The following is a 60,948-nucleotide window of genomic DNA, read 5'->3' on the forward strand; positions in this document are numbered from 1 at the left end:
ATTGTTGCTGTGATCGTTCTACTGATCACATGTTCTGTAGTTTATTGGTATAAAAAAAGAAAAAGAGGTAAAAAACAAATGCATTCATAAAAATCACATTATTATATTGATTTGTGTTTATCTGGAGTCATTTCCTTGAATTATTTTTCTCCTTAACCAGATCGAAAAGAGTTCAAGAGAAGAAGGAAGAATGTTTTTTAGTCATTTATCAAAGTGATTTAATGTTTAAATGTAATGTTGATTAATTTTGCAAATGTCATCACTTGTACAATTAAAATTAATGTCAATTTTGGTTTAATATCTTCAGCACTGCAGTATTTGTGCATCAGAGAAACGATCATTATTTCTTATTAGGAGGTGGCAGTGGGAATGAATGAATGTATGGATTCAACGGAGCATCCGTGAGAATTTCAATTAGTTTGAGCTTATTTTTAAATCTAAACTGACTTATTTTTTTCTTGTCTTAGATCAATTTATTCATCTGAGAATAAGTCCGATGAAGTGGAACATGTTCCACTGATGGTAGAACCCGGGGAAGACCCAGAACACACTGAAGAAGCATGTTCCTCCACTGGGCTGGAAACACAGGGGGGTCCTCCAGAAAGAGCTGGACGATGTAACTGGGGAGAAGAAAGTATGGACCTCTCTGCTGAAGCTGCTGCCCCCGTGACAAGAATCCAGATAAACAGACCAGAGATAGCAGACGTTGAATATGAACTAATTGGACACGAGGATATTAAAGTAGATTGTTCAGTCATTCAATAGAATGTTTCAGTTTTATACAACATGAAAAATGTGTTCATAAATGATGTTCAGTGAACATAACATATTTCTGGCTGTTTTCATTTGCCTGTGTGTGTAGCTTAGTCTGTGATATAGAAAACAGTTTCTGTCAAAGCTTTCATTAATCTCATAAATGGCTGATCAGTTAAACATCAGCCAGGTTTGAGGATGTACTTCACTCCACAGCCGTCAGTGTTGCTTGTTCTTTCACTGCCCTTTTTGTGAGGTCACCAAATTCAGACCAGCACAGATGGACAAAACCCAACAGCACATACAAAGCCACTTGAGAAAGGCAATCATCATGGAGGTGTGTACAGTATATGTTTAGTTAGTTCCTCGTATATTGCATCATAAAAGTCTAACCGTTTACATTTTTATGTTTGACAGACTATCCGATACACAGATGTGGGCTGCAGACCAGAACCTCACGTCCATTGTCATGTGCGTGTCAATGTGTGTCAATGCTTGCGCGTGTGTCAATGTGCGTCAATGCTTGCGTGCGTGTCAATGCGTGTGCGTGTGTCAATATGCGCGCGCGTGTCAATGTGCGTCAATGCTTGCGCGCGTGTCAATGTGCGTCAATGCGCGCGTGCGTGTCAATGTGCGTCAATGCGCCCGTGCGTGTCAATGCGTGTGCGTGCGTCAATGCTTGCGAGTGTCAATGTGCGTCAATGCTTGCGCGCGTGTCAATGTGCGTCAATGCGCGCGCGTGTGTCAATGTGCGTCAATGCTTGCGCGTGTCAACACACAACACACGCACGCACACATTAAACAAATGCGCACACCCACATTAAACAAACGCGCACGCACACATAAAACACACGCATGCATACACAGACATGCACTGACAAACGCACACACACACGGTGACATGCAAACATAAAACACACGCACGCACGCACACATAAAACAAACACGGATTTTATAGGTTTGTTTGTGATGTGTAGTTATGCGTTTGTGTGCATGTCATTGGTGTGTGTGCGCATGTGTCAGTGTGTGTCTGCGTGTGCGTGCGTGTGTGTGTTTTATGTGTGCATGTCACCGTGTGTGTGCGTGTGTCAGTGCATGTCTGTGTGTGCATGCGTGTGTTTTGTGTGCGTCCGCGTTTGTTTTATGTGTGCGTGCGTGTGTTTTATGTGTGCATGTCACATGAAACAAATGCGCGCACGCACACATAAAACAAATGCGCGCATGCACACATAAAACAAATGCGCGCATGCACACATAAAACAAATGCGCCCATGCACACATAAAACAAATGCGCGCACGCACACATAAAACAAATGCGCGCACGCACACACAAAACAAATGCACAAGAGCACACAAAACAAATGCGCGCGCACCGATAAAACAAATGCACACGCACACAACACACGCACGCACACATAAAACAAACGCGCACGCACACACACTCCCTACGACTAGTGCTGAGCAGAGTGGCTGCTGCGGGTTTGAAGCTGCACCCTGACAAGTGTCACTTCTTAAGGCGAGAGTTAGTGCGTGTGTGTGTCAATGTGCGTCAATGTGTGCGCGTGTGTCAATGTGCGTCAATGCGCGCGCATGTGTCAATGTGCGTCAATGCTTGCGCGCGTGTCAATGTGTGTCAATGCGCGCGCGTGTGTCAATGTGCGTCAATGCTTGCGCGCGTGTCAATGTGCGTCAATGCGCGCGTGCGTGTCAATGTGCGTCAATGCTTGCGTGCGTGTCAATGCGTGTGCGTTTGTCAATATGCGCGCGCGTGTCAATGTGCGTCAATGCTTGCGCGCGTGTCAATGTGCGTCAATGCGCCCGTGCATGTCAATGCGTGTGCGTGCGTCAATGCTTGCGAGTGTCAATGTGCGTCAATGCGCGCGCGTGTGTCAATGTGCGTCAATGCTTGCGCGCGTGTCAATGTGCGTCAATGCGCGCGTGCATGTCAATGTGCGTCACTGCGTGCGTGTGTGTCTATGTGCGTCAATGCGCGCGTGCGTGTCAATGTGCGTCAATGCGTGCGAGCGTGTCAATGTGCGTCCATGCGTGTGTGGTTATGCGTTTGTGTGCATGTCACACACGGTGTGTGTGCGCATGTGTCAGTGTGTGCGTGCGTGTGCGTGCGTGTGTGTTTTATGTGTGCATGTCACCGTGTGTGCGTGCGCGTTTGTTTTATTTGTGCGCGTGCCTATTTGTTTTGTGTGTGCCTGGCGCGTTTGTTTTATGTGTGCGCGCGCATTTGTTTTATGTGTGCGCGCGCGTGTTTGTGATCTGTAGTTATGCGTTTGTGTGCATGTCATTGGTGTGTGTGCGCGCATGTGTCAGTGTGTGTCTGCGTGTGCGTGCGTGTGTGTGTTTTATGTGTGCATGTCACCGTGTGTGTGCGTGTGTCAGTGCATGTCTGTGTGTGCATGCGTGTGTTTTGTGTGCGTCCGCGTTTGTTTTATGTGTGCGTGCGTGTGTTTTATGTGTGCATGTCACATGAAACAAATGCGCGCACGCACACATAAAACAAATGCGCGCATGCACACATAAAACAAATGCGCGCATGCACACATAAAACAAATGCGCGCACGCACACAAAACAAATGCGCGCACGCACACATAAAACAAATGCGCGCACGCACACATAAAACAAATGCGCGCATGCACACATAAAACAAATGCACCCATGTCACATAAAACAAATGCGCGCACGCACACATAAAACAAATGCGCGCATGCACACATAAAACAAATGCGCGCACGCACACAAAACAAATGCGCGCACGCACACATAAAACAAATGCGCGCATGCACACATAAAACAAATGCGCGCATGCACACATAAAACAAATGCACCCATGTCACATAAAACAAATGCGCGCACGCACACATAAAACAAATGCGTGCACGCACACATAAAACAAATGCGCGCACGCACACATAAAACAAATGCGCGCATGCACACATAAAACAAATGCGCGCATGCACACATAAAACAAATGCGCGCACGCACACAAAACAAATGCGCGCACGCACACATAAAACAAATGCGCGCATGCACACATAAAACAAATGCGCGCACGCACACATTAAACAAATGCGCGCACGCACACATAAAACAAATGCGCGCACGCACACATAAAACAAATGCGCGCATGCACACATAAAGCAAATGCGCGCATGCACACATAAAACAAATGCGCGCACGCACACATAAAACAAATGCGCGCACGCACATATTAAAGAAATGCGCACGCGCACACAAAACAAATGCGCAAGAGCACACAAAACAAATGTGCGCGCACAGATAAAACAAATGCACACGCACACAACACACGCACGCACACATTAAACAAATGCGCACACCCACATAAAACAAACGCGCACGCACACATAAAACACACGCATGCATACACAGACATGCACTGACAAACACACACACACACGGTGACATGCAAACATAAAACACACGCACGCACGCACACATAAAACAAACGCGGATTTTATAGGTTTGTTTGTGATCTGTAGTTATGCGTTTGTGTGCATGTCATTGGTGTGTGTGCGCGCATGTGTCAGTGTGTGTCTGCGTGTGCGTGCGTGTGTGTGTTTTATGTGTGCATGTCACCGTGTGTGTGCGTGTGTCAGTGCATGTCTGTGTGTGCATGCGTGTGTGTGTTTTATGTGTGCATGTCACCGTGTGTGTGCGTGTGTCAGTGCATGTCTGTGTGTGCATGCGTGTGTTTTGTGTGCGTCCGCGTTTGTTTTATGTGTGCGTGCGTGCGTGTGTTTTATGTGTGCATGTCACATGAAACAAATGCGCGCACGCACACATAAAACAAATGCGCGCATGCACACATAAAACAAATGCGCGCACGCACACATAAAACAAATGCGCGCGCGCGCACACAAAACACACGGATGCATACACAGACATGCACTGACACACGCACACTCCCCCATGTCATGAGGGAAGTTGGGGGGCCAGCAGTATTTCATGGGCGGTCCCACAAATGCGCACGAGCACACATAAAACAAATGCGCTTGCACACATAAAACAAATGCACACGTAAAACAAATGCACACGCACACAACACACGCACGCACACATAATTGGTGGTAGTACAGTCACGGTGAATACAATTGTATAAATCGTTTAATTCATTTAAATATAAGTCAGCAGATGGAGAGACTTACCACAGTCTTTACCAATGGAAACATGGCGGTGGTCCATGAGGTCCAATTACTCTAGAAACTTCTGGATCATTTGAAATGGGCGGAGCATATTAAGATATTAACACTGAATATTGTTAAATTGACCCTTGACAGTGTTCATTCACTTTTTACACTGAATATATAACACCTGGGTTTTAACTCTGGATATTGACAACAGCACTGCAGGGGGAGGAGCCACGTTTTACACCTGTTGTTGTTGTGTTACATCTGGAAGAGTTAAACCAGTCTATGAAATAGTTAAAATACATTAACACTTCCTTTTTGACACTTGGAAATTTACTGTGCACGAACGCACACATTAAACAAATGCGCACACCCACATAAACAAACGCGCAGGCACACATAAAACACACGCATGCATAGACAGACATGCACTGACAAAACAAAATAGGTTTGTTTGTTTTATTTATTTTATAGGTTTGTTTGTGATGTGTAGTTATGCGTTTGTGTGCATGTCACTGGTGTGTGTGCGCATGTGTCAGTGTGTGTCTGCGTGTGCGTGCGCGTTTCTTTTATGTGTGCGTCCGCGTTTGTTTTATGTGTGCGTGCGTGCGTGTGTTTTATGTCTGCATGTCACCGTGTGTGTGTGCGTTTGTCAGTGCATGTCCGTGTACGCATGCGTGTGTTTTATGTGTGCGTGCGCGTTTGTTTTATGTGGGTGTGCGCATTTGTTTAATGTGTGCGTTCGTGCACAGTAAATTTCCAAGTGTCAAAAAGGAAGTGTTAATGTATTTTAACTATTTCATAGACTGGTTTAACTCTTCCAGATGTAACACAACAACAACAGGTGTAAAACGTGGCTCCTCCCCCTGCAGTGCTGTTGTCAATATCCAGAGTTAAAACCCAGGTGTTATATATTCAGTGTAAAAAGTGAATGAACACTGTCAAGGGTCAATTTAACAATATTCAGTGTTAATATCTTAATATGCTCCGCCCATTTCAAATGATCCAGAAGTTTCTAGAGTAATTGGACCTCATGGACCACCGCCATGTTTCCATTGGTAAAGACTGTGGTAAGTCTCTCCATCTGCTGACTTATATTTAAATGAATTAAACGATTTATACAATTGTATTCACCGTGACTGTACTACCATTCGCTTTTTAGACTTCTAATGTAGATGAATTGCTATGTGGTTCACCAACATTAAGTTACATTCTATTACTTGTAATGCGGTACAGTTAACCTGCGCAGTGAACACCACGTGTAGACACTTGTAACCAATACCACTATGGATTATTGTGTATATTCGGTTTATGGTGCTCGCTCAAAACAACAGATGTATATGCTGTCTGTACATGCGCGCGCCAGTAAGTACGGTAGTTCATTCCCGCGCCACTCCCCCTCTGTCAGGCTTTAGTTTTTAGTAATGTAACCCAGCCGTTTATTTGTCGTTTTATGTTTCAATTATTTTCACTGGAAGTATATAATTAAACCCAGTTGTTATTTTCGTGTTTTATGTTTTATTACTTTTCAATGCATGTATCGCATTAAGACACTGTCGCTTTAAGACGGCCATTGTTTTTTACCTGCGTTCCACGGATGAGACGTGTGGTGTTCAGATGCTTCAGCGGCTCAGAGACTGAGACACGTGTAAGTAAGTAAGTAAGTAAGTAATATTTATTTATATAGCGCTTTTCGAGACCAGGGTCACAAAGCGCTTTAACAATCAAAAACAATACTCAAAACAGTACATACTTCAAAGATCAAGACAACACCGAGAACAACAAGTTCGAGAAATTCAAGGAAAAGCCTGAACAAATAGAAACGTCTTAAGATGTTTCTTAAAGGAGTCAGTAGACTCCATCAAGCGCAAAGAGAGAGGAAGATTGTTCCAAAGCTTAGGAGCAACAGCCTGAAAAGATTTCTCTCCTCTGGTCCTGAGCCGTGTGCGTGGAACCATCAGTAGATTCTGATCCACAGACCTCAGAGACCGAGCTGGGGTGTAAGGCTGGATCAGATCAGTGATGTAAGGAGGAGCCTGACCATGAATAGCTCTGAAAGTAAGAACCAGAATTTTAAAGTTGATCCTGAAAGAAACTGGAAGCCAGTGAAGAGTTTTAAGGATCGGAGAAATGTGAGTTCTCCTACTTGAGCGGGTCAGAATTCTCGCTGCAGAGTTCTGAATCAACTGCAGACGAGACAGCTCCTTCTTGTTAAGACATGAAAACAAACCGTTACAATAGTCCAGACGAGAAGAAACAAACGCATGGATTACAAGCTCCAGATCATGTTGTGACAACATTTTCCTAAGTTTAGAGATTTTTCTCAGTTGAAGGAAACAGTTTCTGGTCAGTTTTCTGCAGTGTTGAACAAGAGACATGTCTTTATCAAATACAACACCCAGGTTTCTCAGGCTCAGTTTGACAGACTGACCTAAGTCACCCAAGTACTGACTCAACCATGGAATCTTATCATCAGGAGCAATCGCCAGAGTTTCAGTTTTGTCCACATTAAGCTGTAAAGTGTGCCAACGCTCCTGCAATTTTACTGAATACACTCGCTTATCACTCCTAGGTGAGCCTAAACAATACGTTTATATTATTGTTTATATTGCTGTGTGTAAATGAATGTTGTGTCGAAGCAGCTATTTAAGTTTTTGTGTGAAACTTGAAGCATTGTTTTATAACTTTATTCAAGTGTATATTTTCGATAGTATTTTATATTGTACTGTTTCACTTTGTTTTGAAAGTAAGTTGCACTTTATATTTTGTTATCGCGTGGTGTTCAGATGCTTCAGCGGCTCAGAGTTCACCACATCTGTTATTTAACACGCCGATTAAACGTTTGTGCTGTTGTATGGTTAACAAGCGTTGAATGTGTTGAAGGTGCCGTAGCTAAGAATCTTGAATATTAATAAAATAAATCGCCTACCATGACCCACCAATATAGCAAACTTTTTATTGGAATATAAATATATTTTCGTCCTTCAAAATAACAAACAAAATACGTGTGTGAGTTACATTATAATTAAAAAAGCTAAGTTTTAGCGAACTAGCTCTCGTGTTAACGCACCACAGAAAGTTACATTACACGCAATGAAACATTATTTCTGAGTCTTAAAGCAATAATGATATCTTACCTCAATAGACGAGTGACGCGCACCTGATTCCGTCAAGTTATGCACAAACGTGAGGATAAAATGCGATCGAGCTTTGTCAACAAGTGTGACGTCATCATCCGGAAGTTGCGTATGCGGCAATTTGAAAACTTTTTAGCTGACGCTAAATTTAAACTAAACTTAACTCGGTCTTTATACAAGCACGCATCTACTATTGTATTCATGGCGCTTTTAAACAAACAAGCACAATATCTCATTGTATTCCTGTGGTGTGACGTCACCGCTGCAGGATCAGTTGATTAGCATGTGTGACGTCACCCCTGCAGAATCGCGATTAATGTTGACAAACGTCACGTAGACGCTCATAATCGCAGCTAAATAAAAAGAAAACATATGTCCATAAACGCAATCTCAATGAAAGCTTCTATTTTCATAGAAAAGCGCACCGGATTATAAAGAGGATCAAGCGAAATAGCACAGACTTTATTTTACTCATTCATAAAACAATGTCAACATTATGGAGTTGAAACACCTAAAAATATACAATATAGTCACTTTTACAGGACCTTTTAAGCATGTTTTAATCCGCGAGAGCTTCTTGACTTCCGCGATGCGTAAACAATCCAAGCTCCAAAAAATTAAAATTAAGCATTTTTACCGATTTATATTCACTCTGTACCTCCTTAAAGTGGTTTGAGGTCGTTAAGCACAATCAGGATTAGAATCACACTGTTGACATTAAACATTTCAAATGAGCTTCATAGTTGTAGAATTACGGTAGCCAAATGAAACAGCGACACGTCACGTTACCAAGGCAACGAAGAGATGGGCGACGCGTCAAATGTAACCCGGGTCGTTTGAATCCGACGTCGGGGGGTGCTCTGTATAATACTGGGTGACCCGTGCGTGTCAATGCGTGCGCGCGTGTCAATGTGCGTCAATGCGCCCGTGCGTGTCAATGTGCGTCAATGCGTGCGCGCGTGTCAATGTGCGTCAATACGTGTGTGTCAATGTGCGTCAATGTGCGTCAATACGTGTGTGTGTGTCAATGTGCGTCAATGCGTGCGGGTGTGTCAATGCGTATAGACGTGTGTTTATATGTGTGTACATATATGTGTGTATGTGTATAGACGTGTGTGTGTATATATGTGTGTGTATGTGTATAGACGTGTGTGTGTATATATATGTGTGTATGTGTATAGACGTGTGTGTGTGTATAGACGTGTGTGTATATATATGTGTGTATGTGTATAGACGTGTGTGTGTATATGTGTGTATGTGTATATGTGTGTATGTGTATAGACGTGTGTGTGTGTGTGTGTGTATATATATATACGTGTGTGTGTTTATATATGTGTGTATGTGTATAGACGTGTGTGTATATATATGTGTGTATATGTGTGTATGTGTATAGACGTGTGTGTGTGTATATGTGTGTATGTGTATAGACGTGTGTGTATATATATGTGTGTATATGTGTGTATGTGTATAGACGTGTGTGTATATATATGTGTGTATGTGTATAGACGTGTGTGTGTATATGTATATGTGTGTATGTGTATAGACGTGTGTGTGTGTGTGTGTGTGTGTATATACTGTATATATATTGTAACGATCCTGTTTGTTCTGTTCATTAATGTTGCGGGCACTTTAAGAAGGTGAGTCTGTGCGCATGCGCAGTTGTTGTTAGAGAGAGTTCGCGTTCAACTAGTGGTGTGAAGAACGAGCGGCGTTGGTTGTGGCCGAAACAATAACCTCTCTGTGAGTACAGCGAACAAAGAAACAATATCTGTGCAAGACAACCGTCTGGTCATGTGTGGAGGACCAAACGTTACATTGGTGTCAGAAGCGACTTTTTCGGACCTGCTCCTGAGGCGAAGCTAACGGTTATTAGCAACGAACTTTGCTAACGAACGTCCCCGGTATGTACGGGAAAGTGAAGAGCGAAAGTGAGGAGATGGACGTTGGTGCGAGACGACGGGACCATGCTCAACAGTTAAGAGACGCTGTGTTACAACTCTCAGAAGAAGAATGTGCGTCAATGCGTGCGCCAATGTGCAGCAACTGGGCTTCATCAAGTATCAAACAGATCACACATCACACCTACCATGATTTTGTTCAATGAGATGAAAACTTATTTGATGTTCAATCCAGTGTTCAGGTTGACTTCAGTGCTTATGTTTTAGTAGAAGTGAAGCTGTGGTGCTTTAGTTTAATACATGGACACAGCACTAAACTTTGTTGTTGGTTGTTAGTTGTTTTTTTAGATTTTGGGATCAACCGTCACTTTTTAGTAATGGGAGAATTATTTCTCTGTACTGTGCGAGTCGTCCCAGAGCCATTGTTCAGCCTGAAGCCAATACGTTTTTAGGTTGAAAAGTTTGCCCCCCTGAAAAAATGTAATGCCCCCCCTTAAATGTTTTTCTGCAGCCGGGTCTGTCAGTGTTATACTAGATCCACTCAGTATAAACTGTTGTCAACATTGAAGTCAAATCATCTCCAGAAATGATACTTTGTGATGAAGTCTTAATGTTAAAAGAGACAAATGTAATAATATCTTTAATGAATCAATTCATGTACATTTATATCAAACCTGCTATTCCCTACATGATGGGATCAGAAACACTAGAATTCTACTTTCTCGGTACGTTTTAGATTTACAACGACGACATCATTAAAAGTGTGAACTGCAGTCACACTGCAAGTTTATGTCCATAATCCTTAGATATTCTCTCCAAATGAGAACAATTTAACAGAAGAGTTTAACATTACCTTGGCTGTAGTCATGCTCTGTAGACAGAAGCTTCACCTGCACAGGTGATCTCATTAGCTCGTCCTGTCTCTCCACCTGCACGCAAAGCAACTTGTACTCTCTGCTGCCCTCTAGTGTTGCTAAAACGATTTATTATGTCCAATAAACAAACCTACAGAAAGACTTAACAGTGTGGGTCTTTCTTTTTATTTCAAGGGTCCCCATTTTGTCTCAAACATCAATATAGCTAATATTTAACACTAATTGGTAAATATCAAACATGTATGCTTCATTACAGTTGAAACAATTGTTCTCTGGTAACAAATATTTATCATTAAACATGTGTGTTCATGTATGATCCATGGCACTCATCATGATGGACAAATATGATGGAAAAACATTCTATTAGTGTCAGTACAGTACACGAGGTTGGAAATCAACGACGCATTTGCGCATGCGTTGTCCACCTACAAGGAGGTTTATAACGGTCAGACGCGGAAGAATCTACGAAACTATCACTGATAGATTCTCAAAAATCATCTGATATTAAATGATCTTTTCTCTCAAGGATAAGGATGTTGAAGGAGTGACGTCACAGTGTCCACTGTTGAAGGATAAGGATGTTGAGTGTCCAGCTGGAAGGAGCACAGGTACATGTTGTGGTTTATTAAAGTCTCTTTTCATTTTATTGACATCGGTAAATGTAACGCTAAGTTTAAGTGAAGGTATCAAGACCTGTCGCCCTTCCCAGCTATCTTCTAAATAATCCACGGAGGAAAAATTCAGAAAAAAAAGTCTTATATAGATCCAGAGCGGTCCGTAATAGGAACAAAAAAACAAAACAGGCACTCGGGGCGAAGGCAGGGCACTTCTGGAGATGGGGGTCCCAACAGCAACTAAAACAAAAAGACAAAAGGACTCACTTGAGTAAATAAAAGTGCTGACAACGTCAGGAGTATCCAAAGGATTATCCAGTTGTGATTCAAAGGCGAGGAGCGAGATCGAAAGGACAGCCAACCTGGTCTGGAAACGCAATACTCTGGCGAGTTCTTCCGGGTAGAGACGCTCCTTATCAATGGGAAGAACCCGCCACTCCATCATCCCCAGCCGCGCACCTGCCAGCGTCTGTCACTCAAAACACAGGACACATGAAAACGGAAAACCACCTTCAAAATAAAACAAAAGAACATAAGCATGACACTTGTATGTTGATTCTATCAAATGTATTCTGCCTATTTTAAATTTTTACCTTTTTTCTTATAAGAGTAACTGTCAGGAGTCTTGATGTAAAACGTCACTCAAATTTGTCATTTATTTATTTCTCTCACAGGATTCAGAGTCAATGTTCATTGCACAGAATTTCCATCTCCGTCCTGCACTGTCTGTGATGATGGAACTTACATGGACAAATTGAACCGAGAGAAACATGGTTTCAAGTGTCTCGTCTGTACTGAAGGTAAAGTTTGTTCTTCACTAGAATGATGAGTTGGTCAGTATGTAGATGTGATGTAGAATTTGTTATTGACTAACAGGACTGAGAGAGATCAGATCCTGTACCTTCACAGCAAACACCAAGTGTGAACCTCTGGAGGGTTTTTTCTGTGTGGACGGCTCAGTGGACACATGTGTGGCAGCACAGCAACACTCCACATGTGAACCAGGACAGTTCATCATCAGAGCAGGCGAGTTTCACATCCAACATGTGAAATGCAAGAGTGCAGAAACTATAAGACACACACAATGTTCTTCACAGGAACGTCCTCCACAGACACTGAGTGTGGAACCTGCAGTGAAGGAACATTTTCAAATGTAACGTTCACGTCATGTCAGGATCACAAACAGTGAGTGAAGCTTCACAAATGTTTGCTCCAGATGTTTTCTTCTAAACTGTCTCCACTTGTCTTTGTAGATGTTCAACATATCTACGAGAAGGAACTATTTCTTCTGACTCTGTATGTCGAGAAGGTTTGACACCAGGAGAAGTGGCTGGAATTATTGTTGCTGTGATCGTTCTACTGATCACATGTTCTGTAGTTTATTGGTATAAAAAAAGAAAAAGAGGTAAAAAACAAATGCATTCATAAAAATCACATTATTATATTGATTTGTGTTTATCTGGAGTCATTTCCTTGAATTATTTTTCTCCTTAACAGATCGAAAAGAGTTCAAGAGAAGAAGGAAGGTATGTAAGAACGTTTTTTAGTCATTTATCAAAGTGATTTAATGTTTAAATGTAATGTTGATTAATTTTGCAAATGTCATCACTTGTACAATTAAAATTAATGTCAATTTTGGTTTAATATCTTCAGCACTGCAGTATTTGTGCATCAGAGAAACTATCATTATTTCTTATTAGGAGGTGGCAGTGGAAATGAATGAATGAATGTATGGATTCAACGGAGCATCCGTGAGAATTTCAATTAGTTTGAGCTTTTTTTTTAATCTAAACTGACTTATTTTTTTCTTGTCTTAGATCAATTTATTCATCTGAGAATAAGTCCGATGAAGTCGAACATGTTCAACTGATGGTAGAACCCGGGGAAGACCCAGAACACACTGAAGAACCATGTTCCTCCACTGGGCTGGAAACACAGGGGGGTCCTCCAGAAAGAGCTGGACGATGTAACTGGGGAGAAGAAAGTATGGACCTCTCTGCTGAAGCTGCTGCCCCCGTGACAAGAATCCAGATAAACAGACCAGAGATAGCAGACGTTGAATATGAACTAATTGGACACGAGGATATTAAAGTAGATTGTTCAGTCATTCAATAGAATGTTTCAGTTTTATACAACATGAAAAATGTGTTCATAAATGATCTGTTCAGTGAACATAACATATTTCTGGCTGTTTTCATTTGCCAGTGTGTGTAGCTTAGTCTGTGATATAGAAAACAGTTTCTGTCAAAGCTTTCATTAATCTCATAAATGGCTGATCAGTTAAACATCAGCCAGGTTTGAGGATGTACTTCACTCCACAGCCGTCAGTGTTGCTTGTTCTTTCACTGCCCTTTATGTGAGGTCACCAAATTCAGACCAGCACAGATGGACAAAACCCAACAGCACATACAAAGCCACTTGAGAAAGGCAATCATCATGGAGGTGTGTACAGTATATCTTTAGTTAGTTCCTCGTATATTGCATCATAAAAGTCTAACCGTTTACATTTTTATGTTTGACAGACTATCCGATACACAGATGTGGGCTGCAGACCAGAACCTCACGTCCATTGTCCGTATTGTGCTGATACAGCTGTCATGGTTGCATGTTGCATGGATGTGTGTATCTTTAAAACATGTTGAATAACAGAAAAATGTATTCAGTGTGTGTTCAGTACTACAACTCCAATGGGCCTTTTCATACAACGCTAACAAACTCATCTGTTATCGTTGCCGTAAGATCACATCCAAAGTATGTCGTGGCAGCTGATGCGAAACAAGGTTTGGCAAAAACAAAAGTGTGGTGTTAGATTAAAAATTATTATACACTATACGTATACGCCATACTTAAATTAACCCCTTGACGCCTGAATTTATTTGCAATTGTTCAAAAAAAATAATTATGTGTGTTTTTGCTTTCAAGCAGAGACTAAATAAAGTGAAGATTCAATTTTTTACTGTAGAACATAAAATTATTGTAAAATTGGGTATGTCGCAAATTAGCGACAACGGGCATTGGAGGACCAAAAAATAATAAAAACACATTTCCCATCTTAAGCATGAAATTTTATTTTTTAATGCCAACATATACATTACAGTGGTAAGAAAACAGTAAAAAACACAATGCGTGCGCGTTTGTCAATGTGCGTCAATACGTGTGTGTGTCAATGTGCGTCAATGCGTGTGCGTGTGTCAATGCGCGCGCGCGTGTCAGCCACCTTTGAGAGACTAATGGATGGCATGCTAGCTGGTGTCCCACGTCAACAGTGCCTTGTGTATTTAGATGACCTTCTAATTCATGGGGCATCGTGTGAAGAAGCCCTTAACTCCCTACGACTAGTGCTGAGCAGAGTGGCTGCTGCGGGTTTGAAGCTGCACCCTGACAAGTGTCACTTCTTAAGGCGAGAGTTAGTGCGTGTGTGTGTCAATGTGCGTCAATGCGTGCGCGCGTGTCAATGTGCGTCAATGCATATGTGTATAGACGTGTGTGTGTGTATATGTGTGTATGTGTATAGACGTGTGTGTATATGTGTGTATGTGTATAGACGTGTGTGTATATGTGTGTATGTGTATAGACGTGTGTGTGTGTATATGTATATATATATATATATATATATATATGGATGGATGGATGGATGGATGGATGGATGGATGGATGGATGGATGGATGGATGGATGGATGGATGGATGGATGGATGGATGGATGGATGGATGGATGGATGGATGGATGGATGATGGATGGATGGATTTAATGTTGGACGGACAGACAGACGTATAGAAATACACCTTGAAAGATAAAAGGATGGATGGATGGATGGATGGATGGATGGATGGATGGATGGATGGATGGATGGATAAATGGATAGATAGGATGAATGGATAGATGGATAAATAGATGGATGGATACATGGATGGATGGATGGATAGATGGATAAATAGATGGATGGATAAATAGATGGATAAATAGATGGATGGATGGATGGATGGATTTGAGAGTTTGATAAAAAAGGGTTTGAGAGAAAGACAGACAGGTAGCAGGCATCAGGAGATGACATTGCTGTGCGTAATGTCTGCCTTCGGGGCTGAAGAAAGACCAAATGTATTTACGTGTTTAGTCCATTTAGGCTGCAATGAATAGCTGCTCTGGTGTAATTGTCTGGTGCAGGAGCTGCTCACCTAAACAAGGTCCTTATTAAAACCATCTCCAGGGACTCTGATGAGTGTGGGATGGAGTAACAGGAACCACACAATGTTGGTGTGTATGTGTGCGGCGCCGACTCTTAACATGACTCGACGGAAAGATCGAAGTTTTGCTACTTTGTATTTAACGACCTTTGACCCTGGGACCTCTACGACCTTGTTGCCGGTCCTTATCTCACACACACGTACAGTTCAATTCAATTCAATTCAATTTTATTTAAAGTGTCATATCATAACAAAGTTATCTCAAGACACTATACAGTTGAAATAAGACTACAGTTGATTAAGGAAAAATAGATCCCAGCAATTCAACAAAGAGCAAGAAACAAAACACTGTACAGTGAGCAATGGCGAGGAAAAACTTACTTTTAGAAGGCAGAAACCTCGAGCGGAACCCGACTCATTGTTGACGGCCTGCCGCTTTGACCGGCTGGGAGGAAGGATGGGGGGGTAGACAGATGGATAAGGAGAGGAGTGAGGGAGGATATAGTGAGAGAAAAGAGGAGAGTGTAGGAGGGTCCATGGGGGTGCTGGAGAGAACTCGGGATCTGATGACGTGGTGAAGATCCTGGATCAGCAGCTGCTCTGGAGGTGGATCCCTGGATCAGCAACAGCTCTGGAGGTGGACCCCTGGATCAGCAGCAGCTCTGGAGGTGGATCCCTGGGGCTCCGGGAGAGAAATAAAAAGGTGTGGGTTTGGGACAAATGTAGACAATACACAGGTATACAGACTCCGGTGACGGGTGAAGATATATAGAGGGGAGAGGGGGGGGGGGGTTGAAATAGCCAGGCCAGAGGGCACATACCTAGCACAGCAGATCCAGACACAGGGGCCCAAGCTGCGGCAGGAACCCGCGGGAGACCAGGACCCGGCAGGCGAGATAACCACCAGAGCCGACCCCAAACACCAGCGAGAAGGCGGACCACCACCGGGGGCGCGAGAGGACGGGCACAGGCGAGGACGACCGAGGAAGCAGAGAGGGGGAGGCACCAGGCGCAGGCACCGGGGCAGAGGGGCAGCCAGAAGAACCAGTCAGGGGATAGGGCCCCGGGGCCAGGCCGGGCGACGGAGGACCCCCAGCCCGTCAGGCCGCCAACAAGTCCATAGCAGGGGACCGAGTCAAGGAGATGGGGACCCACCGCAGCAGCGGCGGCGGAACCCCCCCAATACCCTGCGGACACGGCCAGTAGCCGGGTTGAGTGCCACCGCATGAGCCCGGGGGAGCAATGGCCAGGCACCGGCCCAGGTCCCCCGGGTCACAGGGGGGCCACGGTTGTGCGGGCAGGGCGGGGGCAGTGTGGCCGCAGCCGTCCGGGAACGGCCCCCAGTCTTTGAACTGTAGACCGTCCCCAACAGCCGCAGCCCACCTCCCCATGAGGGAAGTTTGGGGGGCCAGCAGTATTCGATGGGCAGACCACGGTCTCTAAGGTGCCGAGGCCCCGCCCATCACACGTACTGACCCCCAGCCACCGCCCCCACCCACCATGCACCACCCAGGGGGACAGCAGCACTTGCATGGGCGGTACATGGTCACTACGGTAACATGGGTCCGCCCAATGCCTCCGCCGTCCCCCCAATGCGCCCCCCCCCCACCCGGGAAGCCCCCGAAAGACCGACCAGCCCGGCCACGAACCCCCAGGACCAAGGGCGACAAACCCCCCGATCACGGCACATGCCACACAGGGCGGGTAGAGGACCTTGTTACTACACTATCACAACACCAGAGTCAAGTACTGGACAATACTACACATATATACTTGTTACTACACTATCACAACACCAGAGTCAAGTACTGGACAATACTACACATATATACTTGTTACTACACTATCACAACACCAGAGTCAAGTACTGGACAATACTACACATATATCCTTGTTACTACACTATCACAACACCAGAGTCAAGTACTGGACAATACTACACATATATACTTGTTACTACACTATCACAACACCAGAGTCAAGTACTGGACAATACTACACATATATACTTGTTACTACACTATCACAACACCAGAGTCAAGTACTGGACAATACTACACATATATACTTGTTACTACACTATCACAACACCAGAGTCAAATACTCGACAATACTACACATATATACTTGTTACTAGACTATCACAACACCAGAGTCAAGTACTGGACAATACTACACTTATATACTTGTTACTACACTATCACAACACCAGAGTCAAGTACTGGACAATACTACACATATATACTTGTTACTACACTATCACAACACCAGAGTCAAGTACTGGACAATACTACACATATATCCTTGTTACTACACTATCACAACACCAGAGTCAAGTACTGGACAATACTACACATATATACGTGTTACTACACTATCACAACACCAGAGTCAAGTACTGGACAATACTACACATATATACTTGTTACTACACTATCACAACACCAGAGTCAAGTACTGGACAATACTACACATATATCCTTGTTACTACACTATCACAACACCAGAGTCAAGTACTGGACAATACTACACATATATACGTGTTACTACACTATCACAACACCAGAGTCAAGTACTGGACAATACTACACATATATACTTGTTACTACACTATCACAACACCAGAGTCAAGTACTGGACAATACTACACATATATCCTTGTTACTACACTATCACAACACCAGAGTCAAGTACTCGACAATACTACACATATATACTTGTTACTAGACTATCACAACACCAGAGTCAAGTACTGGACAATACTACACTTATATACTTGTTACTACACTATCACAACACCAGAGTCAAGTACTGGACAATACTACACATATATACTTGTTACTACACTATCACAACACCAGAGTCAAGTACTGGACAATACTACACATATATACTTGTTACTACACTATCACAACACCAGAGTCAAGTACTGGACAATACTACAAATATATACTTGTTACTACACTATCACAACACCAGAGTCAAGTACTGGACAATACTACACATATATCCTTGTTACTACACTATCACAACACCAGAGTCAAGTACTGGACAATACTACACATATATACTTGTTACTACTCTATCACAACACCAGAGTCAAGTACTGGACAATACAACACATATCCTTGTTACTACACTACACTACACTACACTACACTACATATATATATATATATATATATATATATATATATATATATATATATATACTGTAAATAAACATGAATCAACCTACAACGTCTGAATAAAAATAAGAAAAAATATCCGTAGCTTCAATTTTGAAAACCATCTCTTAAAGTTTGTTTACACACCGGTTTAAAACTCTGAAAAACGTCATCTTGTATTTAAAAAACAGCTCATATTGATCATCTCATTAATTTTATCGCTTCAAATGTTTATCATGAAAATGATTCGGTGCCGTCTGGACACAGACCAGATACCGCAGATGGAGTAAGTGCTGTCACTGTTCCAGGAATGATGTACCATCACACTCGTCCCCTTTTTCATGTTCTAACAAGGTAATGTGGAGCAGGGGAGGCACTCAGTCCGCAGGGGGATTCCCCGCCTCCCCCTTATGGAGAGAGTCGTGATGCATGGCAGGTGAACACGGAGACATATTGTCTGTGAAGTGGTGCTGAATATTTACCTGTCGTTGTTCCCTTCATTGTTGCCCAATTCTTACCTTGGTCTCCTTTAGTCAAGTCTTAGAAGAGTTTTCTCAACGTGTCAAACATGTCAAACTGAGCCTGAGAAACCTGGGTGTTGTATTTGACAAAGACGTGTCTCTAGTTCAACACTGAAGAAAACTGACCACAAACTGTTTCCTTCAACATGATCTGGATCTTATAATCCATGTGTTTGTGTCGTTTATACTATTGTAACAGTTTATTTTCATGTCTAAACCAGAAGGATCTTCTCGCCTGCAGTTCATACAAAACTCTGCAGCCAGAATTCTGAGCCGCTCTAGTAGAAGAACTCACATTTCTCCTTCAAACTCTTCACTGGCTGCCAGTTTCTTTCAGGATCATTTTAAAATTCTGGTTCTTACTTTCAGATCTATTCATGGTCAGACCTTCCATCAGTGATCTGATCCAGACTTACACCCCAGCTCGGGCTCTGAGGTCTGTGGATCAGAATCTACTGATGGTTCCTGAACTTCCGGACCAGAGGAGAGAAATCCTTCCAGACTGTTGCTCCTAAGCTTTGGATCGATCTTGAACAAAAGATTCAACTGAATACTAGTTTAACCAAACGCATATTGATTCTATGTACATGAGCTCATTCATGTCGACAATAAAAGAAGGATTGGAGTTTGGAATTTGTGAAAAGCTTTTATATTTGAAGAAAACTATGTGTGTTTTGTGGTAAAATATTTTTTTATACTCATGTTCTTGTTTTGCATTGGAGACGTTGACATTTCTTGAATACTTCAGAACACAAATGAACCTATAAAACATTCAATTTCAACTCTTACCATATTTTACTGTTCAAGAAATTCCAAGACTCTTCAAGACACAAAGTATGACCGAGCAGACTTGTCACTCATCCGAAGGAACGTTTTCTTCCTCACATTCCATCAACATCAAAATGCTAACGATGACGTTTCCTCCATCAGCTTCCCCTTCCTGCCAGGATCTGTGTCCAATCACGGCTGTCAATTAAATGATCTCCTTGTCCAGCGTAATCTACTTCTTTCTGGACTGATCACATTAGCCCTCAGACGGTGCCATCATGGTTGAGAGGACGAGGAAGGGGTCATCTGCTGACTGCGAGGAGATACCTCAGAGACTCTGGACCACAACGGATGATGTGCTCGTAAATTTGTCATCACCGGTCAAAGGTTTTATTTTCCACAAAATACTTAATAATAACTAATGTTTACTGTTGTTTACGTCTCTCGGCTGGCCCGGGAACACTTTGGGGTCCCCCCCGGGGAAGAGCTGGACTCTGCATCTGGGCCGAGGAAAGTCTGGGTCTCTGTGATGAAGCTGCTGCCCCCGCGACCCGACCTGGATAAGTGGAAAAAAACAGATGAGATGTTGCTTAATGTGACGTAATGTGTGTACATTTTACTTGTTGATTGATTTGTAATACTGCAAGTGGTTAAAAGATAAAACATATCATTAGAATAAAAAATGTATTTATTCATTTTTATTTTTTATTTGGACCTACATTATTATTCTGACACATTTTAATAATATTAAGTCAAGTTATTAAATAATAAACAATGGCTATAAACCACATCCCTTTTTGGCCATAAATTAACTAAAAATTGTAAAAACAAGTGAATAAACAAAATTATTAATTTAACTTGAGTTTCAAGCTATTTGTTGTTAGCAAAAAAATAAAACTAAATAAAAAAAACATCCCAAATAAATAAAAAATATCGACATCATAATAAAGGTTAAAATGTGAAGTGATTTTTCGATGTGAGTTTGTTTCACTGCTTTAGTTTTAAAAAGTACATTTGTTATTGTGTTACATTAAATTAAACAAATGAAATAATATAAAATCGGTTAATAAAAGTCCAATAACAAGAAATGTTGTTAAACCTTTAACATAGTTTGAGTGGCTAACAAATAAAATACAATAAGAAAACATTCCAACAGGAAGTTCTACCTTCAAGATAAAACCACATGATGCTTAAATAAGACTCAAGTTATCAGTAAATATATAAAACACTTTATTTTAAAGATGAGCTACGACAACAAATCTAGCACCATGGACAGCGACCAAAAAAAACATGACCTATGACTATATCAAGAAAGATCATTTAAAAAACAACTCCAATCACTCGCAAACAAGATTAGAATCCGTGCACTTTTGTTGAAGTCTCGTGTGAAGTCTGTGCTTTTTCTGAACATATTTAGTCCCATCTTTCTCTCTCTCGGTGATATCGTCTAAACGATGCTCACTTATAGAGATGGATGGTGAGACAGACGAGGCTCAGGCCGACGTCACGTCTAATTCGCTGAACCATTCCAGCAGAGCAAATCGACCTCACCGGGGACTAGGTGGGTGGATTCAGTGACACTTCACTGTTCTTTTGTCCAAACACTCATAAACAGAGGCATAAAGCAGACTGACGGAGACGGGCGTCAACAGCCTTGTGTTGTTTAAAGTTAAGCTGTGATTGTAAATGCGAACCTGAATGGATGTTGTGTTTTAAACCTTTTGTTTTTTTTAAGTGAACATGTATTTCTCATATATTCAAACAGCAGCGATCAAAATATTCCATCATAAGTATTAGAAATGATCCAGTCAACTGAGGAAACAGACAAAAATAAGTTTTATAGGGGGGGCGCTCTTGTGCAGTGATGGAGTAAGACGTACTTTTTTGAGCTCCGTGTGTTTCGCCAAAAAATAGTTATTTAAAAGACTCTGCACCGCGCATTTTCTGGAACATTTTCTATCAACTTTTTTGGAACACAACCGCTTTGAAATATGGGGAAAAGAGACGAGAATCAAAGCAAGTCGACTGCGGGACAGGCCAGCGGTGCTAGTAACGACGCCATCTTGGCGGCCGTTGCGAACCAAAGCACCGAACTCGCGAAAGTTTTTGAACTTGTGAACGCCATGAAGGAATCCATAGACGGGCGTTTCGACGCAATGGAAAGGACCCTGGCTTCCCTGCAAACTGACCACCGCGAGGTGAAACAACGTCTAGAGTGTGTTGACGAAGCTTTGACGTCCGCAGACTCGCGCATCACAGCACTGGAGGCTACGTGTGTGGAGCTGGGGACTTCAAATGCTAAGCTAAGGGCTAAGCTGGTGGATCTGGAGGGGCGCTCACGTCGTCAAAACATCCGTGTTATTGGCATCCCAGAGGGGGAGGAGATGGGTCGCCCCACCGAGTTCATCACTGGATTATTACCCAAATTGCTTGGAATTGATAATTTTCCGAAGCCTCTTAAGGTGGATCGGGCGCATCGAGTCAACAACGCCCGACCCGGGTCATCGGACAAGCCGCGCACCTTCATGGCCAAACTTCACAACTGCTGCGACATCGCTAAGATCTTCCGGCTCGGGCGCCAGCGTGGACCGCTGAACTACCAAGGGAAGCCAATCTTCATTTTTCCTGACTATCCACCAGAAGTCATTGCTCAGCGCCTCCTTTACACCAGTGTGAAGAAGACGCTCAAAGATGCCGGCGCCGAGTGTTCCTTCCGCTTCCCGGCCAAGCTACAGGTGACATTGAACGGCTCTGTCAGCACTTTCAACTCCGTGCCTGACGCTGAGAGGTTCGCTGGTTCCCTGCCTGCCAGAGCATAATCTCATGGTTTGATCTGTTTACATTACGTTCCACTGTTTACAAACATATATATTCATACTTAATATTGTTTTAGTGACGACTAGCCTGTGTTCCTATGTACATGTAAAAATATTTTGATACGTATAAAAAAGCAGAAATAGTTCTATAAAAGTTATAATATTCGGGTTATTTGTTTATGCATTTGTTTATAAATACACTTTTTTTTCTATAATAATATTGAGGTGTTTGGGTAAACTTCTGTTCACATTTACTCCTTTTTTCCTAAATAAGTTATTTGTGTTATACAATCGGTGCATCTAAATAAGGTGTTGCACACGGGTTTGAGATGGTGTTTTTTTTTCTCTCTCTTTTTCTGAGGGGGGAGGGGGCTCTATCGCCCAGCAGCCTCTGAGGCTTAGGGTTTTTTTGGTGTCTTTATTCTAATGACACCGGGGTTAGGGGTTTATATGTGTTCATTCTTGTTTTGTGTTCGTTTTATGTTCATTTTATTTTTTTTTTTTTTTTTTATTTTTTTTTCATTGCCAGTCCACAGCTACATATGTTGCAGGTATATTCCTATTAACAGACTGCTTTGATGCAGGATAATTCAAGAACTTGGTCAGATTTGAGTTCAATTAATTTCACAACTTGGAACTGCAGAGGAATGGGCAAGGCTTTAAAAAGAGGAAAAGTTTTTCAACATCTAAAATTTATTTCCTCAGACATTATCTTTTTGCAAGAAACCCATATATCTTCATCAGAGCAAAGAAATCTCAAAGCACAATGGATATCAAATGTCTATCAATCAACATTTTCCTCCAAAGCTAGAGGGGTTGCCATCCTCATCCGGAAAAATGTCCCATTCTTGTTTTCATCCATGACAGCAGATCCAGGTGGCAGATTTGTGCTCGTAACAGGTTCCATTAATTCTGTTCCGCTGACACTCCTTAACATATATGCCCCAAACTTTGATTGCCCAGATTTTTTCCAGAAAATGTTTAATCTTGTTGCAGTCCATGACAACTCAAATATTATAATAGGAGGTGACTTCAATTGCTATCTTGATGCTTCCCTCGACAGATCTTCTTCAAAGACACCATCCCCTTTGAAATCGGTCCCTGTGCTTAATAATTTAATTAAACAGCAAAATTTAGTTGATGTTTGGAGAATACAGCACCCTTTGGACAGGCAATATTCCTTTTTCTCACCGGTCCATGGTAGTTTCACTAGAATTGATTATTTCCTGGTGGACTCAAGATTAATTTCTAATGTATCCAGCTCAAAATATAATAACATAATAATATCCGACCATGCTCCAGCTACAATGAAAATTGACTTTAAACTACCAGCTCGCTCGTACAATTGGGAATTTAACCCCTCACTGAACACTGACAAATCTTTTCTTGAATATATCTCAATCCAAATTTCAGACTTCTTCCTTTTTAACGATAATGATTCAGTCTCCGATGCAACTTTGTGGGAGACATTTAAAGTGGTAATGCGTGGACATATTATTTCATATCAGTCAAAACAGAAAAAGGAGAGATGTAAACGTTATAAAGAAATTGAATCTGAACTTGAGACACTGCAGTCCGATTATCTTAACACAAAATCTGAAAACACCCTAGATGCAATGCTCAAATTAAAATATGAATATCATACGATATCTGCAGAACAAGTAAAAAACTATATACACAAACTAAAACAAACGCATTTTGAACTGAGTGAGAAAGCTCATACACTCCTCGCCAGGCAGCTGAAAGGTGTGCAAGCAGACAGGGCTATCCATAAGATTTCCTCTGCTGCGGGAGAATTGATCACAAACCCAAAGTCAATCAACAAGTGTTTCCGGGACTATTACTCTGACTTATATTCATCTAAGACAAAGGCCTCTGTTGATGACATCGATGCTTTTTTAGACAAGCTTGATATTCCCAGACTTGGTAACGATGCTCGTCAGGAATTAGAATCTGAGATCTCATTGGATGAAATCAAAGCGGCTATCCGCTCGTTTCCCAGTGGGAAGGCATGTGGTCCAGATGGGTTTGGGATTGAATTTTATAAGGCAAACATAGATGCAGTCTCACCCTTGTTACTGAGGATGATAAACTGTTCGATAAAGAGCAACATCTTCCCAAACTCTATCTATGAGGCAAACATCTGTTTACTCCTCAAAAAAGACAGAGATGCAACAAAGATGTCTTCATATCGTCCCCTGAGCCTCTTAAACAGCGACCAGAAGATAATTGCCAAAGTTTTGTCTTCTCGGTTATCAAAGCACATCTGCAATCTAATTCATCCTGACCAAACTGGATTCATTCCTGACCGCTATCCTGTCTCAAATACTCGGCGTCTTCTAAATATCATGTACTCATCAGAAAAACCACAGTCAGCAGTAATATCATTAGATGCACAACAGGCCTTCGATCAAATAGAGTGGACATTTATGTTTGGAGTGCTGAGGAAGTTTGGATTTGGCGAAAAATGTATAACTATTTTAAAACTTCTCTATGCTCATCCTAAATCCTGTATCTTGACCAACTACGATAAATCCACTCCTTTCGATCTTAATCGAGGGACCAGACAAGGGTGTTGTCTTTCTCCGATGCTCTTTGCTTTGGCACTGGAGCCCCTGGCTGTGGCGATCAGATCGGGAAGGTAACATCTAAAATTGGCCTTTATGCTGACGATGTGGTGTTGACAATTTCAAAATTAACAGAGTCTCTACCATCCCTTCTTGATCTCATTAAAGAGTTTGGCCAGCTTTCTGGATTTACCATTAATTATGACAAAAGCACTTTGATGCCCCTCTCGAAGGACTTGGATCCAGATTATTTGACTAAATTGCCCTTTAAAATCAGTTCAGATTATTTTACTTATCTCCGTATCAATGTCACAAGACAACCCAAGTTTTTGTTTAAATTCAATCTTTTAAATTTGATTAATGCATTAAAAAATAAAATAAACAGATGGAAGCTCCTGCCACTGTCGCTTGTTTGTCGGGTTAACATTATTAAGATGACTATACTTCCCAAATTTAGCTATCTCTTTCAAAATGTGCCTATTTTTCTCACTTCCTCATTTTTTAAGATAATTGACTCAATCATAGTACCTTTTATTTGGAATTACAAACCTCCTCGCATAAGTAAGGCACATCTCCAGAAATCCAAGGCAGATGGGGGTCTTGCTCTTCCAGTGTTCAGACACTATTACTGGGCATGCAATGCCAGAAACTGGATCTTTTGGAATCAATTTTCATCTGGGTTAAATTCAAATGACGCATCTGCCCCCTCATGGCCTCTTATTGAAACTAACATCACACTTTCTCATTTCAATACTTCTCCCTTTTCTATCTTACTCTCAAATACTATTCCTCAGCTCAGAGTTCTAAAAAATGATTTCATCTTATTCAATTCCTTTAAAATATTAAAACAAATTAAAAATGTCCTAAACTTGTCAGAACTCTCTGTTTATACACCTATTTGCCATAACTCTTCTTTTAAACCGGGACAGATGGATCCAGTGTTCAGTGAGTGGTCTGAGAGAGGTTTATGCTCCTTCAAAGATTTGTATTTTAGCGGTAGATTTGCTTCTTTTGCTCAATTGCAGTCAAGGTTCAATTTGCCGAGCTCTCACTGGTTCAGATATCTTCAAATCCGGAACTTTGTCAGCAAAGCATTTCAGTCTTTCGAGCGTTTGCCAAAAGAACATACTTTTCATCATACAATGAGGAAATCCTCCACCTCAAACCATTTAATTTCACTACTTGTGTCTCTATTTTACAAGGCGGTCCCTTCGTCGCACATTAAAGAGTCGTGGGAAAAAGATTTGGGCGAGAAAATATCAGACGATGTGTGGACGAGGGGATTGAGCCGGATTAAACTCTGTTCGATAAATGCAAGGCTTCAATTAATTCAATTTAAGGTCGCTCATAGACTCCACTATTCCAAAACAAGGCTAAACAGAATCTTCCCTGCCATTCCATCCTCATGTGATCGCTGTTCAACGTCAGAGGGTTCACTCGGACATATGTTCTGGTCTTGCTGCAGGTTAAGATCTTATTGGTTGGAGTTTTTCAATTTTTTCTCTTAAGCATACAAGGTGAATGTGATCCAGACCGGTGCTTTGGTTGTTTTGGGATGTTCTGAATCAACCTCTAATCTATCCAGCACTCAGCAACAAGCTCTAGCTTTCTCTCTGGTTGTTGCAAAGAGAGTGATCCTGAGTGAATGGAAATCACCATCTCCACCTTCCTTCAAAAAATGGCTCAATGATATGGTTTCTCTCCTGTATCTGGAACAAATTAGATACACAATGTCTAATTTACACTTGAAGTTTGTCAAGATCTGGGGACCGTTTCTGGACGCTATCAGGAAATGACAATGAAGCATAAGCCACCTATTGTTGCTGTTCCTTTAAAGGGAGTTCTGTGAACTCTCTGACCTCCTTGTAAATACCTTTTTTTTTCTGCAGCATTGAAAATGTTAACTTATTATTATTATTATTATTTCTCTTTTGTGGTCTGGCACTTGGTTTTTCTTGTTTTGTTGTTTCTTATTGTCCTGTTGTGTTTTTTTTTGTTTTTTTTTGTTGTTTTTTTCTGTCTTTTACATATATAATATAATTTACTATATATATATATATATATATATATATATATATATATATATATATATATATCTTTTTGTTTGTTTGTTACTCTGTACTGTCTTTTTTTGTCTGAAATGAAAATAAATTTGTAAAAAAAAAATAAAAGTTTTATAAGCTTGAAGACATACTGTAATTTGCAGATGACTATTATCATCATAATACAACAAGAAAGGCGTCAATTCACCAGAAGAATCTCAAGCAAGATGTCTAAAAGTTGAAGCTTGCGGACAATGATATAGCATTATTTGACAAAGATATGTCTCTAGTTCAACACTGCAGAAAACTGACCAAAAACTGTTAATTAAAACTGAGAAAAATCTCTAAACTGGAAAATGTTGTCACAACACAATCTGGATCTTATAATCCATGTGTTTGTTTCGTTTAGACTATTTTAACAGTTTATTTTCATGTCTAAACAAGAAGGATGTGTCTCACCTGCAGTTCATACAAAACTCTGCAGCCAGAATTCTGAGCCGCTCTAGTAGAAGAACTCACATTTCTCCTTCAAACTCTTCACTGGCTGCCAGTTTCTTTCAGGATCATTTTAAATTCTGGTTCTTACTTTCACATCTATTCATGGTCAGACCTTCCATCAGTGATCTGATCCAGACTTACACCCCAGCTTGGGCTCTGAGGTCTGTGGATCAGAATCTACTGATGGTTCCTGAACTTCTGGACCAGAGGAGAGAAATCCTTCCAGACTGTTGCTCCTAAGCTTTGGAACCATCTCTGTGTTTGATGATCTACTGACTCCTTCAAGAAACATCTGTGTTTGATGATCTACTGACTCCTTCAAGAAACACCTGTGTTTGATGATCTACTGACTCCTTCAAGAAACATCTGTGTTTGATGATCTACTGACTCCTTCAAGAAACATCTGTGTTTGATGATCTACTGACTCCTTCAAGAAACATCTGTGTTTGATGATCTACTGACTCCTTCAGGAAACATCTGTGTTTGATGATCTACTGACTCCTTCAAGAAACATCTGTGTTTGATGATCTACTGACTCCTTCAAGAAACATCTGTGTTCGATGATCTACTGACTCCTTCAAGAAACATCTGTGTTTGATGATCTACTGACTCCTCAAGAAACATCTGTGTTTGATGATCTACTGACTCCTTCAAGAAACATCTGTGTTTGATGATCTACTGACTCCTTCAAGAAACATCTGTGTTTGATGATCTACTGACTCCTTCAAGAAACATCTGTGTTTGATGATCTACTGACTCCTTCAAGAAACATCTGTGTTTGATGATCTACTGAATCCTTCAGGAAACATCTGTGTTTGATGATCTACTGACTCCTTCAAGAAACATCTGTGTTTGATGATCTACTGACTCCTTCAAGAAACATCTGTGTTTGATGATCTACTGACTCCTTCAGGAAACATCTGTGTTTGATGATCTACTGACTCCTTCAAGAAACATCTGTGTTTGATGATCTACTGACTCCTTCAAGAAACATCTGTGTTCGATGATCTACTGACTCCTTCAAGAAACATCTGTGTTTGATGATCTACTGACTCCTTCAAGAAACATCTGTGTTTGATGATCTACTGACTCCTTCAAGAAACATCTGTGTTTGATGATCTACTGACTCCTTCAAGAAACATCTGTGTTTGATGATCTACTGACTCCTTCAAGAAACATCTGTGTTTGATGATCTACTGACTCCTTCAAGAAACATCTGTGTTTGATGATCTACTGAATCCTTCAGGAAACATCTGTGTTTGATGATCTACTGACTCCTTCAAGAAACATCTGTGTTTGATGATCTACTGACTCCTTCAAGAAACATCTGTGTTCGATGATCTACTGACTCCTTCAAGAAACATCTGTGTTTGATGATCTACTGACTCCTTCAAGAAACATCTGTGTTTGATGATCTACTGACTCCTTTTTCTCAACTTTCTTGTTGCTCCTGTGTTTTTCTCTATGTTGTCTTGATCTTTTAAAGTATTTTAACTGTGTATTGGTTTATGTTGTTAAAGTGCTTTGTGACCCTGGTCTGAGAAACATCTTTACAAATAACTATTACTTACTTACTTACTTATAGGACGTGTGAAGAATAATCAAGAGGAACCACGACCCGACTGTGTTTCTCCCTTGACCTGGACGCACTGTGCTGATCAGTTGTTTCCTGTGTCCATTGGCATCTTCCACACCTCACTGAAGCCCTTTCATGTACCAGCTTCAAGTCCTCGACAATGTGTCCAAAAAATACAAGATCATCAGGACTGAAGGACTACAAACCTGCTGCCCTGGCTTGTTTTGAAGTATTCCGAGGGTCTTGTGCTGCCCCATCTGAAAAAGGGTTACGGAGTCCATCATGAATCCATTGCTGTTTGCCTACAGAGCCAACAGGTCTGTTGACGATGCTCTGAACGATGGGCCTGCACTAGATCCTGCAGCACCTGGACAAATCAGGATCCTATACCAGGTCCCTGACCTCCTCGTCTGAACAGATCGTTGACTTCCTCTCAGACAGGAAGCAGCAGTTCATGTTCAAGTGAAACATATCATAGAGTCTCTGGCCATCAGCACTGGTGCCCCTCAAGGCTTTGTTCTTTCACCTCTGCTGTTCTCCCTGAACCACAACAGCTCCAGTCATCCTTCGGTCAAACTCCTCAAGTTTGCAGACGACACCACTGTGATTGGACTCAGACGGAGACGAGTCCATCTAGAGATCAGAGGTGGATCCAATGGGTTCCAGCCTCACCAACCCTCTCATCATCGACGGCTCCACTGTTGACATTATTGAGTTTATCCGTTAGCTGAGCACCATCTTCACTAGAGATCTAAAGTGGGAGATAACCATCATCGTGAAGAAAGCTCAGAAACAGATGTACTTCCTGGGTCAGTCGAGGGACATTCCATCTCCCACAGACGATGCTGGTGCAGTTTTCAACTGCCATTGTGGATCCATCATCACCTCCTCCATCACTGTGTGGTTCTCTGCTGCAACAGCTGTGGACAAGACCAGACTGCCGCACATTATCTGTTCTGCTGAGAAGGTGATTGGCTGCTTCTTCCATCTCCGCAGGAACTGTACGTCACCAGGACATGGAGGCGAACACGCACCCATGAAACCCGCAGTTGCAACTTCTCGCCACCGGCAGGAGATTGAGGTCCATACGGACCAAAACAACACGGTTTAAGAACTTAAGAATTAGTTTTAATGTATTTTATTCATTATTTATTATGTATACGCAATTTCATGGTAATGTCTCTCGTTATGTTATAGTTTATTGTATTTTATTATTAGATTTTAATTTCATTTATAATATCATAGAAGAAAAAAATGATAACTGGAAATAACATATTCTGATTCTGAGACATTATATCATTTATATAGCTTCGATGATATAGTTAAGATTGAGGGGAATCTTAATAAAGTTTAATCAAATATTCACAGTGAAACCACAAAACGTTAAACAATAAAAATATAAATAAGAGTGGGCTGAACTATGACACAAAGTTAAAAACCTCAAACCATGTTTGAAGGTCACGATGCCAGGTTCTAAAACTTTTGTCAACAAATAAAGAAAGTATATTTTGCGTATAATTTTTTTTAATCTGAAAAGTGTTGATATCAAAATAGTGCAATACTGGCTGATGATCGAAAGAATATTTTGGGTAAAATACATGTACAGTATGGTTATAATATGTATTGAGGTAAATACAAAATATGTGGTGAAGCAGTCGAAGGTTTTATTTATAAAATAATTCAAACAAATATCTTGATAACGTGCTGAATGCATGGACTTTACAATAAGTTTAAAATATGTCATTTCATGCTTGTAAACAGAACAAATCGTTCTCATTTAAAAGTTCTGAATCCTTCCCAAACTTTCCATGAGAAAGAATATTGAATTATTTTCATGATTATAACTATAATAAAGATATAGATGGTGAATTAAAATGATGGTCATGGATCCAGGGACTCAGGGTCAACATCCTGCATCACGTTTATGTTCCTTTCGTTAGAAGAATCTGAAGAAGAAAAAAAAAGTCTCCAGTCATTTCGCCAAAGGCCCGTTTATTAGTTCCGAGCGTGAGCCGGAGCTGTGTTATTTTGAAGCGTTTTGTGAGTATTCGGACAATATCGCTTTATATCACAACACGGTTTCCCTTAAAACGTATTTGATTTTTTGTTTATAATTATTTTAAAGTTTAGATTTCATTCGCTTTTTTTGTCGGAACTTGAAAATATTTCCATTTTGCTTGTTTTTTAAAATCTAGAATTAGTATAGATCTAGATTAAAGAATACTCAAACCGTTTCCTTATTTTTCAATTGTTGTCTTTATCTTTTTCTGCGTTTAATTCTAACAATTATTGAATTAAATAACCCAAGCGTTTTTAGTTGCACTAATTTTAAATTATGAATTGTGAATATTTTTAATTATATATAATATTAGCCTCGTATTGAGTATTAATTGTTTTACATTTTTACTTTTTATTCTTTTATAACAATTATTTTTAATGATCCAAAATATGTTGCAAGCCGGTTAGACGGAAAAAAAAATCTATTTGTATTTTTTTATGGATATCTTCTTTGTTTTATTGATTATATGATATTTTCTATTTGTCATATTTTGAGTTTGTGTTTAAAATAAGTTGACACTTTCTGTAAAGTTACTACATTTATTAAAACAGTTTTTAATCGTTTTTTATTTCCCATAAAATGTTTATTTTATTTGAACTTTTTTACGCAGTGAGAAAAATGTAATTGATCAACATCTTCCTTTTTCGATTGACATGTTTTATTGATTCGTAGAAACTGTTTTGTTCTTAAAACACTTTATTATGAACTTAAATATATTGTGTCTATATTAAGTATATTCATACACTTTTCTTTGTGTAAAACAAACAAACAAAACATACTTCACGTGACTCACATTTACCTTTTCTCATATTACCTCAGATGTTCATTATAACTGTCATCATTTTACCGTTTAACCCGCAGCACAACATAATTTAACATTATAACTATTTCTGCTTTTTTAATTTTGTGGTTTTTTTTACCTCTCTTGAAATCCTTTTATCATGTTTTATTGTGTTTCCGACATAATAATCTGTATTTCTAAAATCTGTTATGTTCCATATTTAATTGAATACTTTCATTATTTTATTCTTTTTAATATTTGTTTCATTTATGAATGTGATTTCATTCAAACGCATCTTAAACTCTGATCAGATGTTTTGTCAGAATCTTCTCACCTGTCCTTGTAAACGCCGACACATGAGAACCTACAGAATGCTATTCTCCTCCTCAGGTGCACAGCAATGTTACAGCGCTCCGGCCCCCAGATCCTCCTCCTGTTAGCCCTGTGCAGTGTGACTCTGAGTCTGCCATACACGTCCATGAGGTGAGTCTGGGCTTCCAGGTGACATGATGTGGTCTGCATGCTGTCGTGACGGATGCGAGCCGGCGACATCCAGCTCCCGGTCTAGATGTCAAAGGTCATATTCTGTACATACAGACCCCGAGGCTGCGAACGTAAAGACACTTTAGCTAAATAAGTGAAGATAAGTTTGACATTCAGATGTTTTTTCTGTGTGTGATTCAATTAGTCACAGGACGAATGTTCTAACTTTTCTCGCAGACCCGCCAGACATGCGGACGGACTCTTCACCAGCGGGTACAGCAAGCTCCTGGGGCAGCTGTCAGCAAGGAGATACTTGGAGTCGCTGATTGGGAAGCGCGTCAGGTCCGTAATTACCGGTGATTCACCGTGAAAGTAGCAGGGCTTCGGTCGGATGGAAAATAAACAGAGTTACATCCAGATTCAGATGTTTATAAAAAAACATGTGTTGACCATTTCTTGTAGCAGGAAAAAAATATTATATCAGTATTTTCACGTGGATACATTTAATTTTTATGTTTCTGTGACCATGGGTATGATTCGCAGCTTGTTGGGAGGAAACCACGGGGCAGATCCAGGGCAGGCTAGAGAGATTTTATCATTGGTTGTCATGGAAAAATGTCATTTTCGCATTATTTTATTATTTTCATCCCAAAGGTTAAAAAGTTAAAAAAGATCAGTGGAATAACAAGAGGAGGTTCATATACAAGCAATATATATATACTGTATATATTTTTTAATTCAGAGATTTACAGTTAACAGTTATAATCATGTGATCCTTCTTTCTGGTCTTTGTCAGCCACATTTTGTATTCAATGATTTATTTTAGGACAAACAACACTCATTTATCTTGGTGACTTAATTATTCTAAATATTAAAGAAGAGTTTAAGGGTCAAATATATATTGATTTATACAAATGTATATTCATCATTACTTGTCGTATAAGAAGACAAACACTTGAGTCATGAACACACGTCTGTCAGAAAGTTTGTAGGATTTATTGCTGGATTTGTGGTGTTTTTATGGATCAAGAGCATCTTTAAATTAATGGCTGATAGAGTTTGACTGTGTGAGTCATTGGGACTTAAAAATTAAAACAGAAAAATAAATAATGACAAATTCGTTCCATGAACTGCTTTATTTAAAAAATGAATCACGATGAATGATTTTATTTCCACAACGATGAACATCATGTGGATTTTTTTCAACATGTTTTTGCAGTGACGAGCTGATGGAGGAGCCGGTGAAGCGACATTCCGACGCCATTTTCACAGACAACTACAGTCGCTTCCGCAAACAGATGGCCGTCAAGAAATACCTGAACTCGGTTCTAACGGGGAAGAGAAGGTAGGAACTGACGTATGGTCTCTCCTGGAGTTCAACCAACGCCTTCAAGACAGAAATGACTGAATTAATCTTAATCTTAGAATCAAAAAACATCTTATATGGCTATAAATAAATAGATAAATAGATATTTAAATATACTTCTGTTATTTATAATAATATACATGTTGTATCTATACTTGTTTATATTCAGGACAGTAGAAATGATTAATAAAGTCTAATTTTGAGAAGTGTAAACATGTTTTTCTTCAAATAAATTGATTTTTTATTGAACTGTCAAAACAGCCTAGAAGATCCTGGAGCCGCTGGAGACGCGGACGAGTCGAGAGACGAACCGAACACCTTCCAGGAGAGCTACGATGACATCAACGTAGATCATCTCCTGAACAACTTTCAGCTGGTGAGAACATATATATATTATACATTCCACTGTTTCACACTTTTGTTTTGAATCTGTTTTCAGCCACTTTGAGGAGTTGAAGACAAAAAACAACCTTGAATCATCTCCACTCAACCATCTCTGAAAATTAAAACAACATCAGCGTTTGATTCCAGCTCTTCTCTTCGAGATGATCGCCCTCAACCCTCCACGGAACTTCCCGGCGGTCGGAGCCACAGAGCCTTCTGTGTCCACTTATCATGGACCGACTCTGAGTAAAACTTGTCCTGGAATATTTGACATTAGGTTTACTTCAATGATTCAAATGATACAAATATAAAAACCTCCTTGTGAAATACACACCAATCGAACTATGATACGGGAGAGTTGAATTTCTTCATATTACACACAAAAATCTCTTTCAATTCAACTTCATTTAGAGTGTCTTATCGTAACAAAGTTATCTCACGTGTACAGACTCACACATTACAGTTTCTTTAAGACAATATTGGAGAAAAAACTTCATCACGATTCATAAACTAAACAAAGCAAATAAGTCAATGAAAAAGGTACGATTGTAGCATAAGATTTGGCTGAAATAGCAGACGTTTGGCTCAAGCTTATCATTATATATTTATTTTTTCCCGATGGACAAATACCAGTCGAGGTACGATTAACAAATAAGGTAAGGTAAGGTAAGGTAAGGTAAAACTTTATTGATCCCTCAGGAGGTCTCCTTTGGGAAATTGTTTTTTACCAATAGCCAGCAATTTTTCATAAACAATAAAAAATAATACATAAAAATTAAAATAAGAAGAACATAAAGAGGAAGAACAAGATGACACAATCTAAGTCTAAAGACAAAGACAAAGAACATAGGTCAAGGAAAGAAAAACAACAAAGACAAAGATACAGAGACTAACATGGAACAGAACATCCAGATACTTTCACTCCACTCCTGCCCCCGAACTCAGAATTGTACAATTTAATAGCCCGAGGGATGAATGAGTCCCTGAGTCTATTTGTTTTGCACCTGGGTAGGAGCATTCGTGCACTCATTCTGCTTCTCTGCTCACTGATGACAGTGTTCAGAGGATGACTGTCATCATCCATGATGGACAGTAGTTTGTTCAATGATATCCTCTCAGCAACTGTCACCAGTGAGTCCATGTCTCTTCATGTAGAGTTTGTCTCAGTCCTACAGTCATTTTGACTCTTGTAATGCTAAAAAATACATTGTTGAAGATTCAAAATCATCCATAGATGACGTGTCAAACAAGTCATTTTCTGTGGCCGAGCGGATGGTTTAGCTCGTATCAGATCTAAATAAGATCAGGAACACGAGATGATGGATGTCAACAAGTAAACAGCGACGTCTTTCACTGGTTAAACTGGTGTTGAACGAAGAGAACACAGATCGTTCAGATTAAACCTGCAATATTTATCAGACTCTCACTCCCTGTCACAGTAAATAAACCAATTATTAACCTGCGACTCAAACTATTTCAAGATGTTGCCCTTTTTTCTGATTACGAGCAAAAGAAGATCTTTTTTCTGTTACAGAAAAATAATTGAATGAAAGGAATTCATACATTCTTACACTCTGTTGCTCAAAGGTTTGTCTAAATCACCCGAGAAACTGTTGTTCAGCTGATCTGTGAAAGAGACAAATCTTTCTGGATTATTGCTACCTGACATTTATACACACGAGTAAAAGAAAATCGTTAAAAAACTTAAGAAAACGAGACAGTATTGGATGTAACCACAGCAGGCTTCGGTCCGTTTAAAGTTATTTTGCACAGTTTCCACAAACATCCCTACGATGAATCATGTCCTTCACTTCAGATTCACCGGGACAAGTTTTACCAGAACAAAATCTGCCGGAGCGTAATTGATGGAGAGCGGCTCGGAGACGACGGAGGACCAGAGAGAGAGAGGTTTTTTTCACTTTCTACCCCTCCACATATATCGCCCAGCATACGCCGCCTTCAGTGCATATAGTGACGTCCACCACTCGCCAAATAATAAAGATGTTGGTTTATTTTTCAACGCGAGTCCATTTGTCTGGAGTTTGTTTCTCACACGCTGACGGTGAATCTCAACGGAGAGTAAGACACAAGAATAGTTCCTGGAGTGAGACCCGAGTGAAGGGCGAACACTGTCGTCGTAGATCACGTCCGCCTTGTTGGGTCACTCGCTCTAAGATCCTGGTGATGCTTCTCCAGGTCGTTCACTTCTCAACAATTACTAGAAACCGAACAAACAACGACGTCCTCCATTGATCTTATTGACCAGAAGATTTGAAGGTGGGTCACCGGACGAGTGGGTTGAGGATGAGACACAGAGGTACTTTCAGGGATGCAGGGAGCTGTAGGCGGACAATGGGTGACCGGGAAGGCCCATAAACAAATGTTTTTGTGGTATCCCTTGTGTTGTCTCTGGATCAAGGGGAACGACCTCCACCACTGGATATGTATTTATGGAAGCCAGGGAGGTCATTCACCTTTGACCCAGAGACGACACATGGAAACTGTGTCTATAAACGATTAATATCACAACACAATTTATAGTTTATAATCCATGTGTTTGTGTCGTTTACACTATTGTAACAGTTTATTTTGGTGTCTAAACAAGAAGGATGTGTCTCACCTGCAGTTCATACAGAATTCTGAGCCGCTCTAGTAGAAGAACTCACATTTCTCCTTCAAACTCTTCACTGGCTGCCAGTTTCTTTCAGGATCATTTTAAAATTATGGTTCTTACTTTCAGATCTATTCATGGTCAGACCTTCCATCAGTGATCTGATCCAGACTTACACCCCAGCTCGGGCTCTGAGGTCTGTGGATCAGAATCTACTGATGGTTCCTGAACTTCCGGACCAGAGGAGAGAAATCCTTCCAGACTGTTGCTCCTAAGCTTTGGAACCATCTCTGTGTTTGATGATCTACTGACTCCTTCAAGAAACATCTGTGTTTGATGATCTACTGACTCCTTCAAGAACCATCTCTGTGTTTGATGATCTACTGACTCCTTCAAGAAACATCTGTGTTTGATGATCTACTGACTCCTTCAAGAAACATCTGTGTTTGATGATCTACTGACTCCTTCAAGAAACATCTGTGTTTGATGATCTACTGACTCCTTCAAGAAACATCTGTGTTTGATGATCTACTGACTCCTTCAAGAAACATCTGTGTTTGATGATCTACTGACTCCTTCAAGAAACATCTCTGTGTTTGATGATCTACTGACTCCTTCAAGAAACATCTGTGTTTGATGATCTACTGACTCCTTGAAGAAACATGTGTTTGATGATCTACTGACTCCTTCAAATAACATCTGTGTTTGATGATCTACTGACTCCTTCAAGAAACATCTGTGTTTGATTATCTACTGACTCCTTCAAGAAACATCTGTGTTTTATGATCTACTGACTCCTTCAAGAAACATCTGTGTTTGATGATCTACTGACTCCTTCAAGAAACATCTGTGTTTGATGATCTACTGACTTCTTCAAGAAACATCTGTGTTTGATGATCTACTGACTCCTTCAAGAAACATCTGTGTTTGATGATCTACTGACTCCTTCAAGAAACATCTGTGTTTGATGATCTACTGACTCCTTCAAGAAACATGTGTTTGATGATCTACTGACTCCTTCAAGAAACATCTGTGTTTGATGATCTACTGACTCCTTCAACAAACATCTGTGTTTAATGATCTACTGACTCCTTCAAGAAACATCTGTGTTTGATGATCTACTGACTCCTTCAAGAAACATCTGTGTTTGATGATCTACTGACTCCTTCAAGAAACATCTCTGTGTTTGATGATCTACTGACTCCTTCAAGAAACATCTGTGTTTGATGATCTACTGACTCCTTGAAGAAACATCTGTGTTTGATGATCTACTGACTCCTTCAAGAAACATCCGTGTTTGATGATCTACTGACTCCTTCAAGAAACATCTGTGTTTGATGATCTACTGACTTCTTCAAGAAACATCTGTGTTTGATGATCTACTGACTCCTTCAAGAAACATCTGTGTTTGATGATCTACTGACTCCTTCAAGAAACATCTGTGTTTGATGATCTACTGACTCCTTCAAGAAACATCTGTGTTTGATGATCTACTGACTCCTTCAAGAAACATCTCTGTGTTTGATGATCTACTGACTCCTTCAAGAAACATCTGTGTTTGATGATCTACTGACTCCTTGAAGAAACATCTGTGTTTGATGATCTACTGACTCCTTCAAGAAACATCTGTGTTTGATGATCTACTGACTCCTTCAAGAAACATCTGTATTTGATGATCTACTGACTCCTTCAAGAAACATCTGTGTTTGATGATCTACTGACTCCTTCAAGAAACATCTGTGTTTGATGATCTACTGACTCCTTCAAGAAACATCTCTGTGTTTGATGATCTACTGACTCCTTGAAGAAACATCTGTGTTTGATGATCTACTGACTCCTTCAAGAAACATCTGTGTTTGATGATCTACTGACTCCTTCAAGAAACATCTGTGTTTGATGATCTACTGACTCCTTCAAGAAACATCTGTGTTTGATGATCTACTGACTCCTTCAAGAAACATCTGTGTTTGATGATCTACTGACTCCTTCAAGAAACATCTCAAGGCACTTTTATTTGTTGTGTTGTGTTGATCTTTCAAAGCATGATTTAAAACAGGAACCTTCTTGTCCAGTTTAAGATTTATTTCATGTACAAGGCAGAAACATGTCGCGGTTGATTGACAGCAGTAGCAGCAGATCCACACACCAGAGCCGGTATTTCCCAAAAACTCCGGGACTACAAACAAGTTAAAGGCGACTACATCCAGCAGACGGGTTCGTGAGGAACACCAGGTTCTTATATCTGACGTCATCGAAGATACAAAGACCCACGAGCGGGAAAAAACAAGGGAATCATTTTGTCGCCGAGACGCCTGCTGGGAAAGTCCTTGTGGGGGAACCGGACTCGTGGAGCTACCAACAGAGATGTTGCTGGTGTAGATCTCACTATTTACAGAACTCTGGACAATCAAACACTCTAGCGTGGGAACGTCCAGCTAGCCTGGAGTTGAGAAGGCAGGAAGGATTATGGAGTTAATGGTTCATGCGTTTAATAGAGGCCAGAAGACTTCGTCCACACGTCCAAAATGTTGTTTTTCTCTTAGTAAAACTTACAGAACGTTTGTATCGTTTCATCAAAATGATCTGAAAGTCATCGAAGTTTGTGACAAATTGACAGATTCTAAGGATGAGAAGATGTTCATGCAGACGTTGGTCCCTCGTGATGGTTGATCTAAAACTGTTTTTCTTTACATTTTCATCTGCTTTAGTCAAAATCCTTTTGTTTTCGATGGTCATGAAGAAAATAAACACATTGTTGAAAATATAAATGAAGACTTCAGGATATAAAAGTTCATTTATCCAAATATGGAAGTACGTCAGTGTTTACATTTAGAAAATATTGAAACTTTTAATTTCTTGATTGAAATGTTTGACGGAACTTAATCATTTTAATTGAATAATTGAATTCAATCATTTCAACAGTGAATTTATTTGTTTTTTTTTTCTTTTTACAAATTTTAATTAAACCAATTTGATCATTTTTTAAATGATTACGTTGTTTTAACGTCTAATTCCAACCAAAACATTTTAGAAATTATTTTATTTAGTAGCCATTTCAACTCAATATAACAATGTTGACACTAATAATAATAATTTCAAATTAAAAGTTTCAAAATTTGACATGTTAAATCCACCCGTTCGACTGACATACGTCCATTTTGGTGTCTTGTTAAATGAAAAGCAGACATTTTAGGTGGAAAAATTAAAATAAATCCGAGGCGTGTGGACGCAGTCGAGGACAAGGAGTCAAGGTCAGACCACAAAGTTGCATATTCCCCGTGAACGACCCCCGACTCTGAGAAAAAATCGCCCGATAATTAAAGATGGAGTCGTCGTACAACCCGGATCGTTTCTCCAAGCACGACACTGTCCAGAGACACATCACATGGTCCCGGTTAAAAACAAAACCAATAAAAAGCACCAGTGGCTAAACTGTAACCATCGAGTTCTCATGACGGAAGAAGTTTCATTGTTCATATGAAATGTTTGCGCTAACAGTCGTAGCTTTTCACTTTTCACTCTTCTCATTTAAATATTTAAATCCGATTCCAACCGTTGTGTGACCACAGGTGTCTGATGATTTAAAGCGACTTTTTAGAAAGGAAGGTTTTTACATATTAAAGGACGAAGTGGTGCTTGTATGTATGACAACAGGCTTGATACGCCTAATGGGAGGGCCGGCTCTGCAGGTGGTCAAGGTTGTCAGTCTACGTGTTTTTTTCCATTTAAAAGATGCCATTTGCTGGTATTTTCCTTTAACATCTCCCTCAACGTTTTCATTTACTTCGAGCATCTGCCTTTTCTGGGATTTTCCATCTCTTAACATTAGCTTTGTTAGCTCCGCTAGCCATGCTAATGTTCGTTAGCTCTAAGCGTCGCAAACAAACCGAGGCCATTGAACGGAGGATAAAAGGTTAACTGGGGGAATAAAACATGGATATTTGCAGTGTTTAATCTTCCCCTGTATACATGTAGAAAATACAGCAACAAATGTTGTGTATTGAAAGTTGAGACAGTGATACAAATCTTCAGCTGCTCCTCCCGAATCGCTATAAAATGACGGCACTTTAGTTGTTTTCTTGAACAAAGGGAGGTCAGTTTGTTTTTGAGGACAATATTTTAGGCAGCGTGTCTTTTTATGAGATTGGAATTTTCACCAAATATCTCCCGTAGCACACTGACCATTTCCTTATTTCTTTATCCGAGAAATAACGCTGAGAAATGTGGTCATAAAGGAAGTAAGTCATTTGTATTTATAGAGCATTTTTCCAGACCAGGGTCACAAAGCGCTTAAACAATCAAAACAATATTCAATAAAGTATAAAGAGGTGCGTCAAAAACCTTGTTAACAATTCAGATTTGATATGAACGATGAAACCTTTTGTTGTAATTGTTTTAGTGAACACATGGATGTCCTGACACCACACACACACACACTCTCACACACACACACACACACATACAAAAATATGACAATCAGCTCAAAGTACTTTTTGAACTTGTGACATTCCCATCAGAGTCTGGCACATGGTTTTTAGAATATATTATCTCCACAAATGTACAATTGTATCACCATAAACAGAACAAATATATTACAACTCTGAGCATTCATTGCTAGAGAGATACCTTTAAAAAAAAAAAAAACTCAAATTAAGTTAAAAATCAGACTCATGATAAATTAGTCTTCTGTTACACACTGTGTGATTCCGGTTGTTGCATTTTGTTACGACTTGGTGCAGGGATGTGGAACCGTATCATCGACTTTGACTCGTCAGTCGTCAGCATCATCATCACTGTACGAACGTCAGGATATATTGCAGAGAAAGAATCTTTCAACAGTGACTCAACTGGTCCATCAGTGGCTTCTACGTACACAACAGTATTTTCGACATCATTTTTTTCTCTCCATCGAAAAAAGTACCGAACGCGGATTCCTTTTAAAAGGTTCTACTAGACCAGGACCGTGATGTTCTTCAGGAAACCCTGGCGCGAGGAAAAAAAAGGGGTTAAAAACCAAAGTTAAAACGGCTGAAGGTTCCTAAAACAAAAGTTGCCGCTAACATAGTGGATCAATCACACAGTGTATCTCAGATGGTGGTTACTTCCTTTTTTCTCTCCGAACAATCGGTTCTGTTGGGCCACAAACTCACATTAGTCAAGACTGGCCAAAGAATAAAAACAAAGACAAATAAAAAATAAAAATACAATACTAGTAATTCTCTATGGAAGTTTACAAGACTGTACACGTTTAGTGCTCGACTTTTATAAACAAACTGCATCAGTAGGAGTCGACGTGGTCAAGGCTTTGAGATTTGTCACTGCACTGCGTTCATGGCAGGAATAAGTACCGGCGAGACGGAAACATCAGAAAAACAAAACAAACAAAAAAAGGACACACAGGCGGCGTCGGTACACGTGAACGAAGGCAGGGAAGGCGAAGAAGAGCAAAGAGTCGTCGACGGGTCAGATTCCTCTGCTACGAAGGCAAAACAAAGAGTCGGCGGATCTGTCGTGTCATCACCACTGTTAGGACATGCGGGTCGATGTGTTGGGGGTCAAAGGTCGAGGGATTGCTCACTAGCTAAACGCTGGTTTTAAATTGAAAAGTTGTTTAAATGATCAGAGGGAAACCAGAGGGATAGTGTCTGGTATGATGGCGATCATTAAAACTCACAACAACGGGTTCATAGTGTGTTTGTATTTTAAATACTTTGGCATCTTCCACTTAATCTCGTTGGTTGTTTTTTTTTTTTCGGTGGTCGTTGAACCGCGCGTGACGACTACGTCAACATCCTCAAAACAATCGCACATGGCTGTGAAAACTTGTTCCTGGAACCCGGGTCGGCACGTTCTCTAGTGAGCGCACAACTCAAACACACACACGACAACAAATGTGTTTCTCTTTCCCTGGAGTTCAAAGTTTGACGAGCGTAAACAGTCGGGACGCGTCGCTGCAGTTCAAGCGCCGTTAGCACGAGACGACGACACGCCGTGGATATAAGAATAACCTGAAAGATGGAAGTCAAGCGTAGAAGACGGCTGTCGAACCATCAGGATTTCTTTAGCTGACTCAGGGAACTGCACATCCTCGAATGATTTTACGACACGTAACTTATCGACCACTCTGACGAATCATTAATCCAGAACCTGGAGCCAAACCTAGAAGTCCTACACGAAGACCAGACGACTAGAAACGTCAGCATAGACCACAAAGATTTATGGCACCGCAGACCCGAAACCGATGGTGCCAAACCCTCGCAGGAGCCAAGCTCAAAAGCACTTCCTAAAGACTGGGACTTTTTTTGCTATTTTGACAAGACGTGTTAAGATTGACCAACCCTTGACATAATGGAAGCTAAGTTCTTGAGAATCTAAACTCCTGCCCGTCCGAAGGTCGATGACGCAACACAGCTGCTTTAGTCGCTCATTTGTTGGTTTTAGGTCTCAGATTAACCCTGAACACATGCGTCTGGACCGTCGCCGTTCCCAGCTGGATCCCCGTCCCTGAAGTGACCGCCCTGACCTCCGATGCCCTTTCGGCGTCCCTGGTCCGAACATATCCGTGATATAACATTTAATATTACAGCGAGGTGCGGCTTCTATTTAAGTTTAATTTGATTCAATATTTTTTCTGATGCCATGTTGTAAGTAAGGATGTTAATTTTAATTTTAAAAGTTACCTGTGTAAGTCGTCAAGCAAAACTTAATAAAAAAATGAATAAAAACTATAATCCCTTTAACATCGATGAAAGCCTAACGGTGAGTGACACGAGCAGATCCATGAAAAAGTAGTTAAAACAAAAATAAAGTTGGCAGCTGACGGAGACATTTTATAAAATAGTAAAGGCCATGAGCAGTGTTACGAGGAGATAGTTTGGCTTCAAGGGGCCGCGGTGTGCTGTTCAGCTACAGGTCACGTGGTTGGAAGAAGAACAGTATCAGTATCTCCTTTTTTTTTCCTCAAATAAATATCACATTTTGCAGATAATCTCACTGGAATGACCTTCAGCAACACCAGGGCCTACAGTAGGTCTTCACACAGTAACTCAAAGAGCAGACGGACATCTCACCACATGATGCACTCCAGGAAAAACATAAATTAATCAGGATATTAAAACCTTTCATGAGAGTGGGGGGGTGAGGGGGGAGGGGGGGGTATGTACAAGTTAAAAATGGCTTCTCAGTCTCTGTACGGATCTTAAGTGTTTTCGTTTGTAGCAGCCGCCGAGACCTTTTCGTAGGAAAAGTCGCAGCAAATAGAGTTGAAAACATCACAGCGTTACGGGGGTGATGACATCGTAAAAGACCGTAGACGTTGTGGGGTTGGGCTTCAGGGGTCCTCCGACGTCTTGAGCAGCTCCATCAGCGCACCCACCGCCCCGAAGTAACCCTGGAGGCGGAAGACACACTTGTTCAGGCGTCGCAGATGATGGTTCATCCGAGAGTTTGTATAAGAACCAGTGGAAAGTGTCGTTGGTTCAGAGGGTTCATACGGTTTCCTCACCAATTTTCAATGACCGTAACCTTTGACCCAAAAGACACCGATAATATGACACAAAAATGAATGAATATGTGCGTGTGTAGGTTAATGTACAAACGACATTTTCGGTGTCAGTTTGCATGGATGACATTTCAAATGCTAAAAGAGAATATAATATGGTAATTTGGCTTAAAAACAAAGCTTAAAAAGGAACCACTCATAGAGTATAGAAGCTCATCACAACTATGTAAGTTCAAGGTTTGAAAACTAGACATAAAAAACAAACTAGAGTTTATTCAAAGTTCGTACCTCGTGCTCCAGGAAAAGCGCCCGCAGTTGTCCCTGTGACCAGTAGTCCATGGCGTAGGCCAGAAGTTTGGTCGACACGGTGTTGATGCGCAGGAAGTTCCCGACGAACACCACACGCTCTATTTTCTGACAGAGTGACACACAACAAGCATTAAACACACAACTTGTACGAAAACACTTGTTTCAAATATTTCACTTTTCTGAATTGTTACGACTCGTACTCTTGGCAGTGGACAGGGGCCGACAAACACTGTGCTGCAGATGGAACATCTGCTATGTTAGCGAGTAACTCTGTTTATCTTTACACTTCAAACTCTGTTGAGCAACTTTATTGTCAAACAACTTCCATGACGTTTATCTTAAGCCACGTGGACGGCGCCCTCTAGTGGAAGTATTGTGTAACTCGTACTAACCAGTGACCTTCAGTGGCATATTTATAACTATGAGTAATAATAACTATGAGTGCACATAACTAAACGTATGGGAGGAGAAATGTGCTCCGGACTGCCATCTGGATCTTTTGAAGGATCCATCTCTACCAAGAGAATGTCAGCGAAAGTTGAACATAATTTCAAAATGTTTAAATTTTTTATTTTTTTGGTAATGTTATTTTAAGAGCATTGCATTATTTTTCAATATTAAGGTAAGGTAAGGTAGAACTTTATTGAGATTTATATTGATTTATTGTTTACGTATGTCTTGAATGCTTTCATTTCATAATTTAATTCAATCATTTTAATTTGATTTTCTTCGCAATTGAATTTAATCATTTTAAAATAATAGATGCAGTTATTTTTTTTCACATTTGTGTAAATATATTTTTATATAAATAATAAATAAATATGTTTTACGTGATGCAGTTTGATACTTTCCAACGACTTAAAACATACAAAAATGTTGCCACTATTATAGTAACAATCGGCACAAAGATGGGAATTCTGAGGTATTTTTGAGCATCTTGAATATTTAACAATTAATTTATTATTGATATTTTAACACATGAAAAAGTAAATAAAAAAAATCTTTGTAAATGTGCGTAAGGACTGTTGTGTTCGAGTGTAACCGGCAGATCGAGCTGCTGGTCTGAGTGCAGTGAAAGCCCTGTACAATGCTGCTTGATCGCCATGACACAAGGCAACACTGTAAAGAAGCTCACAGCACACAGAAATACTCCTCGGGGACCACGCTCAATAAACTGTCATCTTCCATGACTTTTAAGATCCTCCCTGATCGAGTCGTTCACACAACTCTACTTCCACGTGTGTGCGTATAAACTACACTTGTGTGTGTGTTTGTGTGCGTTCCTGCACGTGTGAGTCCTCACCTCGTTGACGGCGCACATGCGGGCGATGGATCCGATGTTGTTGGTGATGGTGACCAGCGTGGCTCTGGCCAGGTCCTCCTTGCTGATGCTGTCGCGTTTCTCCTTGCTCATCATGTGACCAAAGCTGGAGAAGCACAGTAAGTAAGTAAGTAATTTGTATTTATGTTGCGTTTTTTTAGACCAGGGTCACAAAGCGCTTAAACAATCAAAACAAAATAAAATAAAATATATACTTTAAAGGTCAAGATAACGATGAGAACAACACAGGATGCGTGTGGACAAGCATGTGTTCTCCAGTCACTTATCGTTTAAGGATTTCCGTAATAATATCTTTCTGCTTTACTCATTGCTGTGCAGTGAAGATAAAGGTAATCTAATCTAATCTTGGGGGGCACAACACAGTTGTTGTTGTCACGAAGGTACAGAAGTCCAATTATGTACAGGTCAAGAAACTACTTCACGTTTATTGTTAGAACTTGTTATGATCCTTACACAGAGCCGAGGAAACATTTGGCTTCAAGAAAGTAACAGCATCAAGCCAGTACACGTAGTGCCACTGGTTTGCCACTAGGTGTCTCACCGGAGCCAAAAATCAATTGATCGTTTTCAAATCCCAAACCAAAGAAAAAGAAAAAAAATGGTATTTTTGCAAATGTATGCATTATGTACCAACTATTGTTGGTACATAATGCATAGGCAACTTATTGATATGTTAATTTATTTTTAAAGAAATACATGATTAAAGTGAAAAACAATAATAGTAATAATAGTCAAGTAACAATAACTACAATACCATAAAAGTTAGTTCTCTTTCATGACCTCCGTCTACAGGTTTGTATCTCAACCCATCTATTGGATTTTAAACTGTGGTTCTTTCAAATTAGAATCCACTCAAGGGTCGGAACCCGCGCTCACAGGTGAACAACTCACCTGGACGCCACCGCTGACCCCTGCAGGCCGAAGCGCTCGTAGTCTCCTCCGTAGATGTCCTTCACCAGCTTGTCCACGTTGGTCGAGTCTCCCTTGCTGGCCATTTCCAAGGCCTCCTCGAAGGTCTCACAGCCGGTGAGCAGGCAGCAGAGCCCCAGGAATGTTCCGCCTCCCAGACTGCAGGGGGCGACAAACACCATCATGAAAATGGAACAAAATGGTCCAAAATATTATTATTATTAAGACATGTTACTATGGCTTATGTTTGGGACACATTATTGTGTGTTTAGTAGCACACACACACACACACACACACACACACACACACACACACACACACACACACACACACACACACACACACACACACACACACACACACACACACACACACACACACACACACACACACACACACACACACACACACACACACACACACACACACACACACCTATGTATATGTATATATACAAATATATACACATATAAATGTATTTATTGCATGTGTGAGAGGGAGGGGCTGAGGAAATGTACTGATCTTGTGTTTTCATCTTATCACAAAGAATCCTAACCAAAACATAATAACGATCAAAACACAACGACGAAGGAATGAAATGTTTTCAAACGAAACAAACCGAGCAGAACTGCTGAGTCTAATCTCTCTGAGCTGATCTAAGGTTGAGGCTTTAATTGCAAATTCACTGTTGGATTTAAGTCTCGACTTTGGAACCACTAGCATTGACTCGGGTGAGGAATGAGAGGTTTGTGTGGAGTTATCAGAATATTGAAGGGTTGAATTTGATATTTAAAATCTTTTTTTTTTAATCATAGAATTATTTCTTTGAATAATTGTATTAAATAATTACATCTAAAAGGGTTTAAATTGTTTAATGAACACATAGTACACAGTATGAAATTAATTCCTATTATTTAAAAAAATGTTTTGGCAAATTCAATGTTTATATTCAACATAAACATGGTCGTAGAATATTGCCACCATGATTGGTTGAAAGTTCAAGTTCAAGAACTCTTGTCTGTTGGCATAAAAATTATTCAATGCTTGAAATAAAAACACATTTTAATGAAAAAAAAATTGTAATTCAACTATTTTAACAGTCTAACAGCCCTGATAAATACTTCCCTATAATTGATCAAATCAATCATAAATTGTGTTTAAGGCTGACGTCTAACTCGTAAATCCTTTTTCAAAACGTTGTAAGTAGGCATTTTAAATATAAAATATAAATAATAACAAAAAAGCTAATAAAAAAAGCCCAGCGTCTTTCTGCAGATGACAAAACATTTTTGTTGTGCGTTGAACTGGAAGGAATTGAGGTTTGAATGGGATTTCAAGCGGTAAAGTACAGGCAGTAAAGGGTTTCCAGGTTCAAAAACCAAGCAATCACGGAAGGTTTTTTACAAATGCTGAAATATCTAAACTTTGAATGATTGTCAAGGATAACTTGTACTTGATAAATATGCAAAAAATGTTCCCTGCAAGTCATTGTTTTATCTTTTAATGGGCATTTCTGATCTCTTAGTTCCTGGTGTTCAGATCTGGTTGAAAGTTTCTGAACCAGGAACAAATCTGTTAAAAATAAGTAAGATATTGACTTAGAAGTCAGGCACGCGATGTGTGCAAACAGCAGTGGGTGTATCAGGACGGACAATTACTTTCATAGCATAGAGTATTTCTCATCCTTCTTGTTTATACAAAGGATTATTTATAAAGACTTCTGCGAGTGTGTTTTCTGACCTGGTCCCAGTGACACGTTTGTAGTTGTTCTCCGAGTAGACGGCCATGATGGAGACCCCGGAGCCGATGTTGACCAGCAGCATGGGGAAGGGGTTGTCCAGCGTGCACGGTTTCTTCACGCAGCTGTCCGTGTCCGAGGGGTTCTGGAAGTAGTAGCACTCGGGGTGTCCGTTGAAGCTGACCCGGTCCATGAACAGCAGGCCGTGGATCAGACAGTCCAGCTCGTCCAGTTTGATCAGCTCCAGGTCGGCCATCTGCAGCGAACGAACGGAGGAGATGACGCCGGCGTCGCGGATGAAACGGCAGATGGCGTCGAAACGGAAACACTCACCGTGCGGAACTCGTCCTCGAACTTGTAAGCCCCTCCCCCGGTGGCACACAGGGTCGTGTGCAGGCTGGAGAAGTTCTTGTCTCGACCCATCTGGATGAAGCGAGGCATGGCCTGCGTCGGGAAACGGATAAAGTGCAGGTTTCCTGTTCGGCCGCACATGGTCAAGTTCCTCAGCTCCAGGTGGACGTCCCGGACTCCAGTTTTACCTGGAACATCACATCACACACCAACTTTAAAAGAGTCGTCCCAGAGCTGGATTGGACTAAATAGATGAGACTCGATGCGACTTAATGCAAGTCTTTACAAGATTGATGGACACAACAGACATGGTAGAGAAAGCTTTTATATAAATTTACGAAATAAATCTTTATCTCAATCTTAACTCAGTTCCCATAATAGCAACATCTTTGAAAACTAATAAACAACACTTCTGGTTTGAAGTACACAAAACAGGTTAAGGTGCTGAAGGCAACTGTTCTAGAAGCATCTAACCACACCTTTGACTGAGCAGGCTTGTGATTATTCAAAATCTTCAGACCCATCTCAATACTTACTTAACGCTTGAATACACATTATTGTGGATGTTGCTCATTGGAGCCAAAACAATCTTGGCTTGAGGTTTTTACTTTATTTTACATCTTACTTTCGGGTCTTAAATCGGCTGAAATCCTCCACGCTAACAAGAATTAATTGCTAAAATGAGAAAGAAATAAAGGGAAATTTGTCCTTAAAAAATAAATTAAGGTGGTTGTATTTAGAGTTAATACAATAATAAATAGAAAATTAGATGTTTTACACTCTACTCTGACCTCATGAGGCCCCGGGCTGCCGGTCAATGATGGCTGCTATTGATAAGGCGACTACAAGAGAGAGAAGGATGTTGTGTAGATCACTGTTTTTCAACCACTGTGCCTTGAGAGATCGTCAGGTGTGCCGTGGGAAAATATCAAATTTTACCTAATAAGTCGAAAAACATTATTTATCTGTAAATAAAAGAGAAGAGAGCCTAGATTGGCTGCTCTGTGTGTCAATCAAATGGTTATTGGTTGACGTGCAGTCATTGATGTGATGTCAGATTTTTTTACATTTTGGGTGGTGGTGTGCCTCATGATTTATTTCAATGGAAAAAGTGTACCTTGGCTCGAAAAAGGTTGAAAAACACTGGTGTAGATACTTGGGAGGTGGAAGTGTTTGAAGACTGGAGGATTGAAAACGACAAAGTGACTTCGACACGTACCATAGGCCACATTTGAGGTGAGGTAGCGACGAATGGACTTGAGGTTTTCGACTTCCTCCTGTTCTTCTTCTGCTGTGATGTCGACTGGCTCAAAGTAAACCAGCTTGACCAGGGTGCCCCCGATGTCCATGCCAAACCAGGGAAATGCTGAGGAGGAGAAACGTGTTAAATCAAGTATTTTTTGCAGTCAAAAGCAAAAGTATATTTTGCAGTCAAAAGCAAAAGTATTTTTTGCAGTCAAAAGCAAAAGTATTTTTTGCAGTCAAAAGAAAACAACAATGAAAATGCTTGGCGTAAATATTGCATGAATGACTTTGTTTAATGGTTCTATGTTCGTTTAAATTTAGTCAAGACAAGGATTTTTCTGAATACTTTCTATAGATATCATCAGAAATGAACATGCGTCAGAGTGAAAACTGATATGTTGACAAATCACACAATGCTAAAGATTACCTGAGCAACATTATCTATGAACCTCCCATGGCTACCAGGAGGAAACTGGTATTTCTGGAAAGTCAACTGGTTTGAACATCGAGTCTACTTCGCAGCCTAATAGAAGATAGAAGGAAACAAAGGTTGCCACGGTAACATAGTTCCTTCTATTTCTATTATTCGGCCAAGTCCTGAACAATAAGCTTTTCTTCTTCAGGCAAATTTTTTATCACTTCCTAAAACCGTCCAAGTCTCTTAACCATTACTAGTTTTAAAGCTTTTAGGTATGTTGACAAGATACTGTCAACCTGTGTAACCATTATGTAGCTTATTCAATACTTTAAATATGTTTATACTGTTTACACAAAGAGACACAATTTGGATGCAACAACATCCATCACATGGCAGTGTTTTGCTCTGAAAGCCACTTAAGCCACGATTTCTGGCACAGTTTATCTCTGGATTCACAGTCCAAACTCATCGTCCAGGCATCCATTAGTGCCGGATGGTTGCTCCATAAAATACCTCACGTTCCCCGCCTAATCCTACTTTTTTTTATTTCCCGGATTGAAAGTTAAAAATAAACCCAAAGCTACAAGTGTTTTTATGAGAAATAATGCAATTACATTTTTCATTTACAATTCAATTAAGTAAGTAAGTAAGTCCGTTTGTAGTTTGTAGTGCGCTTTGCTAGTGTGACCAGGGTCACAAAGCGCTTAACCAATCAAAACAATACCCAATAAATGATATGCTTGAAAGGTCAAGACAACACCGAGACAAACACAAGAGTCTCAGAGAATCAAGGAAAAGCCTGCATGAATAAAAGTGTCTTTATTAAGTTAAATAAGCATATGGAAATTTTAATCTAATTGTGTCTAAATTCACAGTTGCACCATGGGACGACAATAACTACATTAACCGTAAAAAGATATATATGAGAGGACGAATAATATTATGACATAAATTTGATTACGCCATATCATCATAGATACATGTATACATTATTCATCTCCCAGAGAGAAATGTACATTACTGGCAGAATCTGTAGCAAGGAAATAATTAAAGTGAAATATGGTGTGAATAACAAAAATACAATATTGTTCCATATTAAAAATAAATCTGAGATTTAAGATAGAATATAAAAGAATGTTATGTATGTTACAGGTCTGGCCGTTCTGGTTGGTTCAGATACTTCCAATGACAGTGTTGTTAAGTGCTACGATCTCGAGTCTGTCTGAAGATCTTTCTATAAGGACATGGAGAGCAGTCACTAGTCAAAATATATACGGGACCAAAGAAACCCAACCAGGGCTCAGGGATCAACTTTATAGTGAGATGTATTTTGTATGCACTAAACATTTTCTTGCTGGTCATGCGCTTTCTTTTAATACGTCTTATCTGCCACACCTTGAAGGCCTGTCCCTGAAAACAGTTCATACCTCAAACCTCTTGGTGCAGGTCGGGAGAAGTTAGTCAATCATAATCCCCATATAAATATCTTTGACAGAATTATGCACAGTCCTCAGCCCATCACTGAGAGAAATGCCAACCACCAACACATTTGAGGAAAGAAATGGACAAAGAAGAAAAGAAAAAAAAAGGGCCATTAACATTTATAGTTATCGGGTTAAAAGGTTGAACACCTTGTTAAACGCGTTTACTCATTACCTGGACACACACTGTTGCGTCACAAGGTCCAAGAAACCAACGGGTTATTTAGTGACAGAAAAGATTTAGTTTATAAACTCAATGCATCACAAAAACAAATCAGGAAAATGTGAAACATGTCCAGGTTGTTGTTTAATTGGTAGTACATTAAGTTATCTTTCTGACTCATACTCTTCATTAAATGTAGCATAGATTAGCCCAAATGTACCATTTTGGTCATGAAAAATCCATAGATCCATCTGGAATTTAAAAAAGTATTCACGTCTTGAACAAGCATGTACAACTGCTTCGTAACACAAGTGAGGCTGCACGCCAGCACCGATCAACGTTACTCGAAGCATCTCACAAAGATGCACTTTGCACACACTGTTAAGCAAGCGCCGTCACAAATACACAGAGCTTGTTCATTCACATTCTATCACTGACCAGTGGAGAGCTGGTCGGTCCTCCAGCCAAAGCTATTACAAACGCTGGGTTCACCCTGAAGGTTCAACCTGGAGGTTCCACTAGTAGTCACAAGATGAATGGACTAGAATAAGTTGTTTTTTTCATACTGATACAATCCCTTGTTATACATTTTACCTCCAGACACATTTTGAGGATAATTTATTTCAAGTGACCTTGAAAATAATAGAAGATATTGATTTTCATACTTTACTGAACTTTTGAACCTTTTCATTTCTGCCAACTCAAACCCATTTGTTAACATAGATGTCCAAACTTAAATGCATGGTAACGTGTATCCATTGCAGTTGTATCGAGTTCTGAAAGTAGAACCTGTTCAATTTAAACATTTATTATCATTTGAATGCATAATTAACATTAGTACCTGTTCACCTGTGTCACATTTCTAAATGGCTCAAGTTCTTAAGATCCTTTGTAACTTAAACTTAACAACCTTTTTTTTTTTCATTTTTACCCTCATATTTTAAAGTTGCTCTTCACTTCATAGATAATGAACTAGAAAGTGACGCAAAGAGTGCCTCTATTTCGTTATGTACAGAAATCCAAATGTGGTACGTGGCAATGGCGTGACAGGGGTTCCACGACATATGAAGCAGCTAATAATGTGATAAGCAAGATGCAGCAATGGCAACATTTTGAAAATAACTTTAATTGTAACTTGTTTTAGCATTAATAAACAACAAACTAAAGACACATACAGTAGATATACCTTGAGGACACATTAGAGAATGTAAAAACGGCTCCTGCAATATAATTAACGTAATTTACAGAATCTACATATAGTAGCTGATTATTTAAATGATAGAGGTTTGACTACTAATATCCTAACTGTATTGCCAAGAAGCCAAAGAACTAGGCTTCCATTTAAAGGACGTAGCTAGGAAAGCCTTCAAAACTATAGATAATTATAGGTATTCGTACATTTTAAATCGAAGAAACTGATGCAATATTCTCTATTGGTATTCTTTCTTTGTCTGTTTATGTATAAACTTGTGGTTATTGGCAAGTTATAATCAGTGAATGTGTGTAGCAACATCTCTGAACATTGAAGTTGAGCTTCAGCTTGAGGTTAAAACATCAAATAGCTAAAAGTTTTCCAACTGACAGTCATCTTTGAAGTCAAAAGAGAAAATTGTTTGGTTAACCAATGGTTAATCAACATTATCCAAAATGTTCTAACCATGACATCGACAAGTCAGTTTTGATATTTTGACCCATCAGCCCGTTTTAAACAATCTAAACCTTGTGAGGCAAATAGCTACGCACGTACGTGACCGACTATTAATTTGTTGTCATTGACGAAGGGACTCAAAGGAATGCGAGCCATCCTCACGCACCAACAGACAAACAGGGAACATTTGGACACTAGTGTCCGCATGTTTTTTTTTTTTTTAAATCACCCTGGTCCTCTGGCATGACAATCAGAAGATTTCACAAGAGTCCAACAAAGTCCAAGTTAAGATAAGAAGTCACAAACTTGATCGGGTTATTGCACTTTATTACAGTGGATTTTTATGGTGGCCAGAAGTAGAGAAAGTGCTACGAAGGCATGTTACATCACCAGATAAAACATACTCTCACTTTCTGAGGTCCAATACATTCTTTACAGATTCTTCACCATTTTAACTGAAGAGTTAAACAGCTAGTTCAGGGTCACTCACCCTTGTGTTCACAAACTAAAATAGCAAAAGAGGGAATGATCCACTACCCAAGCTTAAAATACATTATAATCAATAATACATTTTGGACCCACAAAAGCAAACAAATGTAGTTGGCCTGACACTTTATGAATCCAAAATACATACTGTATATATGTATATAAATAAAATGTACCATATAATTATTCCATTGATTTTTTTATAAAAAGGTTTTTTAATTTATTTACACTTTCTTTTTCTTATTCTGTACTTTCAACACCACAAACAATTCCTGTTTTGTTTTTTAAATACTGGGAAGAAATGTGTTCTGATTATTATATTATAATAGGTAAAGTCTAGGATCAAAATAAAAAGTACATTTGAAATAGCAACAGGCACAAGGAGCCACATGATTGTTGTAATAACTACACGTGTTCAAGATAACAAACAACAACACTCACGGACATTTAAAATACCATCAACGACTCACACCCGGTCCTGGCTGGACATAAATAGGATCTATCAAATAATTGCATGCATGTCTATTTGCTCTATACAAATATTTGTTGTGTTGTTTCTGGAGCATATTCTTGACAAGAACCGGAAAAACCACAACATGGAGGTAAATATTAGCTAAAGGTATTACATGGTTTCATAAATATGTACTGTGTGCGTGCAAATCCTGCAGTAGCTTGAATCAGTACAGAACCATACGGGACTTAACTGAAGGCATCATAGCATTTAACAGACAAAAACAGGTAGAGAGTGTTGGAGTGGCTTTATGTAAATGAGTTTAATAGAAGGAGAGTCAAATGTATGGGAATTATTCCAAATGTGTGTGAGAACAGATACTTCCAACAATAGCCGTGAGTGTACCTGACACCGGTGGAGGTTTTATGTTTCAAACACACTCACACTAAACATGACGCACGTCAAAGGTCACTGTGACAAGGATCAGGATGAGACGCAGTAGTGCAGGATGTTTATGATCATTTAGGTGAAAGGTGTGTTGTGCAGAGACACGTGTACTTTATTCTCATCCACCACTACTCTTTGCCTTCCATTTCCACTTCTGTGATATTTGAAGAACAGAACTGTCCTAACTTTCAACCACTCATCTCATATGGCCTGATCCAGTAAGTTGTGCTTCACAAGAGGCTTCGAGACTGCTTTATACTTGTACATTAAGTGGATAAAGATGGACAACAACCATGACATCCACCGCCGTGTAAGCCTTGTAAGTAGAAGATACAATTTGTACGCATCTGTGTTTCAGTGATTGTGATTGTTAAGTGAAAGTATTAGAACTAACCTTTACTTACTAACTCAAAATGATGAGCATGAAAATACACCAATCGATGCTCATTTCCAGACATCCTAGAGAATACATGACTGTGTTGATGAAACACGAACAAACTTTATTTAATTCAATCTCGATTGAGCAACACAAAAGTCCACAAAAGTCCAACTTTTGTTGTACAGTGAGTCGATTGACTGGATATTTAGAAATTGTTGGAGGTTTCAAGAAGGATCATTTATCCATTCACTAGTTTTTTATATTTATTTACAGGATTCTGCTTTTAGGCTTTGCATTGCAACGTTTTAATAAACCGAGGGAGACAGAAGCTTCATCACAAATGTCCGATCACACCTGTACTGAGGCAGATATCGAGTGAAATGCCCTTTTCACGCTTTTGTCAACGGAACAATAACGTAACGGTTTTCACCCAGCGGCACAGAAGAGGCTCTAAATTGGTGAAACCCTTCGTTCTTCATGGTGAAACTCAACACGCCCAGTTTCCAACCATCACCCAGTAGAACAAAGACAACATTGGCTCCACCCTGCTCGGTGGCACAAACACATTGAAACTGGCAGCTGCTTTTCCATTTCCACTTTGATTTACTATTTAAGTTTCATTGAAAAATAACAATTGCAATGCACTAAAAAATTAAACTAAACTTGCAGAAAACACCTTCGCTTCATTATTTAGCATTTCAGGTTGTGTTTAACAATATTTTGATGGATGGTTGGTAAAATTTTAACATCTCAACACAGATTACTAGAGATGGGTCGAGTTTTATTTAGTACGTCTTTGGTTGGTGCAATTTGGCCTGTAAGAACGATACACGTATGTTGCTCTTACAACATTAAAGTGTCAGTGTTCAAATTATTTAAAAGGACAATGTGCGGTTACATTAAAAAAAAATTGCTGCACCAGATTTATCACAATGCTAAGTTCCATCTGTAGACCTCAAAATCAAAGTCCTCTATATATACAGTATATATATATATATATATATATATATATATATATACAGTATACACATTCTTAACTCGTATACAGGGGCGTACTAGGGTTATTCAAGGTCTTGCAAATCTGCTGTCATTTCTTTTAACCAACACTGCATACTTGATATCTTCAACATTCCATACCAGTGCAGTCAAGTTTAGATACAAACTAAAGACTTAAAATAATCATGTAAAACTTGTCCTGTGTGTTAGTTGAACAAAAAGTTTTGCAAACAACAGAGAGTAAATCAAGCTGGCGTCACAGAGACAATCACACGTCATGTTATTATTATCAAAGGCATGCCCGCGTCAGGATGGTTTTCATTGTTAATAGGTGCTTTTAAAATATGCACCTTGATTTTCCTGTTGTCCCACTGCACATTATTCTCTTGTAGCTTCAGATCAATTATCTATGTGCGCTCAAGAGCTTTCTCAGTGTTTCAGCAGGTGAGTTTCTTTTTACATTAAACCACAACATCTTAAGACACTTTTATTCCTGCAGGCTTTTCCTTGATTCCCTGTGACTCCTGTGTCTGTCTCGTGGTGTCTTGGCCTTTTAAAGTATATATTTTATTGGGTTTCGTTTTGATTGTTTAAGCGCTTTGTGACCCTGGTCTGGAAAAGCGCTATACAAATATTACTTACTTACGTTGTGACCCACCATTATCATTATTGTGCTGCATGTTTATTCTCGGCAAGATAAAGCGCTGACTAAAGTCACTACAAGTCAAACAGGATTACACGTGTTTCAAACAGAATGTATGTGAGATTAAACGCTCACGGCGTGAGGTCCGAGTAATATGTCAGAATCTGATGCTTTTAGAAAAATTCGACAGCATCCGGATTTATTCAGGATTTATGGAAGAATTTGTTTACACTGTAAATACAAGGACAATTATCACAATAACTGCTGTTTTACACTTTAGTCTCAACTTGGTGACTAACTGACAGTGGAATGTACTGAACAGTTTCCCCCAAATATTACTGTTTAGAAAATTCAGATTTCTATGTCTAAGAAAACCTTTTACCTGTGAGTATATCAAGTTTTAATAATATGAATAAAAATAAATCAAATCTGAATAGAAAAAAATAGTACATTCTTGATAACTTTATATTGCCAGACACTAAACATTTTATTAAGGCGTGTTAAAAAAAAAAACACATTTTACTAACCTTTTACATTTTGACGCGAACTGAACTTACCGGGTTTCTTCTCAATAATGAGCTTCTTGTTAAGATGCAAAATATCTGTTTCCAGCAGCATGCTTTAAGATCCTGTACTCCAAATACTATATCTTGAAAAACTATCTTCCTTCTGGTGTCACTTCGCCAGTCAAACTTTCTTCTCTACTCTTAGAATGTTGTCAAGATGATCTCAACTCTCATCACGCCGCGCGGTGGGTAAATAAGGGGGCGTGGCCACGGCTCCATTCACATTGCCTCATGGAGACAGAAGGCGCCCGCTGATTGGCCGGATGTAGCCAGGCCCACTTATCAGGAGCTTTTTCACCACATCTCTCGACCAATGGCGGCGCAGCAAATATCTGCCCGAGTTCATATACACACAGAACGATGTTTCCCTGGCGACCGCTGGTTCGACGACAATGTTGTCAAATAGATCTTAATTATTTTTATTTTATTATAGCTTTATTATCGTCGTCATACGTGGAGAACTCATCACAGTAATGAATGAAATAATACAATAAATCACGGTCGTGGATATCAATGGTCGCACGAAGGTGAAAGATGTTCACCCTTTTAAAATAAAAATAAAAAACCTTCCTCGAGAAAGTAGTCCCGCACTTACGTGGTCTGCTCCGCCGCACGGACTCCGTCCTCCGCCGTAGCCTGCACCTCTTGGCCGGGGAGCCGTTGCACTCCGCGTCCTCCCCGCGGTGGTGGTGATGGACGCCGCCGCCGCCGTCCGCGCCGCCGGACCCGTTGGCGACCACGGCGACATGGCCGTTGACCAGTCCCCCCCGCAGGCCGCTGTGCAGAAACGCTCCGGAGGCGCCTTTCTTGTCCATCAATGACTTGGCTTTATCCATGACAGCCGCTAGCTTAGCCTCTGCTAGCATAGGCGACCGAGGAGAGCGAATGCTAACGTTAGCTTAGCAAGGCTAACGATAGCAGCGGAAAGCTAGCGCTGACAGACGCCGACAAACGGACGCGTCCCTGCCGTCTGTGTCGCTTCCCTTCGCCGACGTCCACACGACGGTGAGCGGTTGCTAAACAAATCTCGACGCGTTCGGTGGTCGTGCTCAGCGCAGACGTGCAGCGATAACACGGAGAATCATTCGAGGTCACTCGCGGTCATTTCCCTACATACAGATCCAGGCGAGCGCCGCAGAAGCCGGTTTGTGTGCGTGTGTGTGTGTGTGTGTGTGTGTGTGTGTGTGTGTGTGTGCGCGCTTGTGCTACGTCACGTCGCTCGTCCAACTGGGACCCGAACCCGATCACCTGATCAAGAGATAAAACATTCCAAAACAAACAAACAAGAAATCCATTTTTTTTCTTCCTTTCAATATGTTTTTTTGGAAAAATAACTAATGAGATCACGGTGTACAATTATTTTTCCACATTCCAAAGAGAACAAAAATATATAAAATACTCTCATTTCTTTTAACAACTTCTTCTAAGCTTTGAGGAGAAATACCAATAACATTTTTTCTTTCTCTTTCTTGTTCTTAAGATTGTATCATGTTGTTCTTTCTCTTTATTTCTCTTTTTTCTTGTTCTTATTTTATTTTGATTCTTTTTTTTTAATGAAAATTGCTGTATTTGCTATGGCTAATTGGAAAAAAAACAATATCCCGAAGCTGACCTTGTGAGGGATCAATAAAGTTCTACCTACCTACCATCTCTCAACCACACTGTAGTTGTCTGTGGCTTCAGAGATGATCAGAGCAGTTTCAGGCGTCGTCGAGACATCAAAACAGTTCATTTAATGACGTTTTTCTGGTCAGAACTTGGATCCATGTTCTCAGGCTGGGTTCCAAAAATGTGACAGGATTGGTCTCGGCTCAATTGTTATTCAATAAAAACAAATGAAACTGGTTTTCTTACAATTCATTTGTAATATTCTGCGTTTATTGAAATTATCACTAGACGTTAACTCTCTTTTATTTGTTCAATTACATATATTTAGGGACTTCTTTGGCAACTGTTTATTTTTTAAATAAAACAAAAAAAAATTTTTGTTCACTGAAAAAGGTTGGTTACACCTTTTGCTTCTTTACCAAAGTTGCTTACCATATTTCCGGTTTTTAATTTAACATAAAATCTTGACCATGTGTTCACATTTTGAAAATTTGATTTACGACATTTCATTGCCATGTTACATTTAGACAAGAATTCATGAATTAAATGGATTTTTAAGGATCAGCGGAATCCCTGAATATCATTGTTAATGTAAAATGAATTGTATTATTAACCAAGATACAAATAATTCATGAATTCAAATCTTTATTATTATATTTATTCATTCCATTGGCATCATTTCCACTGCACTTTAATGACCTCTGATCCACCTGCTACGACAGATTTCCACGCGTCTCCATGTATCACACATTAAATAAATATAATTCAATTTCATCTTTTAATTGACTTTTATCGATTTGGGGGGTACTTGTCATTGTGTTATCCACAGTTGTTTTTTTTTACATTATGTAATTCTACATGAACTCATTTTACCTGTTAATTGATTATAATACTGTGCTTGCAAATGTAAGCATTAAATATACTGTAAATATAAGTCATATGCTTCTCTTTGACTGTCAGTTCTTAAGATAAAAGGAATGTTTTTGAATGAAACCAGTAACATAA

At 39.9% G+C, this 60,948-nt stretch overlaps 2 protein-coding genes and 1 long non-coding RNA gene across 5 annotated transcripts; 2 read left to right on the top strand and 1 right to left on the bottom strand.

Moving 5' to 3' along the window:
* The first annotated feature begins 12,547 nt into the window (after positions 1–12,547).
* LOC148068860 (uncharacterized) lies at positions 12,548–13,615 on the top strand. Its single transcript, XR_015712994.1, has 4 exons — positions 12,548–12,623; positions 12,692–12,843; positions 12,936–12,964; positions 13,256–13,615. It is a non-coding gene; the product is annotated as an uncharacterized LOC148068860 (long non-coding RNA).
* Positions 13,616–32,809: 19,194 nt separating this feature from the next.
* Positions 32,810–35,005, top strand: LOC148068861 (VIP peptides-like). The gene is made up of 5 exons (XM_087802714.1): positions 32,810–32,900; positions 33,138–33,242; positions 34,120–34,245; positions 34,528–34,642; positions 34,706–35,005. The coding sequence occupies exons 1-5, from the start codon at positions 32,818–32,820 to the stop codon at positions 34,712–34,714; spliced, it is 438 nt and encodes a 145-aa protein (XP_087658840.1). The 5' UTR covers positions 32,810–32,817; the 3' UTR covers positions 34,715–35,005.
* Positions 35,006–41,789: 6,784 nt separating this feature from the next.
* LOC148068862 (pantothenate kinase 1-like) lies at positions 41,790–59,459 on the bottom strand. 3 transcript variants are annotated; one of them, XM_087802417.1, is made up of 8 exons: positions 58,931–59,459; positions 50,632–50,778; positions 49,395–49,600; positions 49,064–49,317; positions 47,305–47,481; positions 46,375–46,498; positions 45,051–45,176; positions 41,790–44,651 (listed from the first exon to the last, which is right to left on the bottom strand). In XM_087802417.1, the coding sequence occupies exons 1-8, from the start codon at positions 59,199–59,201 to the stop codon at positions 44,592–44,594; spliced, it is 1,365 nt and encodes a 454-aa protein (XP_087658543.1). In that variant the 5' UTR covers positions 59,202–59,459; the 3' UTR covers positions 41,790–44,591. The 3 variants fall into 3 exon arrangements, with proteins under 3 accessions (XP_087658543.1, XP_087658545.1, XP_087658544.1); XM_087802419.1 differs by lacking the exon at positions 58,931–59,459 and adding an exon at positions 58,327–58,484; XM_087802418.1 differs by lacking the exon at positions 58,931–59,459 and adding an exon at positions 58,297–58,477.
* Between the last annotated feature and the right edge of the window lie 1,489 nt (positions 59,460–60,948).

Source organism: Callionymus lyra, chromosome 11 (genome assembly GCF_982586985.1).
Source record: "Callionymus lyra chromosome 11, fCalLyr1.hap1.1, whole genome shotgun sequence".
Classification (NCBI taxonomy): Eukaryota; Metazoa; Chordata; class Actinopteri; order Syngnathiformes; family Callionymidae; genus Callionymus; species Callionymus lyra.

What these genes read in the sequence shown, in the direction of transcription:
- LOC148068861 (XM_087802714.1), top strand. Translation starts at nt 32,818, where the DNA reads ATGTTACAGCGCTCCGGCCCCCAGATCCTCCTCCTGTTAGCCCTGTGC. An exon ending in CTGCCATACACGTCCATGAG is followed by an intron (nt 32,901 to 33,137) that starts GTGAGTCTGGGC and finishes CTTTTCTCGCAG; the next exon opens with ACCCGCCAGACATGCGGACG. An exon ending in GTTCTAACGGGGAAGAGAAG is followed by an intron (nt 34,246 to 34,527) that starts GTAGGAACTGAC and finishes CTGTCAAAACAG; the next exon opens with CCTAGAAGATCCTGGAGCCG.
- LOC148068862 (XM_087802417.1), bottom strand. Translation starts at nt 59,201, where the DNA reads ATGCTAGCAGAGGCTAAGCTAGCGGCTGTCATGGATAAAGCCAAGTCA. An exon ending in CGTGCGGCGGAGCAGACCAC is followed by an intron (nt 50,779 to 58,930) that starts GTAAGTGCGGGA and finishes TCTCCTCCTCAG; the next exon opens with CATTTCCCTGGTTTGGCATG. An exon ending in CGCTTTTCCTGGAGCACGAG is followed by an intron (nt 44,652 to 45,050) that starts GTACGAACTTTG and finishes TTCCGCCTCCAG; the next exon opens with GGTTACTTCGGGGCGGTGGG.